We start from the raw sequence: 71,568 nt of genomic DNA, 5'->3' as shown, positions 1-71,568 counted from the left end.
GGCTAGATACATCAGTGCCGCGGCTCTTTGGGGCCCATATTAGTTGAGAGAATCTTTGACATTTCTCACACTTTCTGGCGAATTCCACAACGCATCTCTTTTCATGTGTGGCCAAAAGTAACCTTGTGTTAACAACACGTTAACTGGGCCGTTTGTCCGCTCCATCTGGCTCCCCTAGCCTCTCCTTCGTCTCATCTCATCGAAGCACCTCTTGTGCCAGCTTCGGCCCCAAACATTTCAACAAATTAAAGGCCCGTTGAAGTTCCTTCGATATAATTCTCCTCGAATCAGTGTGTATCTCCGCGATGCCTATTCCAATCTCCGCCTTTCTTTAGGGTCGGTCACCTCCACCCCTTCCAAGAACTGCTTGAAAGGTCCCATCCATCCCTCATCTCCCTCCGTCGTGATCATTACCTCCAATCTTTCCTCGGTACTCGGTCTGCTCAATTTCCTTATCTCGATTGTCCTTTCTTCAGACCCTGGAATGGCGGCGGCCACGTAGGCCAGAGCATCGGCGTGGCGATTCTCCCCCCTGTTCAGATGGATGAATCGGATTTGGTCGAACTTCGAGGCCCACGCCCGCAGGACTCCCAAATACCTTGCCATTCTAGGACATCTAGCCGCAAACCCTCCATTCGCCTGGCATACCACCAAATTGGAGTCGGAGTATACAGTGAGTTCCTTCACGCCCAGGTCCACTGCCATTCTCATGCCTGCGATCACAGCTTCATATTCCGCCTCGTTATTTGATGCTGCGAAGCCCAATTTCATCGTCTGCTCTAACCTATTGTTCTCCGGAGTGACCAGTACCACGCCTATTCCGCTGCCTGCATCCGTTGCCGATCCATCGGCAAACACTCTCCAACCGTTCCGTACATCCCATGGGTTCAGACAATCCAGTTCCTCTTCTCTCTCGGGCTCCAAAACCATCTCCTCCCCCCAGTTAGGATCCTCTGCAGGGAACTCCGCCAAGAATTCCGCCACTGCCTGAGCCTTCTCTGCCGTCCTAACCCTATTGATACATCTCTCATATGAACTAAGCATCACGGCCCATTTCAGCATTCTCCCTGATTTTTCTGCCCTCAGAGCCTGCTTGAGAGGCAAGTTGGTTACCACAATTACTGCGTGGGCTTCGAAATAGGGTTTCAGCTTCAGGGCAGAGAACACCAAGGCTAGGGCGTACTTCTCTACTCGACTGTACCTAGTCTCTGCGTCTAATAAGGTCTTGCTCTGGAAGTACACTGGTCTCTCTACTTTATCCACTACCCGGACGAGGACCGAGCTGATTGCGTAATCTGTGACACCCAGGTACAAAAATAACTTTTCTCCCACTTCGGGCCGCGACAACAATGGTGTTTCCTCTAGATACCTCTTAAGCCCCTGGAATGCCTCTTCGCACTCCGCTGTCCATTTGAAATCCGTGGTGTTCCTCAACAGTCGATACAGCGGCCTACACTTGTCGGATGACTTTGAGATGAATCTATTGAGAGCCGCAACTCTACCTGCCAACCGCTGTACCTCCTTCACTATCTGTGGTGACGGCATCTCCACCAGCGATCTTATCTGTTCGGGGTTTGCCTCTATTCCCCGCTGTGTCACAATGTACCCCAGAAATTTCCCTGTGGTGACTCCAAATGTGCATTTCTCTGGGTTGAGTTTCAAATTGTGGACCCGCAGTATCTGGAACGTCTCCTTCAGCCCCTCCAGGTGCTCTAGCTCTGACATGCTTTTCTCCACCATATCATCGATATATATCTCGATGCCCCTTCGAATCTTGCCCTCAAACATTTTCTCTCCCAACCGCTGGAACGTAGCCCCTGCATTCTTCAACCCAAATGGCATCCTCGTATAGCAGTATGTGCCTCCTTCCACCACGAATGAGGTCTTCTCCTGATCAGGTCCATACATCGCAACCTGGTTGTGCCCCATGGACGATCCATAAATGAGAATATCTGAATCCCGCCGTCCTTCCTACCAATTCGCCCACTCCGCGGCATAGGATAACCGTCGCCCGGACACCTGTGTTTACGTCCGTGGAAGTCAACACACATTCGCACCTTCCCATTTTTTCTTCGTGAATCGCTGACTATATTGGATGACCATTCTGAACTCCACCTCTCTTATGATCCCTCGCACTCTTTTTAGTCCGCAACCTCTTCCCCGGATCCCTTCCGCCAGATTAGTTCTCATTCCCTCATCTTCGTCTCCACCGCTTCGCGTCCTCCCTCATATGTAAGCGATGACATGTGAATCCAGGATTTAAGCCTGTAACATCCTCTATCCCCCAGGCGAATACGTCCCTGTTATCCACCAAACATTGCACCAACTTATCCTTCCATTCATCTGTCAGTCTTGATCCAATCGACGTCAACTTCTCCTCCCCATTCTCTCCCAGGTTCACTATTTCTGTTTCATCTAAAGTCTTTGGAACCATCGCGGCCTCCTCCGCCCCTTCCACGCCCCGCCCCATCAGTAATTGCTATCTTTGACCTCTTCCCTAGGGTTCACCGGTCCACATACCGGTTCGCGGGACATCCTTTTAATTGTGTTCTGGTGACTGTTCTTGGAGGCCACATGATCTCCGCGGACCTCGTATGTTCCTGTAGGGGTCGGGAAGCGTATGACTTGATAATAGGTCGAGGGTACCGCTCTCATCTCATGTATCCATCTCCTCCCCAGGATCGCGTTGTATTGGGAATGGGAGTCGACCACCATAAATCTCGAGAACACCGTCACCGACCTGTCGTTACCGCAGCAAAAGTTCACCCATAGGCTCCGTGACGCTACCATTGAACCCATACGAACTGGTCTGCGGGGGCCGTAGTTGCCTCGGGTCTATCCCCATCTCCTCAAGAGCTCCCTTGAACAACAAATCCACGGCGCTACCACAGTCAATCAGGACCCTTTTGACCACATAATTACCCATTGCTACCGTGATGACTAGCGCATCTTCATGTGGAGTATCCACGGTTCTGAGGTCTGCACTGGAGAATGCAATCCTCTTCCCCGCCGTCGACTCCGTCGCATCTCCGCCTCCGGTGGGACTCATTGACTTGTTGAATGCTCGCTGTCCTCCTGACCTTATCCCGGTGGGCATTGTGACTCAGTGCTTCCCCACTAAAGATAACATTTATGGTCCCCAATATTCTTCCTGTGTTGGGCACCGACTCCCTATTTTGTGGTTCCGCTACGAACTCCCTCATCACTCCCTTCTCAACTAACCTCTGAACCAACCACTTTAAGGCATAGCAGTCATTTGTTCCATGATTGTGCACCTGGTGATATTCGCAGTATGGCTTGTCAGGCATTTCGGCAGGAAATGTTCGCGGCCCTTTATATCCCGACACGTTTTTTATCAATGGCAGTATCTCGCTCAACGGTCTCGCCAAGGGCACTTGTTCCACCTCGCGGTATGGCCTTTTCTCCCTCGGCCCTCTGCGCGTCATTTCTCTTCCCTTCCCCGGTCGTGATGACTGACCGCGGTACCTCTCCCCACCTCTGTCTTCTCCCTCTGTCTTTTTGCGCTCCCTTCCTTTTTCTACCGCTGTAACTGCCTTGGCTCCCCTCTTTGAGTCCTTCTGCATAGTGTCCTCGTATCTGATATACTTCTCTACCCGCGGATATAGCTCGTGCAATGTTGCAATCTCATTCTTCGCCACAGACTGATGTACCGCCGTCCCTGGTCGCAGCCCCCTCTCGAACGCTATTACCGCCATCCTTTCATCCAAATTTTCCACTTTAAGTGTTTCCGCCTTGAAGCGAAATAGATACTCCCTGACAGATTCGGCGGACCTTTGTCTGACATTAAATAAGGTCGCGATGTCCACCACCCTCCTCTTCTGATGTATAAAGTGATCAACAAATGTTTGCTCCAACTCTTGGAAATTGGTTATGCTCCTTGACGACAACCGATAGTACCAGTCGGAAGCCCCCCCTTTAAGACTGGCCGGGAACATCATACACCGCAGACCATCGTACCTCGCCTCTTGCCAGAGAGGCATCTGTTGCCGAAAGTGATGGATGTGATCTGCCGGGTCTCCCGTTCCGTCGTATCTCTCGAATCTTGGCTGATTGAAGCGTTTTGGGCACCTCGAAGTCCATATCGCGACCGCCAGTTATGGTTCGCGGCTCGATCCCGCTTAATTAACCGATCGCCACGCCCGTTTGAACTTTCGTTTGCGTAAGATTCGCCTCCCCGATCGTTGTTTATCATTTGCTTTGGACTTGCTCCATCGTTAATCCCGCCACCGGGTTGTCCACCGTGTGGTCCCTCGTTCCTCCTCATCTTCCGCTTTTTAGTTCTCCGATTCCTCCCCGCTCTCTTCCCGGACTCCTCCTTTCCTCTCTTTTCTTTTCTCCCTCATTTTCTTCCCTCGGTCTTTCAATCTCTTCCCGTATAAGCCGAGCTTCTTCTTCTCTCCTTCCTCCCTCGCTTCTTCCCCTTCCTCCACCGCCGCTTCGCATTTGTTCTAAGACTCTTACCTTCCGAGGTCTACCCCGCCTTCTTTTGGTGTCATTTCCACGCTCCCCACAGACGGCCCAAATGTTACAACTCACACCTTGTTACTTCACACTATTCACTAGATCTTGAATCTCTATTCCCTCTCTCTTCTCGATGGCCGCCCCTCCCCTTCTCCTCTTTTTTTTTTTCCTCCCTTTCTTCTCTCTCTTTCTCTTTATATCGGTTTCTTACTCCATCCGGCCTTCCACTGTCCTTCCATCTCATGGTCTCCTTCTCTCCGCGTGTAGGGTTTCCATCCATCTTCGCGACCATGTGCCTTAGCATTGATCCCGTACACCATGCTCAATACCTTTCGTTGACTCGGGCGTATCCTCCCTTTGACACTTCGGACCCCCATACTACCACTACAGGTGCATCAAGTTTATGATTTCTCATTAGTTATTCATTAAGGTTAATTTAGTGTAGTTGCATCCAGTTTTCGATATTTCGTTAATTAGTTTTTGAGATTAGTTTATTGCATTTTCATCCAGGTTCCAATTTCTTATTAATTACTCTTTCAGATTAGTTCAATACATCTACATCCAGTTTCTGATTTCCAATTAATTATTTTTAGAGGTTAGTTCGATGTTCAATGTATTTGCATCTAGTTTCAAATTTATGGTTATTTATGCTTTGAAGTTAGTTCGACCAGTTACATCCGATTTCTTATTTCTAGTTAACTATTCTTTGAGGTTATTTCAATGCATTTGTATCAAATTTTTTATTTACCGTTAAATATTCCTCAAGATATTGCATCTAATTTCTGATTTGCCATTAGTTAATATCTAATTTTAGTTTAATGCAGTTGCATCCAGTTTCTAATTTTTCATTAATTATTCTTTAAGGTTAGCTCAATGTAGCTGCATCCAATTTTCAATTTATAGTTAATTGTTCTTTGAGGTTAGTTTAATGCATTTGCATCAAAGTTTCCGATTTTCTGTTAATTATTTTTTGAGGTTAGTTCAATGTAGTTGCATCAAATTTATGATTTCCCGTTAATTATTCATTGAGATTAGTTCAGTGCAGTTGCATCCATTTTTCGATATTTCGTTAATTAGTCTTTGAGATTAGTTCATTGCATTTGCATACATTTTTTGACTTCCCGTTAATAACTCTTTGATGTTAGTTCAATATATCTGCATCTAGTTTTTGATTATTTATGCTTTGAGGTTAGTTCGATGCAATTACATCCGATTTCTGATTTTTCGTTAACTATTCTTTGAGGTTATTTCAATGCATTTGCATCTAGTTTCTGATTTTTTGCCAATTATTCTATGAGGTTAGTTCAACGCAATTGCATTTGGTTTTTGATTTTCTGTTAATTATTTTTTGAGATTAGTTCAATGCATTTGCATCCAGTTTTCGATTTCCCGTTAATTATTATTTGAAGTTTGTTTGATGTATTTACATACCGTTTCCAATTTCCCTTTAAATATTTTTCAAAGATTTGCATCCAATTTCTAATTTCTTATTAGTTATTCTTTGACGTTACTTTAATGCAGTTACATCCAGTTTCAGATTTTTAGTTAATTACTTTTTGAGTATGGTTTATTGTATTTGCATAAAGTTTCCGATTTTTTATTAATTACTTTTTGAGCTTAGTTCAATGTATTTGAATCCAGTTCCCGATTTTCTTTTAATTATTCAATGTGGTGTGTAATATCAACTTCAAACAGGACATAAAAATAAATTATGTTTGATTTACCATGTGGGATCATAAAAAATTATCTAGTCCCAATTTCCCATTAATTATTATTTAAATTATACATTACTCACTATGTGGGATCTTCAAAGATTATCTACGAATGTGTGATGTTATATTAATTATTTTGAAAAATATTTACAACTATATATGCAGAACTATTATATATGAATATTATATTGATCACTCATCTAAATTTCTTATAACGTGAAAATCTCACTATCCATTAAAAAAAATAACTCACCCTTGATTAAACCCTTCAACTTCATTTTGTTGTTTAATAATAGAAGTTTGATTGAAGTTTTGTGAGATTGCTTAATAAGGCAAAGTTCATATTGAAGCTACTTGAATAGCAAGGCGTTCCTAATCATACGAAAAGAGATAAAATAAATATTATTTTAAATGCAAAACTATATTTATCGAGACATTCGCACAACATATAACACAACTATGTTTTGAGGTTAATTTAATGCATTTGCATCTAGTTTTTTTATTTTGAATTCCGTTATTTATTTTTTTATGTTAGTTCAATGCAGTTGCATATAGTTTCCGATTTCCCATTTTTTGAGGTTAGTTCAATACGGTTAGTTCAATGCATTTGCATCTAATTTCTAATTTTCTATTAATTGTTCTTCGAGGTCAGTTCAATATATTTGCATCCAATTTCCGATTTTCCGTTAATTATTCTTTGAGATCATTTTAATATATTTGCATCCAGTTTTTTATTTTTCGTTTATTATTCGATAAGGTTGCATTTGCATCTAGTTTCTGATTTTCCATTAATTATTGTTTGAGGTTAGTTTAATGAATTTGCATCTAATTTTCAATTTTTCGTTAATTATTTCTTGAGGTTAGTTTAATGCATTTGCATCTAGTTTATTTTTTGAGATTAGTTCAATGCAATTGCATCCGATTCCCGATTTTCTATTAATTATTATTTAAAATTAGTACTACGCATTTGCATCATGTTCCCAATTTATAATTAATTTTTCTTTGATGTTAATTCAATGCAGTTGTATCTAGTTTTCGATTTCCCATTAATTTAATAATTGAGGATTAGTCCAATGCATTTCCAACCAGTTTTCGATTTCCCAACAATTAATTTTTTATGTTAATTCGATGTATTTGCATCCAAGTTTTGATTTCATGTTAATTATTCTTTGTGGTTAGTTTAATGCAGTTGTATCCATAGTCCGATTTCCCATTAATTACTTGTTAAGATTAGTTTAATGTTTGCATTTGCATCAAATTTTCGATTTTCATTAAATATTATTTGAGGTTAGTTTGATACATTTGCATCCAGTTTTCGGTTTCTTATTAATTGTTCTTTGAGCTTAGTTTCATGTAGTATTATATATATTTTAAAATATTTGTATTATTGGTTTGCCGTTATTTTTTTATTTTTTTATACATGTGAGCTTGCATTAGAATGAATGCAAAATTTTCTATTATATATTTTGTGATGTTATTTTTTGTATAATTTAATTTTCCACTGTACTTTGTTTTGTTTTGGTATATATATATATATATATATATATATATATATATATATATATATATATATATATATATATTATAAAATTGGAAATTATATTATAGTGTTGAAAAAAAAATTATAAATTCAGAAATTTAATTGGAATATGTCGTAATTACTGTGGTTTTTGAATTCCTTAACGATAACTAAATGTCTAAATTCCAAAGTGGATGATGCATTAAATCTATCCAATTTTATTTATTTAGACCCATATAGATATATAGTGCATACAATACAATTTTATTTGTTGTCCACTTAGTTTTGGGTGTACACTGTTACTTATTTTATGATTAGTTGACTTTTATTTTTCTTTTTTTGTCCCAGTCATATGTGTGGTTAACAAATGTAAAAAGTAAATGTTCAGGCAACTCAATTCATTTTTTCCTTCGTTATTTCATTGTCTTTTTCTAGAAAGAAACTTTGTTATGTTAAACTTCACCTAAGATTAGTGTGAAAACTATTTTTTGTGGCATAAGGGTTTTAGGAAAATCGTTTTCGGTGGAAACTATTGTTTTTAGCAATTTAGTTTTTTGTCTCCTATTTTTTCGTAATTAGCTAGTGTTTAGGAAAAGTTAGAGAATCTGTGAAACTCTAGATGCAATTGTTTCCTTCTTGATATCATATTTTTTTTTTTATTAGTAATAGAGTTTAAAAAAAAAACTGAGTCTCTCAAAAAAATAATTGTGGAGTGCTCCAATTGTCTAATTTTTCCATATTAGTCTCATACTTTTTCGTAATTAGGCAAAGAGTTTTATAAATATTAGAGACTCTGTGAATGCTAAAAAAATAGAGCCAAGAGGGTACAACTATAATATATATCTAAGATTACGGGGGAAAAAAAAAAGAATTCCAAAAATCCTTAGATAGATATTATAGCTATACCCTCACCAATCTATTTTTTGGAGCACTCACAAAGACTCTAATTTTTTCTAAGCTCTATTACTAATTACGAACAAATAGGATATAAATAAATAAAAAAAACCAATCTCATCTAAAGTTTCACAGAGTCTCTAACTTTTCCATTGCTAAAAATAATAGTTTTAGCCAAAAACGATTTTCCTAAAACTCTTATGCCACAAGGAATAGTTTTCACACTAATCTCAAGTGAAGTTTAACATAACAAAGTTTCTTTCTAGAAAATGACAATGAAACTATGAAAGAACAAAGGAAAAAGTAAATTGAGTTGGTTGAACATTTACTTTATGCATTTGTTAACCACACATGTGAATGAGAAAAAAGGAAAAAAAAAAAGAGTAAACTAATCATAAAATAAATAACAGTACGGGTGTACACCCAAAACAAACAAAATTGTATTGTATGCACTATATATATGGGCTTAATAAATAAAGTTTGATCAATTTGATATGTCATCAATTGTGGGATTTAGACATTTAGTCATAGTTAAGGATTTCAAAAACTATAGTTCCAGCAACAATAATTACGATATATTCCAATTAAATTTCTGAATTTTATAATTTCCAATTTTAGTGGAATAACGAGATTCAATTAAAGTGGCTTAAATAAATTATATAACTATTGATTTAGTTAAAGTGGGCGTTGGGATTAAATAAATTATTTACCAAACCAAACCAAACCAAAACAAATTACATGTGGAAAACTAAATTATACAAAAAATAACATCACAAAATATATAATAGAAAATAATAAAATAATAATAACGGTAAACCAATAATGACAAATATTTTAAAATATATATAATACTGCATGAAACTAACGACAAATAACAATTAACAGAAAATAGAAAACTAGATGCAAATGCATCCAACTAACTTCAAATAATATTTAATAGGAAATCAGAAATTAAATACACATGCAAGTATTAAACTAATCTTAAAAAGTAATTAATGGACAATCAGAATATGGATACAACTACATTAAACTAACCTCAAAGAATAATTAACAGAAAATCAAAACTTGGATGTAAATATATCGAACTAACATCAAAAAATAATTGTCGAAAAATCGAAAACTGGATGTAAATGCATTGAACTAACCCCCAGAGATTAAATTAATGGGAAATCGGAAAATGGATACAATTGTATTGAACTAACCTAAAAACAATTAACTATACATTGGAAATAGGATGCAAATGCGTGAAACTAATCTTAAAATATAATTAACGAGAAATTGAAAACCGGATGCAACTACACTGAAGTCTGAACTAACTTCAAAAAATAAATTGGATGCAAATGCATTGAACTAACCTTAAGAAATAATTAACGGAAAATTAGAAACTAGATGCAAATTCATTGAACTAACCTCAAACAATAATTAATGGGAAATCAGAAACTAGATGCAAATGCAACCTCATCGAATAATAAACGATAAATCAGAAACTGGATGCAAATGTATTAAACTAATCTCAAAGAATGATTAACGGAAAATCGAAAACTTGATGCAAATACATTGAACTAACCTCAAAGAACAATTAATAGGAAATTGGAAAATGGATGCAAATGTATTGAACTAACTGCAAAGAATAATTAATAAGAAATCAAAAATTGGATGCAACTGCATTAAACTAACCTCAAAAAATAAATAACAGAAAATCAGAAATTAGATGCAAATGCATTGAACTAACCTCAAAATATAGTTGTGTTATATGTTGTGAGAATGTCTCGATAAGTATATAAAGTTTTGCATTTAAAACGGTGTTTATCTTATATTTTTTCTTATGATTGGGAACACCTTGCTATTCGAGTAGCTTCAATATGAACTTCGTTTTATTAGACAATATCACAAAACTTCAATCAAACTTCTATTATTAAATAACAAAATGAAGTTGAAAGGTTTTATTAATAGCGAGTTATTTTTTTTACTAGAGAGTACGTGGGGTTTTCATGTTATAAGAAATTTAGATGAGTGATCAATACAATATTTGTATATAATAGTTATGCATATATAGTTGCATATATTTTTCAAAATAATTAATGTGGCAGGACCCGTTCATAGATAATCTTTGAAGATCCCACATAGTGAGTCAGGTATAATTTAAAGAATAATTAACGGGAAATCGATAACTGGATAATCTTTGATAATCCCATATAGTAAATCAAACATAATTTATTTTTATGCCATGTTAATTTGCAAAGACACTACAGATAGATCAATAGAAAGTTGGTATTACACACCACATTGGATAATTAAAAAGAAATTGAAAACTGGATTCAAATACATTGAATTGAGCTCAAAGAGTAATTAACGGAAAATTGAAAACTTTATGCAAATTCAATAAACGAAACTCAAAAAGTAATTAACTAGAAATCGGAAACTGGCTGCAACTGTATTAAACTAACGTCAGATAATAACTAATGGAAAATTAGAAATTGGATGCAAATTCTTGAAAAATATTTAACGGGAAATCGGAAACAGTATGCAAAAATGCATCAAACAAACCTCAAATAATAATTAACTGGGAATCGGAAACTGGATGCAAATGCATTGAACTAACCTCAAAAAATAATTAACATGAAATAAAAAATAAAAAAAACCGAATGCAACTGCATTGAACTAACCTCATAGAATAATTGACAGGAAATCAGAAACTAAATGCAAATACATTGAAATAACCTCAAAGAATAGTTAACGGGAAATCAGAAACCGAATGAAATTGCATCGAACTAACCTCAAAACATAAATAATATAAAAAATCATAAACTAGATGCAGATGTATTAAACTAACCTCAAAGAGTTATTAATGAGAAATCGGAAACTAGATTCAAATATAATAAACTAATCTAAAGACTAATTAACGAAACATCAAAAAATAGATGCAACTGCATTGAACTAACCTCAATGAATAATTAACGGGAAATCATAAATTTGATACAACTGCATTAAACAAAAAAACCTCAAAAAATAATTAACGAGAAATCGAAAACTTGTTGCAAATGCATTGAACTAACATCAAAGAACAATTAACGGGAAATCAGAAATTGGATGCAACTGTATTAAACTAACCTCAAAGAATAATTAACGGAAAATCGAAAACTGGATGCAATATCCTTGATGAATGTTTAACGGAAAATCGGGAACTGGATACAAATGCATTGAAATAACCTCAAAGAATAGTTAACTGGAAATCGGAAACCGGATGTAACTGCATCGAGCTACCCTCAAAGCATAAATAACCGAAAATTGGAAGCTTGATGCGAACTAACCTTGAAAAATAATTAACGGGAAATCAAAAACTGGTTGTAGATATATTGAACTAACCTCAAAGAGTAATTAACGGGAAATTGAAATCTGGATGCAAATGCAATGAACTAATCACAAAGAGTAATTAACGAAACATTGAAAACTAAATGCAACTATACTGAATTAACCTTAATGAATAATTAACGGGAAATCAGAAACTTGATACAACTACATTTAATTAACCTCAAAGAATAATTAATGGGAAATCGGAAACTAGATGCAACTATATTGAACTAACATCAAAGAATAATTAACGTAAAATCAGAAACTTGATGCAAATGCATTGAACTAACCCCGAAACATAATTGTATTATATATATGGAGAATATAATGTCTCGACAAGTATAGTTTAGCATTTTAAGTAGTGTTTATTATAATTATTTTATTATGATTGGGATTGTCTTGCTATTCGAATAGTTTCAATATCATCTTCGTTATATTGGGTATTCTTACAAAATTTCAATCAAACTTCTATTATTAAATAGCCTAACAACAAAAATAAGTCGATGAGTTTTATTAAGGTTTGGTGCTTTCTTTTTATAGAGAGTGGCGCAAGAAAATTGAATAAGTGATTAATATAATTTCCATATCTCATAGTTGTGCATAGTTGCTAATATTTTTTAGAATAATTTAATATAACGACAGTCGTTTGGAGGACGGATTCGAAAGCGAGTGTATTCTTAAGCAGCCAAACTTGATCAGCCTAAAATTTTCTGGTAATTAGAAAAGTCCAAAAAATAAAAATCTTGCATTGTTATTGTATAATCAAAACGCACGTGCAAAGTTGTTATTGTTATTGTTATTTTATGTATGTAAAGTTGTATACCTTTAGGTGTTTGATGGTTCATGGTGTTCAAATGAAATGAGGGCATACATAGCTTCATCAGAAAGAAAATAATTACATCACCACATATATCTACACTAGCTATTCTACTCTGTTTTCAAATAGAGCTTTCGATATACTGAGTACTAATTGTTTGCTATCGGCTGGCATTAGCATCACAGATATTCAATAAGTATAATTTTCATTCATCCTGATCCAAGGTATTGAGTTTATTTGCAAATCGCAGATAATACAAGACCCATTAAAACTAAAAATAAGACTAAAACAAACAGATTCAAGGTTTCAAAATATTTAAAGACAAATGGATTCAATGATTCAGGACCGGAATTATTAAAATTGCCGTCCGGTATAAATTCTTACCTACAAAGATTTTGTTTTTTTGTTTTTTAGTGCTGCAACCAAGTCACTTCTGGGCTTTACCCCGCTTATAGATCAAGCACAAACGTATGGGTAATTGGTTAGCATATACAACTCAAGTTGATCGATTCATGCTTTCTGCAGAACCCTAGAGCAGGACCCTATTTACTTCACCATTCATAGATGGAAAAGTCATTGCCGTAGTGAGCCTTAGTTCCAAATCAAGCAGCTGTTCAGCGTCGAAACATGGTGTGAAGAAAGGATGTCGTAGAGCCGCTGCAGCAGTAGGCCTGACATTGGGATCCCAGGATAGGAGTGATTCCATTAGCGCAATTGCATCGCGACTTGCTGATGGTATTAACTTCTGAAGGGGAATTCCTAAACACACAGGAAGCTGGATGTTGTGTGCTTCTGCTTCTTGAAGACCCTTAAACCAGGAAAACGGACTACCTTTTATGCTGCATATCTTGTCAAGTTGATCGACCTCATCCGTACCACGAAACAGAGGCTGCAGAAGAAATAATTCAGCCATGATAGCTCCCATTGCCCAAATATCAATAGCAGCACCGTACTTGGAAGACTTGACCAGAACCTCGGGTGCCCTATACCAGAGAGTTGTAATATGATTCGTGTATGGTTGATCAAACAAGAACTCTCGCGTGCAACCCAAATCATCTTCCACAGACAAGAACTCTCGCGACGAACCCAAATCAGCAATCTTGACTACGTTTCCAGAAACTAATATGTTATCTGGCTTAAGATCGCGGTGGAAGTATCCATGGCTATGCATATGGTCGATTCCTTTAAGTATCTGGAAGCAGTAACCTCTAATATTTTCTTCAGAGAAAAACCTTGTTCTCTCACAAATAAGTTGGTGCAGACTCCTATCCATGTATTCAAACACCAAGTCCAGGTACTCACCTTCTTGGACGATATCTTTGAGTTTGACGATGTTCGGATGATCCAATGCAACGAGCGCCTTCAGTTCCCTCTTCTCTTTACAATCTTCCCACAAACGACAACGATCCTTCAAGAACTTGATTGCAACAGATTCCCCGTGACGGTTATCGCAAGCTAGAAAAACATGCCCAAAGGTCCCTTCCCCAATTTTTCTGATGATTGTGTACTTGGAAAACAAGTTCAAAGAACCTTCATTGTTACCACTCATCTTGCTTGATAAATTCCTATACCTAACTCAAAGAGATGAAGAAGAACGAATTGTATATATAGAGGAAGTTGCATGGCGGTAAGTTTGCTTAAGAGTTTGAAGTTCTATTTGATTCGGAACAGAGACTCAGTTCTAGTCCTGTTTGGTATCGAATTTGTTATGACTTGGGCGTCAATTCTAAGCATATTCTCGGCAACAACGAATTTCAAGACTTTTAGCCACCAAAATCTTGTCTTTAGATATGTACTGGCCATTTGGCCCGGCCTATGGCCGGACTTGCTACATAGATAGCTAATGACTTAAAAGCTTAAAGTCCACTTGAATAAATAATATATGTATATTGATAGCTAATAATTCACTACATACTTTGTTTGAAAGGTTTATGTTTTTCTATTTTTTCAAGAGATTGCAATCAAAATATTATACACACACAATATTTGTATAGATGAAAAAATTCCGATTAAAGAATAAAATATCTCGTCCTCACTTGGCATGCAAAGAAACACCAACAAAGAGAATAATGGATTACATGCATGAGTAAATAAACCTATATTAATGGTACGTCATTGGCATATATTCAGGGTTTAACTAAGAATAGGGAGGCATGTTGTCTTGGATTGCGGGAGCAAGAGCATGTCATCACTTTCCGGTAGAACTCTTTCAAAGTTTTAAAATCAAATAACACATCAACAACCATAGGCAATACCACCATCTTGGCAATCACTTTCTTTATGACCAATTTCCTTAAGACCAACATTGCATACCTACATATGGTTTACATTGCCAAAAACTTCAAGCTACTTGACTACTTCGACTAAATCATATATGGAACCATGAAATGTAATTAAAATGATCTACTATGAAGTTGATTAACACTTCGACTAAATCATGGAACCATGAAATGTAATTAAAATGATCAACTATGAAGTTGATTAACACTTCGACTAAATCATGGAACCATGAAATGTAATTAAAATGATCTACTATGAAGTTGATTAATGTTAATTTAATTTGTAATCAAATTTACATGTGCAACGATTTGGAATATAGATTAGCCAAGAGTGATTAAATCAATGCGAACTTTATTACAATCTGATGCAACTGAATGCAACTTATTGCAACCTTGGGCAGACCCATAAATGATACTCTGTGAAATGTCATATATTCTTTCTTTTAATTATAGTCTTACATCAATTTACTCTGTAGGCAGTAAACTACAACCAAGATATGGGCCATATACTACGAATCCATCATCGTTGTGAACACCCAACCTTCCTAGATGATCTGCTGCTTTGTTTACTTATATGTGAACATTCTTGTAAGTAACCTCCTCCAAGAAGAAAGTAAACAGAACATATAAAGTATAAAGTGCTTTGTATGGGCTGCTTCTACAAAAGATTAAGAAAAAAACTTTGGTACAAATATTAACACATTTGTATGTGGGTATGTCTTTTTTCATACAACGGCAACAACATCAATTTCAACGAAGCATTTGCATACATTTAGTAACATTAAATTCAACAAAGCATTTGCATCCAATGACACGTTCAAGATTGAAAGAAATCATAACACCAAAGTTGTCAGGCATGTAAAAATCTCCTCCACCAATGCCGCAACCACCACCAAGAACTTTCTGGCCAGTTTTAAGATCCAACTTTGCAATGAACTCTTTCGTTGTCTCTGCCCAATATATGAAAGTCCACTTACACATTTATCATGAGACAAAAGGCAAAAATATAAAATAAACTCGAAGAAAAGAAAGTTCAAAGAAACAAAGGCATGCTTTCGTAAATAGCGAGCCAAGATGTGAAGACATTTCTCTTTGATTGGGCTTCTGCAAGTGCTCTGTTTCGAGGATTGAAATCCCAAGGCAGTGTCTTTAAGTGGAGCTCCAATATGTTGAAACAATCATAACTGGGACTTTATTGTTTACCTTACTTCTTTGCTAAGGAACATGACACATAGTGGGCTCAGAGGTATGAGCCTAGCTGGGATGTCTTAGTTATCAATATAGATTCCTTAAGACCCTTTTGTTGATTGTTACTTATCTATTATTACCAATCAACAAATTGATTTGGTTCTAGGTAGAGACATCTTAGCATTTTGGCCCCTAGAGACCAAATCCCATCGTCTTGACCACATGTATTTGGTAATTTATGACATTTCTCTTCAAGTCATACTTTTTTAAGAATTGGAAGAAACATATTTGACTTACCAATTCTGCCAATTTTTACAAATCCTTCTCGAATAGTTTTTTCACTATCCTTTAGTTTATATTGAACATTGGCCAAGTAGCACTGAAATCCCTTATCATCATCTGTACCGACCTTTCTAAATAACCAAGAAATCTGCAATTTTGAAGATAAATTTAAACCCTCGAACCATTTTTATCATATTTCAATCAATTTAAATTTAAACCCTCGATCAAGTCCTCAACCAAACAGGTATATAGTTCTCTACTATTAAGCACAATATAATTTCAACTAAATCTCCACATTTTAGATCTAAAAAGATTACTTAAAATGATAAGATACATAGCCCGCTGATATTATATGACTCAAATTAAGATGGCAATGAGAGGTCTAAGAGATCAACATAATAAGTCACAAATGAAAAGAGCAAGGAGATGCATAAGGAATGGGCTACAGGAAGTACTTGCCTCAGTAACAGGGAATTCCAAAGTTTGTTTGGCTGCTAACTTTATAGCAACCTCAGAACTGCATCAACCATGCTAAATTCTTTATTTCGAGAATGTCCAATCATCTTATTGTAAGCAAGGTACCACCATGGAACATCACCCAAAAAGCAAACACAATTAGGTAAGTTAACATTTTCTTGAAAATTGGAGGTTCTTTAAATATGTATGATGAACATGAATAATTGCTAAAATGAACCAAAATTATACATAACCACTCTTAGGTTGTTTGAAATGACCATGAATTGACCCTTCTTCAACGATAAGCACTCTTGTCTTTTTTCGTGGTGGACAATGGGGTGTAAAGAAAGATCCCTGAAGAACCTTTTCTAAAGCAGAACCGCTTCAAGATCTTGCATTTGACCTAACGCAAACACACTTCATTTTACGCTTAACTAAAAAAATAACTATATAGTAAAAAGAAGAATATCGACAATTGATTTACGGATTTACACCTTCTCATCGCTTCAATTTATTATCCATCTTTCTTGGCTTCCCATTATCGTCCAAAACACAGAAAAGTGTCTTTTCTTGTGTAATCTAACAAGGGTGCCAGGCTTAACCTACAAACAGAAAGATGATCAAATCATGATTACACACGTGTATTTTTCTTCTTAATGAAACTTTGAATTCAGAAAGAGTATATCTGATTAACCTACCTTTCCTTTGTTGTTGTGTTTAGTTTTTTTCCAACAAAGAAGTCTATTACAACCACCAGCATTTGTCCTCAATTCATATCCCCTGCAGAGAAACACAACAAATTATTACAATTGTAATTTAACATTTGAAATCAGGTTTAATCTTAAGATAGGCAAGTTGTTGAATATCCCTAATTACAACCATAGGAGCAGTTGGTATATTCATCAAGAGATACAACAGAAGAAAGTCCATTTACCACGCTAATCTCCAACTAAATCCAACCACACCCTTTCCCTCAACTAACACCCTCCAAGAAAAATCTTACAAAATCACACAATAGACATAATACAATTCACATGCATGTATGATCATTAAAATAAAAAACTACTCATAGGTTCTCCTTGTCGAAATTGCCTACATAACCTCTGTTGTGCAACAAACTTGGAGACATGGGATAGCGCTCAAATCTTTGACCAGTCTGCTCCTTCTGGTGACTCCTAATTTCATTGACCACCAGTTTCTCCTCTTTTCGGTAATGGTAAGCCAATGGTGTCAAGATGTTCCGGTGGTGTAGTCCCCTGAGCCGTCTGAGCTCCATACCAAATCCGTCTTTACCAAGTTTATTCATGTCCTTCATTCTCTTCACCACCACAGCTACTCCATTTGTCATCACCGCTTTATCTGTAGATCCTAAACCGCCATTCCCCAACACCTCACCGCAGCCTTCATCAAATCTGGCAGCCAAAAAGACCTCTCTCCTCATTTACCACGATGAGATCCCCCCCCCACCCCCCCCCACTCTGGACCCTTTTCGACCGGATGTTATACCTCTGTTGGAAATTGTGGCCGACTCAACTTCCTTGCTTTGGTTGAAGCCGGTGGTGGCATGTGCAACTCTATTGGCTCATGGAAACCGCCACCAAACACATCAAATTCCCTTCTTCTCTTAACCACAATAATTGTTGCCACAGCTAGAGTAAGAATCACTAAAACCAAGGTCACAATTGCGGCCGTTATTACACTTGCTTCATCTTTTAACGATGGAGGTGCATGTTCTCGTAATCTGTCTTTGATTCTCGTGGTGCCGTTGGTGGGACTACTTTACATTCCACACTTAACGGTTTCCCACAAAGGCCAAAGATTGCCTAGAAAGGAACTTGCATTGAATTTAGATAAACTAGTCGAAATTTGGCCCTCCAAATTGTTATTAGAAAAATTGAGGGACGCCAATGCCGATAGTGGGGTATAGGCCCCGAAAACTGGTTTCCTTCAAGATGCGACTCCTTGAAATTTGTCAACTTCGCTAAAGATATTGAATTGGCCCTGTAATTTATTGTCCGACATCAACAACTTTTTTTCAATGATTCCATTTTCAAGAAGTAATCCTCTTTGATTCCCCGAAAAACGCATTATCGATAAATACAAAGCCTTTAAAAGCGCCAAGACGATTGAATTCGTGAATCGGACTGTGAAACTATTATTCATGAAACCGATACTCCTAAGACCGCCTATTTCCTGTGAATGCGACGATATCAATACTGCCATGTCGCCCCTGTCGAAGACCATACACAATGCCTTTTATAACAAATAACTCCAATCCATGGATTCGCTTCATTGCAAGGGAGCCGTATATGGGTTCCAAGAATCAAGTTCCTTCAAGATCTTTAAATGACTCCTTAAGTTTTAATAATGCTTCGATATCTAAAGCCCAAAGTACCATAGGAGAGTGGAAAAAACAGAGAAAAAAGAGAAGGGTTGGCCGTATTAGGCCAACAAACACCATCTTCTTTAGATTGAAAAAAACAAAATTAATACCTCAAGATGAAATGTGAGGGTTTCAAACACACCCAAATCTTAGTTTCTTGAAAATGTACCATGTTTTCGTTTTTCTGTTCATACATTGTGTTTTTCTTCTTTCTATATTTCAGTTTTGTTTGTTTGGTGCATTAGTGTGATGAAAGTGGGCATTCTAAGAATAGAAAGAATGGGAAGGATTTTGGTGGGAAAAGAGAGGTGGATCTTCTGTTGACCTTGTCTAATTTTGACAAAAAAACAGTTTCTAGGATTGAAGGTTGGGCAGATTTCCAGCCAATATCATGGATTACATCTGATTTTGGCGTGAGATGTCATCTTGTGGTAATATTTGATTTTTCTCTGGTTTCAACCGGTTCAAAGATGCAGGGGTTCCCTTTTCAGTTGCTTGCAACCATGCACTCTCTAACCTCTGCTCATCAATTATGGCATGTATTCATTGCATCGGAGTAGTTTGCTTCTTCTCTTTTGTGTTTTCATGATTGCCTTTCTCTGAGAGGATTGGTAAGGCAGTTGTAACTTGGTAGCACCTGCTCCTCTTCCCAAATTAGTTCCAGAGATCCTGAACAATTTTTTAGTTTAATTTTGGAAGAAGAGAATAATAAGAGAGAGGGTTTGAAGAGATGAATTTTTTTTTTTTTTTGAATTGGGAGTGTTTTGTAGAATTGAAAAGAGAATATGGAAAGAGGTTTTTATCTATTTTGGGTTACCCGCGAACAATTGAAATCGGCAAAAAAGGGCGTAGAATTCTTTTTTTTATGAAAAATCTGATGTGTCAGTCTCAGAGAAAAAAGGGGGGGGGCTGACGTGGGTCACTGGGAGCATTTTCCACTACTCAGTATTAATGGTCTTTGATTATAGCTATACGCTCTTGGCTCTATTTTTCAAGGCTTCACAAATTCTCCAATTTTTTGTAAACTCTAATACTAATTACGAAAAAAAAAATCCAAATTAGGAGTTTCCATTATTTATGTAATGGGGGTTCAACAAGGAGTCCCACAAAAACACTCCTTCTCAATTTTTCTTTTAAATTAGAAATTTTAGCTAGATAAACCCTAGAAAACCCACAAAGAAAATAACCCCAAAGAAACAAAACCCCCATATCAAAGAGCTACAAGATTTTTTTTTTTTTTTTTTTTGCACTAAAAATTATTGTTAACAAAGTTTGATCAATTATAAATGAGTTTCGAGTACCCAACTTTTAAGTTCTAACAGTAATAGGTAATACGGTTACAGAAGTCAAGCAGTATGCTGGAGAGACATTCAACCCGGACAATGTTCACTATTTAAATATTAAAGCCGAGTTCAATAACGTAGATAATCATGTTTGTGACATGGTGATTTCACTGTCCTAATACTTATATTTTTAGCAGCAATATCATGTTTTATATCCTCAATGTCAAGGGAAAATGTCAATCATGTGTTTTTATATGATGACAACCAGACACGATAATAATGAAAATAACTAATGATTGTTATGAGAAAATGATAACTTCTAAAACATGTAGACCTTGCAAAACATATATTAGGTAAAATATGAAACAACATTATTCTCAAATCTATAGAAGGCCCAAATCTCTTTGTACTGTATATACTATCGATACTAATCTTATGTTACTATGTAGTGATAGTCCATAACCTATTAAAATATTAGACCAAAAAGAGAACAATCACATAATGCTCTAAGAATGTTTAGATTTGTGTGTAAGGTGGGGTTTTATTTTGGATCAGTGAGAAAGGGAAGGGTTTCTTGGAAGATCACTCTATCAGAAACATGAGTAAGCTAAGTAGGTGATGCAACTGCATTGAACTAACTTCAAAGAATAATTAATGGAAAATCAGAAATTGGATGTGAATGCATCGATCTAACCTCTAAGAATAATTAACAGAAAATCGAAAACTAAAAGCAAACGCATCGAACTAAACTAAAAGCATAATTAACGCCAAATCAGAAATTGGACCCAACTGTTTGGAATTAACCTCAAAAAAATAATTAATGGGAAATCAGAAACTGGATGCAAATGTATTGAACTAACCTCACAAAATAATTAACGAGAAATCAGAAACTAGATGCAACTATATTGAAATATCCTTATAGAATAATTAACATAAAATCAAAAACTGGATAGAAATGCATTGAACTAACCTCGAAGAATAATTAACGGAAAATCATAAAGTGGTTGGACCTACATTGAACTAACCTAAAAAAATAATTAACGTAAAATTGAAAACTAAATGCAAATGAATCGAACTAACCTCAAAGAATAGTCAACGAAAAATCGGCAACAATATGCAAATGCATTGAACTAATCTCAAAGGATAATTAACGTGAAATTGGAAACTGGATACAACCGCGTTGAACTAACCTCAAAAAATAATTAACATGAAATCAAAAATTTGATGCAATTGCATCAAACTAACCTCAAAAAATAATTAATTGGATATTGGAAACTGGACGCAATTGCATGGAACTAATAACAAAGAATAATTAACGGGAGATCGAAAACTAGATGCAAATATATTGTACTAACTGTAACGCCCGTATTTAAAATACATATTTATTTATTAATTAATTAATTTAATTATTTATTTAAAATTCGCTGGATTGGATTTGAGATATGTGGGCCTGATTTCTGGGCCCGAGTCTATGTTGGGCTTAGGTTTCAAACCCAAGTATATATTCATATTTTTATAAAGAATAGGGTTTAGAGAAAATAAAATAAAATAAAATGGAGGCAGAGATAAAAGCTCGTTTGCTAGAGGGTTGGAGCACGACGATTCGGACGATGAGGGATTCGTCGAGTTTTAATACAGATGAGTAGATTAGTTTTATATTTCACGGTCTAATTTTACTGTCCAAAGTTTCCATTCATGATTTCTGTGCATTTTTTTGTCGTCATTATTATTGTTAATGTCGTTGTTAAAACTTGTTAATGGTAGCATTATTGAAACTCGGGGAAAGGGGTTGTTGAAGCTTGAAAGAGCGTCAATGGCGGCGCGAGCCCCAAACTAACATTCGTGATCTTGATATCGCTGAAAACCGCTTTTAATCTTGGTTTGTGTTGGGATTATATTTATTGAACTGTTTGAACTATTATCATGTTTGTATGTGGTGTGTTGGTTGGACGTCGGGATTAAAATTTGGGTGGACTGTTGAAGCTCTGAACAGGCGTTAATGGAGGCGTGAGCTCGAATTGGTACTACCCTTTATTATGTTGTTTGTTCTGATGGGTTATGTGGTTGGTTAGTTGGATTATGATGGAGTGCTGGAGAGTGGGGGCAGTGAAGTTTTGAGGGAGGCGTTAATGGCGTCCCCTGTCATACTGTGGTTTGAACTTTTATAGTTTTGATTGTTTGGAATTTGTCGGTTTGATGGGTTGTGGGTTGATGTCGAAGGAGTTAGGGATGGATACTTGGTTGTTGTTTGGAGAGTGGGGGCTGTTAGGAGCCTTGAACAGGCGTCAATGGCGGTTGGGATTGAGTTTTTGAAGTGTGAGGGTATCGAGTTTTTATTGTATTGAAATATTGGGTTTTTCATTCGGGTCAAAATTGCTGGATCGAGAGAGGAGGACGAGTGGTGGCCAGCGCGGGAGCTGGTGTGGTGGAGGGAGCTGGTAACATGAGGGAGAGGAGGAAGACGACCTGTCTTGGGTCAGTTGGGCTTGGGCCTTAGCTAGTTTAAGTTGTTGGGCCGAGCTCTATTTTGTTTCTTTGGGCCCGATTTTATTTGGGTTGGTTGGGCCAATTCTATTTTGTTTCTTTGGGCCGGTTTTAGTTGTTTGGTTGGGCCAGTTCTATTTTGTTCTTGGGTCCGACCACTTTAGTTTTCTTTGGGCCGAACCAATTAAAGTTTTGGGCCAATTTCAAGTTTGTTTTGGGGCCGGGTTCTAAGGTTTGGGTTTGGGCTCAGCTAGTTGGGTCTGAACCGTTTCCTTAGTCATGAGCCATGAGCCATGCACCTTTGCCCTTAGCCATGAACCAAGGCTATGACCCTGAACTTGTTGAATATGGAAACGACAGTTTGACTTTGTCAATGATAGGTTAACTTTGACATTGACCGTTGACCGTTGACTATGGAATATTGACTTTTTCCAGATTTTCACATATTTAAGAATATGGACAAATGTAGTAATAAAATGTTGTCAAAAATTGTATAACCTTGTTTGTCATTATCTAATTCAGATTTGACGTGAGTAGTGTGTAAAGAATATAAATATTGGCACTTAATAAGAGGGGAATTCTGATAATAAGACTTAGATATATATGTTTTTATGAGTATTAAACTACATACGGACTTAGATTCATGGACTTTAGATTTTTGGGCTTTGATTGTGGACTGTGGACTGTTTAATTGTGCTACGTTTTATGTTGTAAATTGTATGGACAAATCAAATGCTAAAATGCTGTGGAAGCTTGTATAAATTTGGTTGTCATTATCTAAGAAAGATTTGACGTTGATATTGTGTATATTTTGACACATGATGAGATAGAAAATTTAGGAGATATAATATTTCTAAAACGCTATAAAAATGTTATGCGATACGTTTGAAGCAATTGTGACATTATATAATATGTTGGGATATATATATTAAATGCAATAGTTTTGGAGAAATAAATGTATAAATGCTCCATTATTTTATCTGTGAGATGCTAGTAGAGTATTTGTGGATATTTCCCACGGGATTGTGGCATAGTGCAATAATATATTGGCACGTGACAGAATGAAAATGGTTATGAGATATATTGAGATATTTCTAAATATTGTGGCTTAGTGCAATAAGGTATTTGACCTGCACGTGATATAGTTGAATGATTATGAGATATAAATGTATGACACTTGAATAAATTATGTAACGAAAATCCTAGAACCTAGCTACCACAACTCATATGATTTGGCCCTTGTGATGGGCGTATGTGATATGATTGGCCATTCGGGCATTTCAGTGAATCTGAATGGCCCTTTTGGCGTAAGTAATGTGATTGGCCCTTCTGGCGTTTCAGTGAAGCTGAATGGCCCTTCTGGCGTAGTCGAATGGTGGCTTGATTATTCCATTCGCAAAATTAGAATGAGATGCGCGATATTTTATGCCGAATAGTAGCAGTACTTACATAATGACTTTCGTGTGAGGGTTACCTAGTGTGCAGCATCCCACTCAGGGTAGTTACGCACGGAGTGGTTCATTATGTGAGGGGAGGCATCTGGATGTACATGTTCGGCGTTGGGAAGCGATTGTGGTAGCCAGGGAAACTAGGTAAGATATAGATACGACGTAATTTTAGGGACACACAAAGAAAGCCTTAATTAATATAATTATGGTAATATGTTGGTTAATGATATATCTTTAGATAGTTGATTGTATATGGTTTTGCAGAAGGGTGGGAAAAATTACTTGATGCGGTAAGTATAGAATATGCTTGGCTGGTTATTAGTTTAGTTATAACCTAAGGCGCCTCGGTGGAGGAACTAAATGCCTTTGTATTATTGTTGGGAAGCTAAGGCGCCTCAGTGGAGGAACTACCTGCCTTAATCATTGTACTTAAGGATGTTGTATTAGTCGTTGGAAGTTAAGGCGCCTCGGTGGAGGAACTACCTCCCTTATGGATTGTGTATATATTTGTATAAGTATAATTTGTATTTTAGGGCTACTCACACCAGCATTGTTTATAATGCTGACCCGATTTGCATATTTGCTTATCGGAAACAATGCTGACCCGATTTGCATATTTGTTTATCGGGTGTGTTCATTAAATGAACATAGTTGATAAGTCTTGACAAGTTTAGTGTTGAAGAAGGTTGGTTGCTGCTTGTGGTTTGCGTGTTAGCGTCACCTTTCAAGATAGGTTTTGTTTTCCCTTTAGATGATATAGATTTTCAGTTGAGACAATGCTATTTGTATTTTCATTTGTAATTTTTAAATAAAGAGTTATTGAAAAGAGATTTGTAACCTAATCTTATTTGTGAATTTTTGTAATGAAGAAGACTTTTGTTTAAGTTAAAAATTTTATTGGTGTTTAATTATCCGCATATTTAAACTATTTATGGATTTTTTGGAGTGGAGAGTGCATCACACCTAGAAAATCGAAGAGTCGAGAACAAATATTGTTTTTTTGAATTCTGTCAAAATTCGGGGCGTGACACTAACCTAAAAGAATAATTAACGAAAAATCAGAAATTAAATATTCTTTGATGATCATACTTAGTGAATCATGTATAATATATTTTTTTATGTCAAGTTTGCAAAGAAACTACAGAAGAATCAATAGAAGTTGATATTACACACCACCTTGAAATCTTGAATAACTAATGGGAAATCACAAACTGTATGCAAATGCATCTAACTAACATTAATGAATAATTAATAAGAAATCGGAAACTAGATGCATCGAACTAACCTCAAAGAATATTTAACAAAGAATTAAAAACTAGATGCAAATGAATCGAACTATCCTAAAGAATAACTAACGGGGAATTATTGACAATATGATGCAAATGCATTGAATTTACCTCAAAGAATAATTAACGAAAAATCCGAAATAGGATGGAAATGTAATGAACTAATCTTAAATAATAATTAACTAGAAATTTTTTTATGATCCAACATTGTGAATCATGTATTTATATGATATTTTTTAAAGCCATGTTTGCAAGAAAACAAACAGAAAGATTAATAGAATTTGGTATTACTAATGGAAAATCAAAAACTTGATGCAATTGCATCCAACTAACCTCTAAAAATAATTAAGTGAAAATCGACAACTAGATGCAAATGCATTTAACAAACCTCAAAGAGTAATTAACGGAAAATCTTTTTTTTTTTTTTTTTTTTTAAAGATAATTGTATTGATTAAGAAAATGTTACAAATTTAAAAAAAGAGTAAAAGTTAATATAGGCATCATGTCTTCATTTCGACAGATAGCTAATTTACAAATCTATAATATGTAGGTCATATTATTGTCTTCTATCCTGTATAGAAAATTAGGAGTACCGACCCACCATTTGTTTCCCCATTTGCCAAAGTGACAATAGTTTTAGAGCAAATGTCTGCTCCAAAGTTACCTCTCGACATGTGTTGGTGATTACAATCCAATCAACTAAGATGCTTGACTTTTTTCCATGCCGCTCGCACTCACCAATGCATTTGGTTGTTATTAAATGACTTCATTGCAGCAGTGGAATCCGACTCCACCCATATATATTTCCATCCTAGTTTCACTACTTTGCTAATGCATCCAACTAACCTCTAAAAGTAATTAACGGGAAATCAGAAAATATATACAACTGTATTGAACTAATCTCAAAGAATAATTAACATGAAATCAAAACTGAATGCAAATACATGGAACTAACCTAAAAATATGATTAACGACAAATTAAAAACTGGATGAAATTGCATTTATCTAACTTTAAAAGATAATTAATGAGAAATCAGAAATTGGATGTAAATGCATTGAACTAACATCCGATCAAAGAATAACTAATGAGAAATCATAAACAGGATGTGAATGCATCAATCTAACCTCAAAGTTAAGAATAATTAACTGGAAATCATAAACTGAATGCAAATGCATGAAAGTAACCTAAAAGAATGATTAACGATAAATTGAAAACTAATTGTAACTACATATAACTAATTTCAAAAGATAATTAGAGGGAAATAGGAAAATTTGATGCAAATGCATTAAAAAAAAAAAACTAACGGGAAATCAGAAACTGGATGTGAATGCATCGATCTAACCTCAAAAAAAGATTAACGGAAAATTAGAAATTGATAGCAAATGTATCAAACTAATCTCAAAGCATAATTAACGAGAAATCGAAAATTGGACGCAACTGCATGGAACTAATCCCAAAGAATAATTAACATGAAATCATAAACTGGGTGTAAATGCATCATAGTAACCTCAAAAAATAATTAATTTGAAATTGGAAACTAGATGCAAATGCATCAGACTAACCTCAAAGAATAATTAACAGGAAATCAGAAACTTGATGCAAGTGCATCGAACTAACCTCAAAGCATAATTAATAAAAAATTGGAAACAAGATGCAACTGCATGGAACTATGATGATAAGTACAAGAGTTTTGCGGAATATTCACAAATCTACATGCAACCAAACTCGATGACAAGTTTCTTTCAAGCCGGAGAGTATGATGCATGGGCATAAAAACTTCTAATTATATTATTAATAGTCTTATATAATTTATTAGTAGAGTTTCTTATTTGTTCTATTTTGGTTTCTAAATAGAATTAGAAACATTGGTTATTATATAAAGGCAGCTAGGCCTTCATTTAGATGATTGTTATTAAATATTTATTCTAAAGAATTTGTTCTTCATGATTGAAGGTTTATTCTAACCGCAAATAATATAATTAACGGGGAATCGGAAACTTGATGCAAATGCAACAAACTAACCTTAAAAAATATTTAGCGGAAAATCATAAACTAAATGCAAATTGATCAAACTATCCCCAAAGAATAATTAACTGGAAATTGGCAACAGGATATAAATGCATCGAACTTACCTCAAGGAATAATTAACGGGAATTCGGAAACTAGATGCAAATGCATCAAACTAACCTCAAAACAGAGTTGTATCATATATAATGAGAATGTCTTGACAAGTATAGTTTTGTATTTAAAATGGTATTTATCGTAATGTTTTGCTATTCAATTAGCGTCAATGTGATCTTCGCCTCCTTGGGCATTCTCCCAAAATTTCAAACAAACTTATATTACTAATTAAACAACAACAAAAAAGTCAAAGAGTTTTATCAAGAGTGGGTTCTTTCTTTTTATTAAAAGTGGGATTTTCATATTGCAAGAAATTTGGATGAGTAGTCAATATAATATTCATATCTCATAGTTATGCATAGTTGCTAATACTTTTATAACGACACCCGTTCGTATGACGGGTTCGAAAGCTAATATATATTATAGCTATACACTCTTAGCTCTATTTTTCAAGGTTTTACAGACTCTAATACTAATTACGAAAAAAAAATGAATTCCAAATCCTTAGATCCTACCTACATTAATATCGGCTCTTCTAGGATGCTCATAGTGAGCCACGTCAGCAAAATTTTCAGAAAAGGCCTCACTTAACAAATAATTAGTTGGTTGATTACCAAGTTAATCTTATTATTGGTGTGTATAGTAATTTATAAAAGAACCTTTTGGTATTTTTAATTGTGTCTAAAATGAAAAAGTAAACACACGCATGATTTTCCTTTTCGCCGTTAGAAATACAAAACCCAATAAACAATAAAAATGAAAATCGTCCAGAAAACATGAACGTAGATCAGCCATACACTTATGGATGGTATGAAATCTCACGCTCATGTCATCGTTCTTGGGGCTACCAATAGGCCTAACAGCATTGATGCAGCTTTGAGAAGATTTGGGAGGTTTGATAGGGAAATTAAGATTGGAGTTCCATATGAAGTTGGACGTCTTGAGGTTCTTCGCATCCAAACAAAGAACATGAGGCTCTCAAATGATGTTAACTTAGAGTGGGTTGCGAAGGATACTCATGGATATGTTGGTGCTAATCTGGCAGCATTGTCCACTGAAGCTGCGTTACAGTGCATCAAAGAAAAAATGGGCTTGATTGATTTGGAAGATGAATCTATAGATGTCGAGAAACTTAATTCTATGGCTGTTACAAATCAGCACTTTAAAGAGACTGTGCAATATCTAGTGGAGCATCCTGAGAAGTTTGAAAAGTGTGGTATGTCTCCTTCAAGAGGAGTGCTTTTCTATGGACCTCCAGGATGTGGTAAAACTCTGTTGGCGAAGATGATTGCAAACGAATGTCAAGCGAACTTCATTAGTATTAGCCTTACCAAGGTGGCTACACAGACAAGATGCCATCAGTAAACTCGGCAATTGCCGATAAATCTCTTTCGGCAAAAAACGTTGTGGCATCTAAGATTGGATATGGTGATAAAACAGGCGACAAAATTGCAGGAGCTCAAACTGACAGAGGAAAAAAAATGGACTTGATTGATTTGGAAGATTCGTTATTGAATTTGCTAAGTTTACATCATGGATCAAGAACAAAAGCATATCGCCCCGCCAAGCTATGAGACTGCGACAAAGGTTGAAGGGGAGCACCAAGACCATAAACTATTGGATTCCTTGGATAAAAAAGAAGAAGAGAAGCCCCATGATGAAATGTGTGTCCCAGAGTTTGTAGAGACCCACATTGCAAAAGTAGAAGAGAATAAAGAAGAGGAGGAGAGTAAGCCTGGTTTCATGGAAACACTTCCCCCATCTACCAACAGCTCTGGCCCCGTAAGTATATACATAACAGCAATCCCTCTACTCTGCGTGAGACGGTTGTTGAAGTGCCTAACGTAACCTACGAGGATATAAGGGGGGTTGAGAACGTTAAGAGGGAACTTAAAGAGACTGTGCAATATCCAGTGGAGCATCCTGAGAAGTTTGAGAAGTGTGGTATATGTCTCCTTCAAGAGGAGTGCTTTTCTATGGACCTCCAGGCTGTGGTAAAACTCTATTGGCGAAGATTATTACAAACGACTGTCAAGCGAACTTCATTAATATCAGCCTAACCAAGGTGGCTACACAGACAAGATGCCATCAATAAACTCAGCAATTGCCGATAAAGCTCTTTCAGGCAAAAAAATGTTATGGCATCTAAGATTGGGTATGGTGATAAAACAGATGACAAAATTGCAGGAGCCCATTGTGACAACAGAGTCTGTTAAAGAGCCCACAACACAACAAAGCATCTACATGGAGAAGATCTCTTCAGCAGCAGTCTCGGCGAAAAATATGGCAGCTTCCAAGCTTGGATATGGTGGCGATCCCCGATTCACTTCATCTACCGGTTTGAATTAAATAAAGGTGGAGAGAATGCACCAAAGATATGGGAAAGAAGTCACCGGGAGTGCGATTATTTCCAAGATCCCTGGTACAAGTATGATTACCCAAAAACACGGATGAAGGTATTGGTGTTGACACCAATATGGGTACTGGTTCTCAGGTTGACACAGGAAGGGGTGTTGGAGAAACAGATAAAGGAGTTGCTTTAGTTAAGGGGTATATTGTAGAGAAGTTGAAACCTGGTGAAGAAGATAAAGCACTTTCTGAAATTATATCTAGTGCATTCCATAAGCCGAAAGTGGTTGTGGACAATGATGAGAAGAAGGCAATGGGTTAGGGTGTTTCAGATGCTTTTCACAAGCGTAACAGTGAAGAAGAAATGGATAGAGAGAACAAGCCCATGGGTAAGGTGACTGAATCAGAAAAGGTGGCTGACCGGTTGGGCAGTTCAAAGAGTGAAAGAGGGGGGGGGGTTCATATTTCTGGTAATGATAGCCCTGGAAAAGGTGTGGTGGACAAGTTCAAAGGAGCATTCACTTCTTGGTTTGGAAAAGGTGGTGAAACAAATCCTTCTCAAGCTTTTAACGACATCAATACATCTCAAGGTATGTTTAATCCATTTGATTTGACCCAATTAGTTTTACTTTTTATTTAAATAAAACTACATTAGACCTCAAAATCTTAAATTGGAATGCGTATGGAATTCTATTTTCATTTGCTAATGTAACTTCTATTTCTCATCAAAATAGTATTATATTATCTGACATCAATTTACTATGTAAGATGTTTGCAAGTCAGTAACGGGCAGTTGAATACTTAGCATTTTCTGGAGCTCTTAGACGTTGCGGTAGCTTTTGGTTGTCCCTCATAATAATTAATAATATAGATTTTTGCTTTCTATGAAAGTTTGATTTTTTTTTTTTCCTATTCTTTAGTCATATTAATGGCTATTTTTTTATGTGATCAAATGGTTTTAATTGTGAGTTTGACTGTTTGAGGAGTTGTCTCATAGAATGGTTTCATTAGTTTTGATCAGGCACTTTGTTACCTATGCTAGGGATGTCAGTCAGTATATATAACAGTGACAAATGTGATAATAATCTGTTTACTCTTGCATTTAAAACTTATAATATTGTTTTCATCAATAATTTCAGCAGCTATAGAAGCTTAAAGAATTGAAGAACCAAAGGCACTCACTTGGAGGCTCTAGAAAAATTGTACGGTGATTTGAAACAAAACCATTACGAGCCAACGATGAGTCCAACGTACCCTGCTTAACAAATATTATGGTTGTGATATATATGATATATGCAGTTAGAACTACCATTAAATATATTTATTTGCATTTCGCAATATATTAGATATTTCATTCAAGGTTTAGGCTAGACATATTGGTAACAGCATAATTTGGCACAAATACAAAACCGACATGTACATAATATGCATGTTTGTTATATATATAAGCACATAGCTTAGATTTTTTGTATAGACTTTTGAATTGGTGTGGTATATTGACCTTTTGGCATTCAGGGCCGAGTGGTAGAACAAACTCTAGGGATGCAAACATCAGTGGTTAATCACATGGCCACTTTCAAGGTGCACAACGAATTGCAACTATTTATGGTCGTACAAGTACCAAACAATAAAGGATCACCGTAGAAAACAATATATTATGTGGTATACCATAGAGAGTGATTAGACTATGTAGATAGTTTTTTTGTATGAAAAAACAAAAAAAAAATGTACACTTAAATGAGTTTTTGGAGTATGTAAGAGTTTAGGACTACTAATGAGATCATTTAGTTATGTAAATGTATTGCTCTCTATATGAAATGTGAAAGAGAAATATAAAGTTGAACGTGCGGAATTTTGTCGTATTTTTGTGTCTATTGATATTTTTGTGTATCTACTTATCTATTGATATGTTCAATGGTAATGGCAGTTCATTTTTGTGTTTCGAATGATCATCTTCTCTTTACTAGCTTCTTCAAGTTTTTTAGTCTTCTTTTAATTTTATATTCTTTTCAAGGCAAGTTAGAAGTTTGCAACTACTCTTCTACAACAAATATCTCCTCTTTTCACCAAGTTGCAAGCATCACAGCTCTTACCTTATCTTTTGTTTCATGGCTGAGATTGCATCACACAATCATTAGGTGTGGTTCTTTGGCTAGCTATGAATAAATAATAGGAAAATAAAAGACCATTGATCGATATAAGACCATGTTAAGTTCTTAGTGATGTCCACGTCTTAAAAGTTATAACTCATGTAATTTCCGTTCACTGAGAAACTTTGAATACAATGGTTTGCTAACATTGTTAAATAACATGTGAGAACTTTCTTACTCCTAAAATTGTTCTTCAATAACATTCATTTTTCTCCATTGTTATGTTAACAAGTTTGGGATTAATTTGAAAGGAATCGAACTTATAATCTTTAGTTAATTATATTTGTAACTTCATAATGTTACTATCATAATCTTTATAATATATATATAATATATATATATATTATATATAATATATATATATATATATATATATATATATATATCAACCAAAATTAAAAGCCTAAAAATTAACAGGCCTACACTTAATGGGTTTAAGAATAGCAGGCCCGACCACTTGTCGGGCTGCATGGCTAGTATATTATAGTTATACTCTCACCAATCTATTTTTTGGAGCACTCACAGAGACTCAAGTTTTTTCTAAATTCTATTACTAATTATGAAAAAGTATGATATAAATAAAGAAACAATCTCCTCTAGAGTTTCACACAGTCTCCAACTTTTCCTAAATAATATAGCTAATTACGAAGGAAAAAAAAATAATAGAGAAAATAGGAAAGATACCAAATAAGGGGACAAAAATCGTAAGCATTTTTGGAGAGTCTCTACTAAAAATGAATCACTATTTATTCTTTCTCTAGGAAAAATCAGACTCTTTTCTAGCTCTTCACTTAAAATCCTTTATTCTTATATTGTCTTCTTTACACTCCTTTTGGAGGCATACTTGGTTTAGCAGTTAGAAATCTCAACCAAAGAAGCTAAGCTTCGTCCTCTCTCTATCCGTTGATTTACCTACTGATTTGTTTTCACTGAACCTCTATTTACCTACTTTATTTTGATTTATCTACTATCTCTGTTTTTTTTACTTCATGCTAAGTAATGGCATACAAGTTCAACAAAAGGTTCTAATGGGATTGCAATTTATGTCCACTTACTTCTAGAATTGCAATTAAATCCCCCAAACAATGAAACTAAACTTCTTCCTCTCTCTATCCGTCGATTTACCTACTGATTCGTTTTCATTGAACCTCAGCTCTATTTACCTACTTTATTTTGATTCATCTACCTTTCTTTTTTTAACTTCATACTAAGTAATGGCATACAAATTCAACAGGGGTGGAGAGACCAAGATGATGTACTCTACGGCTAGTCCATATAACATGGATACTTGACTCATGGATCTACCTAGAAGTTATAGATTTAGGATAATGTGTTCAAGATTTGCAGGATCGGCCTCAATGTACAGGTTTTCGTATAGAATGCTGGTACAATTAAAAGTTTAAGGCCGCGATCTTTATATTTTAAACCTACCTAAACTGCCACAGCTCACACGCATTATTTGTTGTATGATGACTAGGTGAATGTGCGATTGTGCACTAGAACCAGGGAAACACAAACACCCTTTTTGCAAACACTGCTGTCTGTGCAGAACACTGCTGCTGGCCTATTAATCAAATAGTTAACCACAATTTCAGAGTCGTTTAATTCCAATGTGAAGAGCAAGAGTAGAGAACCACTTAATGGCTGAGAGCTCCTCTAGCTGGCAATGCGTTTTTCGTGTCTGTAGCAAGTCTCAATCCTTGCTTTACAGAAACTTCAAATCGTAGAATTATGAAATGTGAAGATTTAGAACTTAGGAACATTGCACAAGATTCACCTAGAACTATTAAAGCCGAGCCTTACAGTCCCCAACGAAACTGAATCATAATTTTAACCGTGGCAATGGCAAAAGCAAATTGCATTGCACAAGTTGCAACTATTAAACAAAGAATTTCATGTTGAATGTCTTGCACTGTTGCACATAATTCAGCTGCTGAGCAACGGACGCAGAATAGGCAAATAAAGCTATCTATTCTGTGAAAAACAAAATTTGTAATTGGTATTTATTATAGGGCTTTACCCTTGTTTAGAGGGAGCCCTTCCAGAAATTCTCAACGGCCCAGGCGAGCCAAGGCCGAAAAGGGGGTTTGGAAATAGTTTTCAACCAGCAATTGACGCGCCTCGGTTAGACCTCACTAGCTGCGTCATTGCCCCAAGCGCAAAGATGCCTTACAATTGTTACCCAACTCCCATTTTATATTCAGCTTTACTTATGCTTCTTCGTTGGCCAACCAATGTGGGACAATTTCTTTTTTGTCTGCAACTTCCAGAGCCATATATGGTTTCATCCATGGGCTTGTTATCAAGGAAACTAAATCTACATTTCGTGTTCCTCATTAGCGAAATCAGCTTGGTAGTCTGGTAGAGATGATAAGGGTCTAAGGGGTTATGTGAATGTCCATCTAGGGTGAGCCTAGATGTACAAGTTCATAATTAAGCTCCACAAGTCAAGGAACATGAGAGAGAGAGAGACTCGATCACAAAATCCTACACCTACTTGAGCACATAATTGGTTTAAGCAATACATAAACTTTTAGATTAGGAAGCAAATAACATATATTTTAGTATGATATGACCACTTATTAAAAACTGCTGCTTGTTCAAAAGCAATAAGGATCAATCAAACATGATGCAACACAATCACAAAGTTGCAATTCCAAATTGGGATGTGATATTTACTTAAGGATAAGCGATGATAACGGATTGCACTGCTGCATCAATAGGCTTCACAGTGAATCGACTGAAGCCCGCCTTAGTAAGAATAGATCCCCATTCCTCTTTAGTCCTCTCCTGTCCATTGGCTGTGTGTGCCAACATCACCATGTCTAGCATCAATCCCACATCTTTGAATCTATGATCCTCATCTTCCTTGATCACCACTTCTGCTATGAGCACCTTCCCTTGATCCTCATCCAGAATGGCCTCTCTGCAATTTCTCAAAATCTGGATACATTCTTCGTCACCCCAATCATGTAGAACCCACTGCAACCATAATATAGTCTCAGTTTAGAATTGAATAGACAGATTATCATATCCAACAACCTATTGAGTCATGTCAAATCATATAAATCTTCTCATATTAAGTTCTAAAATACTTTAACGAACAAGAGAGTCAGATGGAAATATGGACCTTGAGAAAGGCTGTATTAGCCTTTGGTACAGCCGCAAACATGTCCCCTCCAACGTGCTTAACCCCATTGCTTTCCGGGGCTACCGACACGACATGTGGAAGGTCGAAGTTGATGCCTCTGATCCAAGGGCAGGCCTTCACTAATGCTCTCAATGTAGTCCCATCACCCCCACCTACATCCACAACTGTATTGACCCCAACAAACAATTCAGCACAACCCTCCACAATGGCAGGCACTGACGCCCTAGCATCACATGCCATTGCATCATTAATGAGCTCACTATGCGCAGGGTGTTCTGCTGCATAGCTCCATATATCTTTTCCATGAGCAGCTTCAAAAGGTGGAGGATCATTCTGTCGTACGCAGGCACTTAAATAGTGCCATGGTGCAAGCATCACAGGACTGCTCTCCAATAGCACTAAAGCGGCCAAACTACGTTCCCCATGCCTCATAAGCAGGCGTGAAATGGAAGTAGGAGCATAGCCCTTAGTACCATTGCTCGTGCACTTCTCTTGGAAGATTTTTTGGCACACTAGGAACCGCATAATGCGGTGGAGCAAATAAGATGAACAACCAAGTGCAGTCGATAGCTCCGACAGTGTTATTGGTTGCCCATGGGCTTCAATGACATCAGCTATTTTGAGCTCAATGGCGCACTTGACCACAGCCATTTCGACAAATCCAAAGACATACTTCCATATGCGGACTTCAGCTTCTGCATCTTCCTCTACTCTTATCACCTGCTTTCCTCCTAATTCACCCATTTTACGACAACTCTAGTTCTCTCTTTTTTCAAGAAAATAAAGCTTCAATTTCATTGTATGCGGCACAAATGCATCTGTTATATAAAATTTATGAGTTAATGGCATTCATAGTCGACATTATTGCACCAATCATACCACCATCTATCGATAAATAATTGAATTGGATAAGGTTTCCAGAATCAGCATGTTTCTCACCAAAAATGGACACCTCAAGTTTACAATAATTTGTCTGATTTGGTAGCTGTGGAGTACACTTTGACTTAATATATATAAATACATTTGCAATCCACTTATTCATGATCGACGGTGAGTTTGTTATATTCTTGGCGAAGTCCATATAAAGTGCTCTAAAATTAAGTACATATTCTGCAGTGTGTTCCCATTATTTTAGATATCTGCTAATATCCCTCTGGTGTCTTTGTTTAATAAACTAGGTGCATATCATTGTCAGAGATTCAAAGTTAAGCCGTGGTCCTAGCAACGCAAAACCTTTTGGTTTACAAAAGAATCCCAGCAAGTAAATTTACTTATAAAGTTTTGGTCTCTACCTCGGACAATGAAAGTTATGAAACCATGTAGGCATGTAGCTAGCAGAGCACTGATGAAGAACGCTTCTGTGCTGCAATAGAAGTGTCCTACATAAGCAATCCATTAAAAGCTTCAATTGATTATAATTTCAGTCTAGAAAAACTTAATTCTGTATCGGTAGTTCGGTACTCAGCAGAACTGCAGAAGACATATTATATCATACATATATTAAAATCTCAGTATCTAGTAGGACATGTAGGGCTCAAAATTATATTAACAAATGATTGGTTGGTCGCCATTTTCAAAAGATAGAAATGGACCTCAGTCATTTAACAGTTAACACCGTGAGTCGAACTGTCAGTTGTTCCTGCTGTGTATTCCACAGAAATGGCGGTGTCATTTGCTCAAATGCTGTTGCGTTTGCCAACCTTTATTGCTGCTGTGGCGCTGTGCTAATCAATTTAAACTCTAAACTGTCTGGTTAAGTGGTTAACCATGTTTGATCCCAAACCAAAAAGTAAGCATACCAAATTCACGGATCACGAATTTACATTTTCAAAACTTGATTATTGTACATTGTTAAACTAACAAATTGCATTGGATAGATATGTACGTTATTTTGATAATTGTATGAACCCTAAATATCTCAGCTCAACAATCTCTCTTCTTCCCTCTCTTCTCACTGTTCCTCCCCTCTTTCTTTTAGCGCCCCCCTCCTTTTCTCTCTCTCCCTTCTTCTTTTTATACCCCTTCCCCTCTTGTCTAGATCGTCCACCTGTCCTCCCATCGGGTGACTCCCTCCCATCGGGTGACTCCCTTTTTGTTCTCCTGCTCCCAGATTATCTTATTAAGCTGTCTTCCAATCTTCGTCCCGCTGACTTGGTCTCTATCCCCATGTGGGTTCCGTGGCTTCCGTTCGTCTTTCCCCCCATCCCTCGATTCATCTTTTGACCGTACACGGGTCCCATCTGCTGATTAGGGTTCCGCGGACATGATCCCATACTCCCCGACGCCCCTTAGTATGCTGCCCCCACTGCCTTTTCCGCTGACCCAGTCCATTATTCATTATTAGGCTACTACAAATGCCCCTTCTCGACTCCGCGGCCAGCTAATTGGTCTGAGGTCGAGAATTCCCACCGCTTCATTTCTCTATCCTGAGGTCAGCTCTTCTCGAGATGTGTGCGATGGGACGGGTAATCATCACGCGTGTTTTCTGCAACCCCTCGTTTCTCGAACCTTCACGTGTCAACCTTTGGCTGGAGCTGCAGCCAACCTTTCGATCTTATCACCCACAGGAATTTACTCTTTTACCCTCCACCTATTTAAACTTCGCTCCTTCTCCTTCCTCCCTCACTTTGTTCTCAGTTTCTCCCTCTCTCTTTGTCTTCCTTCCCATTTCACTTTCTTTTCATGATTTTTCTCTGGATTACTTATACCTCCACAGTAACCCTTTCTGTTGTGATCTTTTTGGTGGCCTTCTCCTCATTCGGGTTCTTCCTCCAAGCTCGTCACCACGTTCTCCCTTTTGCTCGGTAAGTTTCTTAGGCTTTATCCTCTTTAAGTTGTACTGTATTTGAGTTTCTTCTGCATCTAGAGTCTATTCATCTCCCTTTCCGATGTCGGACCCCGGTTCCGATCCCTCCTCCTCTTCCCGTTCTTCTGAGGTAGCGTCTCCACCCCCTCTTGCTCCTGCTGCGGACCCATCCACCTCGGGACGCCAGGGCACTCTACTACCCCCCCATCCCAATTTTGTAGACCTAATTTGACCGCAATTAGGGTTGCCTATGGGATCCCAGCTAACATAGAATTGGAGCATGTGCCTTCCGTCACTCACTACCCTACTTGGTTCAATTCCCCGCCGCCCGGGGTATCTCGTTGTTACTGTAGGCCAAATTGTCGCCGGTCTGCGGCTTCCCCTCACCCTCCTTGATGTCAAGGTGTGTAATCACTTCAACATCCCCCCCCCCCCTGCCAAGGCATCGGCAATTTTTGGAGGATTATGTATGCCGCGAATTCATATAACAAAACCGGCGAGCCCAAAATAACTAGCCGTGATATTTTTTCTCAATACTACATCAAGAAAAGTACCAAAGACGTAGGTGTCGGGTACTAGTCCTTCTGTGTACGTCCATCGAAGCAATCATTCGTCCTTCGTGTCACTACCTCTAACAAGGTGTGGCATCACTACCCGTTATATGTATCGGGCAACTTTCTATCCGCGGACCTTCCTTCTGACTTAACACTAAAACATCTCGTCTTCATCACATATGGTGAGTCTCCTAGATCTTTCCCCTTTTCCTTTTGCGCTTTTCAATTTATCCACTAATCCACAACTTCTCTTATTGCAGGTTGGCGACCCAACTCAAAATCCCGAATTTACACTGGGATCTCTTGCCCCATCTTCCAACGACTCTGCGACCTTGGTTCTGCTCAGGCTGTTCAACTAGGTATTCATCCCACTACCGCGACTCCTTTACTGCCCATCCCCGATCTGCAACAAATCGATGGTTTATCTGCCCCTTTCTACCGTCATCCCCCTCCCAAGGAGCGTAAGCCCCGAGCATCCCCTCCTCACAAGCATAGGCCTCGCCCCCATACCTCGCGCCGCCAGCCTCTCCAACCTTGCCCTCACTCCCCCGCCTCTCTCGAATCTCCAGATTTGCCCCACTCTTCTGCCCCCGAACACGTTCCATCATACCGATCTATCTCTACCTGGGACGACCAATATACTTCTCCTCACTCACCTTCCGCTGACATGGATGTTCATAAACAGAAGTTGTTCGATAGTGACTCCGATGAGGATGAAGTGATGGAAGTTCCCTCCAGTGAAGTGTCAGCTCATACTGACCAGCCTCCCTCCAAGAGGCAGCGGACGGAGGTCTCTGACGAGCCTGCCCCCACCACTCAGCAGGCTTCTGCCTCTGCAGAACCAATCCATACCTCTTCACCCTCTCACTCTGCTGTCTCCTCCCCCCGCACACGCCGGTCTGGCAAGGAACCAGTGCCACCCACCGCCCCGGCACCCGAATTGGCCGCGGTCAAGGGTTTATGTCCAATCTTCAAGGTGTGTGACTGTCGGTTGAATAAAGTGGATTCTGCTCTGGACAACACCGTCATAGCCTCCTTGTTTTATAACTCTCATTTGTCCAAGGATATAGTGTATGCTGACAGGGGTTCGTTTGACCAGCACCGTACTTCGTTATACACCAATTGGGAAAAGGTACCTCTCTCTCTCTCTCTCTCTCTCTCTCTCTCTCTCTCTCTCTCTCTCTCTCTCTCTCTCTTTTCATCTTCATCTGCAATCTCAGGTGAGGTTGGACATCTCCTTTATGATCTGCGGCCTTTTCAGCGCAAAAAATAAGGTGACATCCCTGGAGCAAGAACTCAACGGCCCTGCTGGCTTAAAGGCTGCCAATGCTGGTCTCCAAGCAGATCTTGCGGCTGCCAATTTGGCTAAAGTTAAGGCACAAGATGAGCTCAGGACCGCGGAATCCTCACATGCGCAATACATGGATACAGTCACCGAGTGCCTAAGCCATCAAAGGGAAGTGCTACTCCACTACCACCACCAACTGACGCCCTTACCCGGAACACCGGGGCCGTGGGCGCCCTTAGTCGAAAACATCGGAGGCCACCTAATCAAGCACAAAGAAGCACCAAGCTGACATGACCATTCTGCGCGACCAATTCAAGGCCTTGGCCGACAAAAGGGTGGCCAAAAATATCTAGGAAGAGCTTTCGCGACTCACTCAGGAGGGTCGGCTTCTCCCTGAAAGGCCTGCCACCCCAGTTATTGAATCCCCTGAGGTCGCGAAGGAAGCTATTCCGACCACTGAAGTCATCCCCGAGCATCCAGTATTGGAAGAACCCGAAGAAAATCCCTCCCCAACGGCGGTCGTTGATAAGGACCCCGCGGCAATCGCTGAGGGGGTTACTGATACTATGAATGTTGATGAGTCCACCTAGGGAATGCCCTAGACATCTTTGTATTGCAACACTGCTACAAACTTGATACTTGTTTTGCTCCATGTTTGATGATTATGGTGTTTAATTCTGTTTTATGTGTCTGTTGTCTCCTTATCTTTAAACTTTATCTAATTGTCTAACTTGCAAATCATGCCCATATGCAAGGTTCCCCGCCCCTGGTCAGCTCTTAGCCCCTTCCTTAGTATACTCCTAAAATTTTCCTTCTGAAGCTTTCCACACTTCCTTAAGGCGCATTTCAATAAAGGCAGATACCTTTGCTCCTTATGTCTATTGTATATCTGATCCGCGGAGGGCTCATCCCACTCCGCGGGCTCGCTTAGGCTGTCAAGCCTGATGGACCAACTCATCTAGTTCCAAGCTCGCTCCAGCTCTAGCGTCAGCGAAGGGCTCATCTCCTCTGCTGCCTCTCCTTCTGATAGGAGTGACAGCCTATAGGAATTACTCTCCTTGTCCCTTGTATCCTCCACATCTCTGATCTGCGGAGGGCTCATCCCACTCCACAGGCCCTATCAGGCTGCGAAGCCTGCTGGAACAACTCCTCTTACTCCATGCTCACTCCTACTCTATCATCAATGAAGGGCTCACCCCCTCCACTGCTTCTTCCTTTGATAGGCGTGGAAGCCCAATGGGGTCATTCTCATTGCCCCATGTGTCTCTTGCATCTCGGATCCGCAGAGGGCTCATCCCGCTCCGTGGACCCTCTCGGGCCATGACCCGCTGGACCAACTCCTCTTGTTCCAGGCTCCCTCCAGCTCTAGTGGCAGCGAAGGGCTCATCCCCTCCGCTGCTTCTCCCTCTGATGGGCGTAGAATCCCAATGGGGCCACTCTCATTGCCCCTTGTATCTTTTGTATCTCTTATCCGCGGAGGGCTCATCCCGCTCCGTGGATTCAATCATGCTATGATATGCTGGACCAACTCATCTTGTTCCAGACTTCCCCAACCCTAATGTTAGTGAAGGACTCACCCCCTCCGCTACTTCTCCCTCTGATGGGCCCAGAGGCCCAAGGGGGTCACTCTCATTTCCCCATGTATCTCTTGTATCTCTTATCCGCGGAGGGCTCATCCCGCTCCGTGGACTCAATCGATCTATCTGCTGGACCAACTCACTTTGTTCCAGACTCCCCCCCAACTCTAGTGTCAGCGAAGGGCTCATCCCCACCGCTGCTTCTCCCTCTGAGGGGCGCAAAAGCCGATGGGGGGTCACTCTCATTGCCCCATGTGTCTCTTGCATCTATGATCCGCGGAGGGCTCATCCCACTCCGCGGGCTCGATCAGGCTCTCCATCCTGCTGGAACCCACCCTTGTTCCAGGCTCCTCCCATCTCTAGTGTCAGTGAAGGGATATCCCCTCCGCTGCCTATCCCTCGGATAAGCGTAGCAGCCTGCTGGGGCACTCTCTTTGCCCCAGGTGTCTCTCGTATCTCTAGTCTGTTGTTCGCATTCTCATTTAAAAATCACACATACCAAACATATTTCTTTTCACAAAAGTGCGGTGGTTTTATATATTTACAAACAGCTCTAGTCCTCTGCTCTGGACCTTCCTTACATTGCTTTGGAACTTCAGTACATTCAGTTGTAAAAAAAATTCAGCATTCTTACATTCCAAGGCTTTTCTATCAATTTGCCTTCATGCGTCTGCAATTTGTAGGTGCCCGCCCCTTCGATATCCACCACAGTATAAGGTCCCTCCCAGTTTGGACCCAGCTTTCCATCTTTCTCTTCCCTGGTACTAGGTGTCACTCGACGGAGCACCAGGTCACCTATTTGGAACTGTCTCGGCTTGACTCTCCTGTTGTACTGTCTTTGCAGTCTTCGGTGGTACTCTTCCAGCTTTATACAGGCTATGTCTCTTCTCTCCTCTGCCAAATTCAGATCCGCTGCTAAAATTCTCCAATTTGAGCCCTCCTCCACAGCCTTTATTCGTGTCGTAGCTGCCACCATCTCAAAAAGGATCACAGCCTCCACCCCGTACACTAATGAGAATGGGGCCTTTTGGGTGGACGACCGAGGTGTGGTCCGGTAGGCCCATAGTACATAATTCAGCTTGTCTGCCCACGCCCCCTTTTTATCTTCCAACTTCCTCTTAAGGTTGTTCATGATAGTTTTGTTGGATGACTCTGCCTGTCCGTCCTCGGGATTGTAAGGGGTCGAGAACCCCTGTTTCACTTTATAGGCTTGTAAGAACCTGGCCACCTTCGCTCCTGTGAACTGAGTCCCATTGTCTGCTATGATGGCATACGGCAGCCCAAATCTGCAAATAATATTCTCCCATAAAAACTTGACGATTTGCGTCTTCTTCACCTGCTGCAAGGGTACGACTTCAATCCATTTCGTGAAATAATCAGTGGCTGCGAGCATTAACCTCCATTTGCCACTGGCCATGGGCAGTGGTCCCACTATATCCATTGCCCACATAACGAATGGCCAAGGGCTCGAGACGTTATATAATGGTTCTGCGGGGGCGAATATCAGCTGGGCAAACCTCTGACATTTGTCACATCTCTTAGCAAATTCCACGGCATCCCTTTTCATATGGGGCCAAAAATACCCCTGTGTCAGTAGTCGATGTGTCGTAGTTCTTCCCGCTGAATGGTTCCCGCAGTCTCCCTCATGTAATTCTGCCAACACCTCATGGGATAGCCGCGGACCCAAGCATTTTAACAGTGGTCCATTGAAGTCTTTTCGGTACAACTCTCCTTCTAGCATAACGTATCTCTAAGAAGTCTGCTCCCATCTTCTTTTTTCCTTCTTATATGTCACTTCTTTTCCCGCCAAAAAGCCCTTAATTAGCTCCATCCAGCCCCCGCTTTCTTCTGCGACCTGACAAATATCTACCGTGTCCTCGGTGCTAGGTTTCTCCAACCTTCCCACTCATATTGTTCTTTCTTCAGACCCCGGAATTGCGGCTGCTACATATGTCAGGGCATCGGCATGTCTGTTCTCTCCGCGACCCAAATGAAGGAACTTGATTTTTGTGAATTTTGCAGATCGTTTGCACAGCACATCCAAATATCTTGCCATCCTGAGGCATCGGGTGGCGAACCCCCTCCATTCGCTTTGCACACCACCAAATTTGAATCGGAATATACTGTCAGCTCCTTCACTCCCAAATCTTCGGCCATTTCTCAATCCCGCTATCACCACTTCGTATTCTGCTTCATTACTGGTTGCTGCGAACCCTAGTTTCATAGTTTGCTCTATTCTGCCATTATCAGGTGTAACCAACACAACTCCTATGCCGCTGCATGCATCGGTAGCCAACCCATCTGCGAATACCCTCCATCCATTCCTCTTATCCCACGGGTCTAAGAGGTTTGGTTCGCCCTTCCTTTCTAGTTCCATGACCATTTCCTCTCCCCATGTGGGATCATCTGCAAAAAACTTTGCCAGAAATTCAGCCATCGCTTGCGCCTTTTCCGCGGTTCGTATCTGATATTGTATCTCATAGGAACTCAGCATCACTGCCCACTTCAACATTCTACCAGATTTTTTTGTCTTCAGTGCTTGTCTCAGAGGCAAATTCGTTACCACCACCACAACATGCGCTTCAAAGTAGGGTTTCAGCTTCAAGGTTGAGAAAACTAATGCCAAGGCATACCTCTTAATTCTACTGTACCGCGTTTTTGTGTCTAGTAATGTCTTGCTCTGAAAATACACCGGTTTCTCCATCTTGTCGACCACCCGTACCACTCTAACTAGAACTGAGCTAATTGCATATTTCGTGGCCCCCAAGTACAAGTACAACTTCTCCCCCGTCTCGGGTCGTGACAACAAAGGCGCTTTGCCCAAATATTTTTTCAATTCCTGAAATGCCTCCTCACACTCCGCGGTTCACACAAAATCCGGTGTGCTCCTTAACAACCTGTACAACGGTCTGCATTTATCGGATGACTTGGAAATGAATCTATTTAAAGCTGCGACCCTTCCTGCTAACCTCTGTACTTTCTTCACATTCTGCGGAGACGACATCTCTACTAAGGACCTTATTTGTTCGGGGTTAGCTTCGATCCCCCTATGAGTAACGATATAACTCAAAAACTTTCCCGTAGTCACCCCAAATGTACACTTCTCGGGGTTCAGCTTCAGGTTGTATTTTCGTAGTATCCCAAAGGTCTCTCTCAAACCCTCTATATGTTCTTCTTCAAACATACTTTTTTCCACCATGTCATCTATATAAATCTCAATTCCCTTCCGAATCTTGCTTTCGAATATTTTCTCACCCAACCGCTGGAAGGTAGCCCCCGCATTCTTCAAACCAAACGACATCCTCGTATAACAGTAAGTACCGCCTTCCACCACAAATGATGTCTTTTCCTGATCTGGCCATTGCGACCTGATTGTACCCCATCGACACATCCATGAAGGAAAATATCTTGAATCCTACCGTCCTATCCACCAACTCATCTACTCGCGGCATGGGATAACTGTCCTTCGGGCATTTGAGATTTACATCAGTAAAATCCACGTACATACGCACCTTTCCATTCTTTTTCGGTACCGCGACTATGTTAGACAACCAGTCGGTGAACTCAACCTCTCGGATTATCCCCGCCCCTTTCAACCTAGCGACCTCTTCACGGATCCCCTCGGCGTATTTTGGCCTAATATTACGCATCTTTTGCCTCACGGGTTTAGCATCTTTTTTCATATGTAAGTGGTGACAAGCGAATTCCGGGTCCAACCCAATAACATCCTCTATTGTCCAAGCGAAGACATCTCTATTTTCGGACAAGAACTGTATCAACTTACCCTTCCATTCTTCTGGCAAACTGGATCCTATCGACGTGAACTTCTCTTCTTCCCCCCTTCCAATATTCACCACCTCAATCTCGTTGAGCGTCTTTGGACCGCCGATGTCTCCTCCTTCCCCTCCACCGAGGTGCACTGTAATTGTTATGCCTGCCTCTTCCTAGGATTGGAAGTCTCTCCTTCTGGTCCGTGGATCAACCGTTTCACTGTTCCCCGATGACTGTTCTTGGCAGTTACCTGATCACCGTAAACCTCGTACATGCCGGTAGGTGTGGGGAATCGTATTACCTGATAATACGTTGATGGGACCACCTTCATCTCGTGAATCCACCGCCTTCCCAAGATTACATTATATTGCGAAGCAGAATCTACCACCATAAATCAGGCAAAAACTGTCACTGGTCCTGTTGTCACGAGCAATAAGAGTTCCCCCATGGACTCTGTCATACTCCCGTTAAATCCATACAAATTAGTTCGTGAAGGACGCAGGTGCTTAGGATCGACTCCCATTTCCTCCAAAGCTCCTCTGAATAACAAACCACTACACTTCCACAATCAATCAACACCCTTTTCACAATGTAGTTTCCCATCACGACTGTAATGACCAGCGCATCTTCATGTGGTGAGTCCACTGCCCGGCGGTCCGCGCTACTAAATATGATTATGTCCTTTTCTATTGCCGCCACCTCCCTTTGTCGTGGTCTATCCATTCTCTCATTGATTTGCTGGATGCTTGCGGTCCGCCTTATCTTCTCTATGAGCGTTATGACTTAGAACCTCACCGCTGTAAATTACATTGATGGTTCCCAATATTCTTCCCTGCGGCGGCACGCGCTCCTCATTCCGAGCGTCTCTCACAAACTCTCTCATCCTCCCTTTCTCCACCAATCTCTGAACCAACCATTTTAGAGCGTAATAGTCATTCGTCTCATGATTCCTTATCTGATGATATGCGCAGAAGGGTTTCTCTGGTATCTCTATTGGTGTGCTCCGCGGTCCTTCATACCCCGGCAGATTCTTTATTAAGGGCAAGATCTCACCCAATGGCTTATTCAGTGGAGTCTGTTCCATCTCGCGATATGGCTTCCTCTCCCTGTACTCCCTTCGGATGCTTTCCCGGTTTCCTTCTGCCCGTGTTCTGTATCCGCGGTATCCCCCACTTTCTTTTTCTGATGTCTCTGCCTTCCGGTGTTCCCGTTCCTTATCCAAAGACAACATTGCCTTCCCCGACCTCTTGGAATCTTTCTGCATAGAATCTTCATATCTTATATACTTTTCCATTCACGAGTACAGCTCGTGTAACGTCGCGATCTCATTCTTGGCTACGGACTGGTGCACTCCTGTCCCCGGACGCAAGCCTCTCTCAAAGGCTATCACCGATGTCCTCTCATCCAAATTTTCCACTTTCAGTGTCTCTGCCTTGAACCGGCACAGGAACTCCCTAACTGACTCCGCAGATCTTTGTCGCACGTTGAATAGATCCGCGATATTTACCACCCATTTTTTCTGATGTATGAAGTGATCTATGAACGCCTACTCCAGTTCCTGGAAATTTTTTATGCTCCCTGTTGGCAACCTGTAGTACCAATCTGATGCCCCTCCTTTAAGGCTAGTTGGGAACATCATACACCGCAGACCGTCATACCAAGACTCCTACCAAAGTGGCATCTGTTGCCAAAAGATGGATGTGATCCGCTGGATCTCCTTTGCCGTCGTACCTCTCGAACATTGGCTGAGCGAACCGCTTTGGGACTTCCGAAGCCCATATGTCATATGCTAATGGGTTGCGATTCAACCCCGCCACCACCAGACTGGCCGCTCCTCTGTTCTCCTTCGCCTGCTGCCAGTTTGCCTCCCTATCATTGTCTATCATTTCTTGGACTTGTTCCATTGTCAAGCCAGCTACCGGGTTTTCCACAAGATTTGGTCCGGGCTCCTCCTCGTCTTCAGATATCTCATTCTCAGACCCCTCACTTAGCTCTTCCCCGGCCTCTTCCTCCGCCTTCTCTCTCTCTCTTCTCAGCTCATCGTTCTCCTCTCTCAGCCTCTCAATCTCTTCTCGCATCAGTCGTGTTTCTTCCGCTGCTCGCCCCTCTTCTCGTTCTTCCCCCTCCTCAATCCCGCTTCCGGCATCGGTTCCTGAACCCTCACCTTCTTTGGTCTACCCACTGCTCTCTTTGGTGCCATTTCTAGGTTGCTTTTATCTTGTCCCCATAGACGGCGCCAAATGTATGAACCCTAAATATCTCAGCTCAACAATCTCTCTAGCTTCTCCCCTCTCTTCTCACTGTTCCTCCCCTCTTTCTTTTAGCGGCCCCCTCCTTTTCTCTCTCTCCCTTCTTCTTTTTATACCCCTTCCCCTCTTGTCTGGATCGTCCACCTGTCCTCCCATCGGGTGGCTCCCCTCTTTGCCGTACCTAGGTTACGTCCGCAACTCAGGGTTCTGCGGCTCTGTTCTCCTGCTCCCAAATTATCTTATTAAGCTGTCTTCCAATCTTCGTCTCGCTGACTTGGTCTCCATCCCCATGCGGGGTCACTCCCAGCTAAGCTGTTCGTCTTTCCCCCCATCCCTCGGTTCATCTTTTGACCGTACACGGTCCCATCTACTGATTAGGGTTCCGTGGACATGATCCCATACTCCCCAACACACCTTAGTATGTTGCCCCCACTGCCTTTTCCGCTGACCCAGTCCATTATTCATTATTAAGCTACTACAATAATCATAATCAAGTAACTAAACTAAGTAAACCTGCGTTCTTTTTGCAAAACAAATGAAACGAGATGTACAAACATAATAAGCTGACGAAACACAAAGAAAAGAAAAATGAAAAAGAAAAGGCGAGAGTAGATAGATGAACCTTCCTTACAAAATTGAATAACAATTTACTCCTGTTAAAAGTAGTTTTCTAAAAACAATGTAATCTCTATGAGTCATGTTCATACAAATTTATGTTGTAACGAACAAATAGGCAAGTCCCTTCAGATATTCAACTATTTCAGATCCTCCAAGCTTTGAACTCCCGTATACTCTATCAACAAAGGTTATAGGAACCTGTGGAGAAATATACAGCAGTTAAGGATTTAACAATATTTTGTGGAAGGAGAAAAAGCATCTCTGCATAAATATGTTCCTCCTTTTAGACAAAATACCACAAACAAAATATCTAAACAAACATGACTTGCTAGTAAATATGATAAAGTCTAGCACCCATCAACTACGGAACATGGAGCTGTATTACTAAGGCACATAACAAAACATCTATTTTCTGTATTTGCAGTTAACACTTGATGCCCTTTACACTTGCAAGAGCAATCCCCAGATACTAGTTATGACATGTGCTTGAGTCACAAGCTTTGTAGCTGACCGGCTGAAAGATATTTTATCCTCCAAAAACAATTGCTTGATTTTAGAAGTACTTTATCCGCCAACATTGATTGCGCGCATGATTATAAAGGCCTGAGAATATTATACCTCTTCTATATGATAACCTTTTCTGGAAGCTCGAACAATCATTTCCATCTGAAAAACATATCCCTTGCTTACACAGGAGTTGATGACATCTTGAAGGACAAATTTCCGGTAGAGCCTGTAACATTACAAAGATGTGCTGGATTTCTATCACCTAATTGTTCATTGATACCAATAAATTCAAAATATGTTCGGAATGGATTATACCTAAAAGATCCAGTCAGGTCTGATACACCAGGCCATAGAAGTGTTTGAGCAAGTACATTAGCTCCTGTACTTGTCAGTTTACGCATTAGGTTCCACCCATGTACACCACCACCTCTAACATATCGGGTTCCAGTGACTATACTTGCACCAGTCTCTCTCTGTTTCCTAATGAACATGTCCTACAGTTTATTAATCGATAATACGAAACAACATAAAAGACAAAGTTCTTGATAGAAAGTCTAAGGCCCTGCCTGATAACCGATTTTCCCGCTGGCAAAACAATATTTTCCCACTTAAAAACCCATTTGCCGCTGCTTGGTAGCATTTTACATCTTGGCAAACTTAGCACATGACCTAGTTTTCCCACTTGATGCGGGAAAAATATATCCAACTTGGATATATTTTGCCAGAACAAAATCGATCATGATTTTCCCACTTCAACCCTAATTTGGCAAATCGATCGGTACTTCTCTATTCTCTTTCCCTCTCTCACTCAAGCACCACAAGTGTTAGCTCTCTCTCTTTGTCTCTCTCTCCAGCAACGCAAGTGAGCAATTCAACCTAAATTTTTTTCAGTTAATTAAAAAAAAATGATTTCAATGGATTAACTTGGATTTTGTATTTGAAACTAGATTTTGGGATTTCGTTCGTCTCTTTATTCTTTCTAATCGAGGTGAGTTATCATTGATTGTTTGATTTCGACTTTATGATGATTAATGGTAAGATGAATCCTGTATTTGTTTGATTTTGTTGAAGAATGAGGTGTTTTGGGTCTAGATTATTTAATTGTGTATTGCTTTTGTCAAATATGTTGGATGTTGAAGAAGAGAGAATTATTTGTTATAGAATGTTTGGTACTTGGTGCTAGTGCTTTTGAGGTCTAGGAGCAAATGCATTACTTTGTATAGGTTTTAATTTCATATATGTTCGTTCACTTATGCTAATGACATGCTCATATTTTCATGATTAAGCGTTGGTTGTTATGTCCTGAATTGCAAATCGCAATGGTTTTGAGGGAGTGCTCTTAATTGGCCACACTATAAGGACTTTCATCGCTCACCTACTTGTTCTATATTCCTTTTACAAATCATATTCCAAATTCTTATGCTAATGTGTGCGTGTGTACTACTATTTCTAGTAGTAAGTATCTAGTACATGTTAGTGCACAAGTTCTTTGTCTTATATAGGGATGGTGATGATTTCTATACCCCGGGGTCAAAAAATGTAAACAATAATCCTTGTCATATCTAATAGTTGAGCATCTTATGATTTATTTGTGTTTCCACTTATCTAGGATGTAGACCTGGAAAGGCTTCTTCTGTCTAATGATTGTTTGAATCTCTGTGTTGTGTGAAATCATGTTTCCTTTTAAATTTTTTTGTTGCTCTCTTTACTAATTTGGCTTTCGAATGTGCTAGAAATGAGTGTCCCAAAGTTTGTAGAGACCCACGTTGCAAAAGTATAAGAGAATAAAGAAGAGGAGGAGAGTAAGCCTGGTTTCATGGAAACACTTCCCCCCCAACAGCTCTGCCCCATAAGTATATACATAACAGCAATCCTTCTGCTCTGCGAGACGGTTGTTGTAGTGCCTAACGTAACCTACAAGGATATAGGTGGGGTTGAGAACGTTAAGAGGGAACTTAAAGAGACTGTGCAATATCCAATGGAGCATCCTCAAAAGTTTGAAAAGTGTGGTATATATGTCTCCTTCAAGAGGAGTGCTTTTCTATGGACCTCCAGACTGTGGAAAACTCTATTGGAGAAGATGATTGCAAACGAATGTCAAGCGAACTTCATTAGTATCAGCCTAACCAAGGTGGCTACACGTACAAACAAGATGCCATCAGTAAACTCGGCAATTGCCGATAAAGCTCTTTCGGCAAAAAACGTTGTGGCATCTAAGATTGGGTATGGTGATAAAACAAATGACAAAACTGCAACTTAAAGAGACTGTGCAATATCCAGTGGAGCATCCTGAGAAGTTTGAAAAGTGTGGTATGTCTCCTTCAAGAGGAGTGCTTTTCTATGGACCTCCAGGCTGTGGTAAAACTCTGTTGGCGAAGATGATTGCAAACGAATGTCAAGCGAACTTCATTAGTATCAGCCTAACCAAGGTGGCTACACAGACAAGATGCCATCAGTAAACTTGGCAATTGTCGATAAAGCTCTTTCGGCAAAAAATGTTGTGGCATCTAAGATTGGGTATGGTGATAAAACAGATGACAAAATTGCAAGAGCCCATTGTGACAACAGAGTCTGTTGAAGAGCCCACAACACAGCAAAGCATCTACATGGAGAAGATCTCTTCAGCAAATGTCTCGGCAAAAAATATGGCAGCTTCCAAGCTTGGATATGGTGGTAGTCCTGATTCTGCTTCGTCTACCGAAGCAGAATTAAATAAAGGTGGAAAGAATGCACTAGTATATGGGAAAAGAAGTTTTGGAGTGCGCTTATTTCCAAGATCCCCGGTACAAGTATGATTACCCAAAAACATGGATGAAGGTATTGGTGTTGACACCAATATGGGTACCGGTTCTCGAGGTTGACCACACGGAAGGGGTGTTGGAGAAACAGATAAAGGAGTTGCTTTAATTAAGGGGTATATTGTAGAGAAGTTGAAACCGGTGAAGAAGATAAAGCACTTTCGAAATTATATCCGGTGCATTCCATAAGCCGAAAAGTGGTTGTGGACAATGATGAGAAGAAGGCAATGGGTTAGGGTGTTTTTGGATGTTTTTCACAAGCGTAATGATGAAGAAGAAATGGATAGAGAGAACAAGCCCATGGGTAAGGTGGACCAATCGAGAAAAAGGTGGGTGACCCGGTTGGGGCTTCAAAGAGTGAAGGGGTTCATGTTTTACGGTAAAGATAGCCCCGAAAAGGTGTGGTGGACAAGTTCAAAGGAGCATTCACTTCTTGGTTTGGAAAAGGTTGTGAAACAAATCCTTCTCAAGCTTTTAACGACATCAATACATCTCAAGGTATGTTTAATCCATTTGATTTTACCCAATTAGTTTTACTTTTTATTTAAATAAAATTACATTAGACATCAAAATCTTAAATTGGAATGTGTATGGAATTCTATTTTCATTTGCTAATGTAACTTCTATTTCTCATCAAAATAGTATTATATTATCTGACATCAATTTACTATGTAAGATGTTTGCAAGTCAGTAACGGGCAGTTGAATGCTTAGCATTTTCTGGAGCTCTTAAACGCTGCGGTAGCTTTTGGTTGTCCCTCATAATAATTAATAATATAGATTTTTGCTTTCTATGAAAGTTTGATTTTTTTTTTCCTATTCTTTAGTCATATTAATGGCTATGTTTTTTATGTGATCAAATGGTTTTAATTGTGAGTTTGACTGTTTGAGGAGTTGTCTCATAGAATGGTTCCATTAGTTTTGATCAGACACTTTGTTACCTATGTTAGGGATGTCAGTCAATATATATAACAGTGACAAATGTGATAATAATCTATTTACTCTTGCATTTAAAACTTCTAATATTGTTTTCATCAATAATTTTAGCAGCTATAGGAGCTTAAAGAATTGAAGAACCAAAGGCACTCGCTTGGAGGCTCTAAAAAAGTTGTACGGTGATTTGAAACAAGACCATTACGAGCCAACGATGAGTCCAACGTACCCTGCTTAACAAATATTATGGTTGTGATCTATATTATATATGCAGTTAGAACTACCATTAAATATATTTATTTGCATTTAATTTGGCAATATATTAGATATTCCATTCAAGATTTAGGCTAAACATATTGGTAACAACATAATTTGGCATAGATACAAAACCGACATGTACATAATATGCATGTTTGTTATATATATAAGCACATAGCATAGATTTTTTGTATAGACTTTTGAATTGGTGTGGTATATTGACCTTTTGGCATTGCAGGACAAGTGATAGAACAAACTCTAGGGATGCAAAGATCAGTGGTTAATCACATGGCCACTTTCAAGGTGCACAACAAATATGTTCATGGTGCACAACGAATTGCAACTATTTATGGTCGTACAAGTACCAAACAATGAAGGATCACCGTAGAAAACAATTATATTATGTGGTATATATACCATAGAGAGTGATTAGACTATACAGATAGTTATTTTGTATGAAAAAATTAAAAAAAAAAAAGTGTACACTTGAATGAGTTTTTGGAGTATGTAAGAGTTTAGGACTACTAATGAGATCATTTAGTTATGTAAATGTATTGCTCTCTATGTGAAATGTGAAAGAGAAATATAAAGTTGAACGTGTGGAATTTTGTCGTATTTTTGTGTCTATTGATATTTTTGTGTATTTACTTATCTATTGATATGTTCAATGGCAATGGCAGTTCATTTTTGTGTTTCGAATGATCATCTTCTCTTTACTAGCTTCTTCAAGTTTTTTAGTCTTCTTTTAACTTTATGTTTTTTTCAAGGCAAGTTAGAAGTTTGCAACTACTCTTCTACAGCAAATATCTCCTCTTTTCACCAAGTTGCAAGCATCACAACCCTTATCTTATCTTTTGTTTTATGGCTGAGATTGCATCACACAATCATTAGGTGAGGTTCTTTGGCTAGCTATGAATAAATAATAGGAAAATTAAAAACTATAGATCGATATAAGACCATGTTAAGTTCTTAGTGATGTCCACGTCTTAAAAGTTATAACTCATGTAATTTCCGTTCACTGAGAAACTTTGAATACAATGGTTTGCTAACATTGTTAAATAACATGTGAGAACTTTCTTACTCTTAAAATTGTTCTTCAATAACATTCATTTTTCTCCATTGTTATGTTAACAAGTTTGGGATTAATTTGAAAGGAATCGAACTTATAATCTTCAGTTAATTATATTTGTAACTTCATAATGTTATTTGTTTCGAACTAAAAGCTAACGCTTGGAACTATACACACACACACACACACACACACACACACACACACACACACACACAAATAAACACACAAGTTTCACAGTCCTTTTCGAATAGCAAATCCTTCCTTCTAAAAACAAACTTCGTAAACGAACCGGTTTTTGTAAACAAAAAATAACCTTCTTAGATCGTTTTTTCACGCAAAATTCACACACACACACACACACACACACACACACACATGTGTTTGTGTGTGTGTGTGTGTGTATGTTTTGATAGACTTTCAAATGTGTGTTTTAGCTTAAACCCCTTAGGTGAACAAGAATAAAAAATCTATTTCATTGCTATGACAAAGCCGCCGGTTCTAACGAAGTTTGTTTTGTAAGGATAGGATTTTTTGCTTTATTCATTGGCTAATGCCCTCGTTCAGGACTTGTGGCCCATCACGCGTTTGTCCTATTTTTATTTTATTTTTGTTTGTAAAATTAGTTATCGGCTATCATCAATAAAATTTTCACTTCAAAAAAAAAAAAAAAAAAAAAAAAACTAAATTGCTAAAAACAATAGTTTCAACCAAAAACGATTTTCCTAAACCCTTACACCACAAAGAATTCAGGTGAATTTTAACATAACAAAATTTCTTTCTAAAAAATGACAATGAAACTATGAAAGAACAAAAGAAAAAATGAATATTATATTATATATATATTATACAAATGGGCTTAAGCACATCAACCAAAATTAAAAGCCTGAAAATTAACAGGCCTACACATAATGGGTTTAAGAATAGTAGTCCGACCGTGGACATTTTTCAACCGCATGGCTAGTATATTATAGTTATACTCTCACCAATCTATTTTTTAGAGCACTCCAAAAACTCAAGTTTTTTCTAAACTCTATTACTAATTAAGAAAAAGTATGATATAAATAAAGAAACAATCTCATTTAGAGTTTCACATAATCTCCAACTTTTCCTAAATAATATAGCTAATTACGGAGGAAAATATATATATGTGTGTGTGTGTGTGTGTGTGTGTGTGTGTGTGTGTGTGTGTGTGTGTGTGTGTGTGTGTGTGTGTGTGTGTGTGAACAGTAACGTTATGACAGCTGGTTCTAACGAGTTTGTTTTTAGAAGGATAGGATTTGCTATTCAGAAAGGACTTGTGGCCCAGGTTGTTGCACGTTTGTCCTATTTTTATTTTATTTTTGTAAAATTCGTTATCAGCATCAATAAAATTTTCACTTCAAAAAAAATTATAAAAAAAAAAAAACTAAATTGCTAAAAACAATAGTTTCAACCAAAAACGATTTTCCTAAACCCTTACACCACAAAGAATTCAGGTGAATTTTAACATAACAAAATTTCTTTCTAAAAAATGACAATGAAACTATGAAAGAACAAAAGAAAAAATGAATTGAGTTGCTTGAACATTTACTTTATGCATTTGTTAACCACACAAGTGACTGGGAAAAAAAGAAAAAAATCAACTAATCATAAAAATAAGTAACAGTGTACACCTAAAACAAATAAAATTGTATTGTATGCACTATATATATGGGCCTAAACAAATAAAGTTTGATCAATTTGATGTGTCATCCACTGTGGGATTTAGACATTTAGTAATAGTTAAAAATTTCAAAAACCACAATTTTGGCCACAATAATTACGATATATTCCAATTAAATTTATGAATTTTATAATTTCCAATTTTAGCAGAATAACTATGGATTTAGTTAAAGTGGGTGTTGGAGTTAAATAAATTATATACCAAACCAAAACAAATTACATGTGGAAAATTAAATTATACAAAAAATAACATCACAAAATATATAATAGAAAAATAAAATAAAATAACGACAAACCAATAATGACAAATATTTTAATATATATATAATACTGAATGAAACTAACGTCAAAGAACAATTAACGGGAAACAGAAAACTAGATCCAAATGCATCGAACTAACCTCAAATAATATTTAACGAGAAATCGAAATTGGATGCAAATGCAAACATTAAACTAATCTTAAAAAGTAATTAATGGACAATTGGAATATGGATACAACTGTATTAAACTAACCTCAAAGAATAATTAACGGAAAATCAAAACTTTGATGCAAATACATCGAACTAACATAAAAAAATAATTGTCGAGAAATCGGGAACTGGATGAAAATGCATTGAACTAACCCTCAAAAATTACATTAATGGGAAATCGGAAAATGTATGCAACTGTATTGAACTAACCTAAAAAAATTTAACTATAAGTTGGAAATAGGATACAAATGCATGGAACTAGTCTTAAAAAATAATTAACGGGAAATCGAAAACCAGATGCAACTACATTGAACTAATCTCAAAAAATAAATTGGATGCAAATGCATTGAACTAATCTCAAGAAATAATTAACGAAAAATCGGAAATTGGATGTAAATTCATTTAACTAACCTCAGACAGTAATTAACGGAAAATCAAAAACTAGATGCAAATACAACCTTATTGAATAATAAACGAGAAATCATAAACTTGATGCAAATGTATTAAACTAAGTAATCTCAAAGAATAATTAACATGAAATCGAAACTGGATGCAAATGCATTGAACTCGACCTCAAAAGAACAATTAACATGAAATTGAAAATTGGATGCAAATGTATTGAACTAACTGCAAAGAATAATTAACAAGAAATCGAAAACTGGATGCAACTGCATTGAACTAACCTCAAAAAATAAATAACATAAAATCAGAAACTGGATGCAAATGCATTAAATTAACCTCAAAATATAGTTGTGTTATATGTTGTGGGAATGTCTTGATAAGTATAGTTTTGCATTTAAAACGGTGTTTATCTTATTTTTTTTCATATGATTTGGAACACTTTGCTATTCAAGTAGCTTCAGTATGAACTTCATCTTATTAGACAATCTCACAAAACTTCAATCAAATTTCTATTATTAAACAACAAAATGAAGTTGAAGGGTTTTATCAATGATGAATTTTTTTTTTTTAATAGAGAGCACGTGGAGTTTTTATGTTATAAGAAATTTGGATGAGTGATCAATATAATATTTGTATATAATAGTTATGCATATATAGTTGCATATATTTTTCAGAATAATTAATATGACAGGACCCGTTCGTAGATAATCTTTGAATATCTCACATGATGAGTTAGGTATAATTTAAAGAATAATTAACGGAAAATCGGGGACTGGATAATCTTTGATGATCCCATATAGTAAATCAAGTATAATTTATTTTTATGTCATGTTTGCAAAGACACTACAGATGGATCAGTAGAAAGTTGGTATTACACATCACATTGGATAATTAAAAGGAAATCGAAAACTGGATTCAAATATATTGAACTGAGCTCAAAGAGTAATTAACGAGAAATTGAAAAATTTATGCAAATGCAATAAACTAAACTCAAAAAGTAATTAACTATAAATCGGAAACTGGATACGAATGCGTTAAACTAACGTCAAAGAATAACTAACGGGAAATTAGAAATTGGATGCAAATCCTTGAAAAATATTTAACGAAAAATTGAAAATGGTATGCAAATGCATCAAACAAACCTCAAATAATAATTAACTGGGAATCGGAAACTGGATGCAAATACATTGAACTAACCTCAAAACATAATTAACAGAAAATCAAAAAATGAATGCAACTGCATTGAACTAACCTCATAGAATAATTGGTAGGAAATTAAAAAAAAAAAAAAACTAGATGCAAATACATTGAAATAATCTCAAAGAATAGTTAACGAGAAATCAAAAATCGGATGAAATTGCATCGAACTAATCTCAAAGCATAAATAATCAGAAATCATAAACTAGATGCAGATATATTGAACTAACTTTAAAGAGTTATTAATGAGAAATCGGAAACTTGATGCAAATGCAATGAACTAATCTCAAAGACTAATTAATGAAACATCGAAAAATTGATGCAACTGCATATTGAACTAACCTCAATGAATAATTAACCATAAATCATAAATTTGATGCAACTGCATTGAACAAACCTCAAAAAATAAATGACGGAAAATCGAAAACTTGCTGCAAATGCATTGATCTAACCTCAAATAACAATTAACGGAAAATTAGATGCAACTGCATTGAACTAACCTCAAAAAAAAAATTAATGAAAAATTGGAAACTAGATGCAACTACATTAAACTAAAATCATATATTAACTAACAATCCAGGAAATCAGAAATTGGATGCAATATCCTTGAAGAATATTTAACGGAAAATCGGAAACTTGATGCAAATGCATTGAAATAATCTCAAAGAATAGTTAACCTGAAATCGGAAACCGGATGTAATTGCATCGAACTACCCCCAAAGCATAAATAACCGGAAATTAGAAGCTATATGCAAATGGATCGAACTAACCTCGAAAAATAATTAACTAGAAATCAGAAACTGGATGCAAATGTATTGAACCAACCTTAAAGAGTAATTAACGAAAAATTGGAACCTTGATGCAATTGCAATAAACTAATCTCAATGAGTAATTAACGAAACATTGAAAACTAGATGCAACTGTACTCAATTAACATTAATGAATAACTAACGGGAAATCATAAACTTGGATCGATTCTGACCTAACTAACCTCAAAGAATAATTAACGAGAAATCAGAAACTTGATACAGCTACATTGAATTAACCTCAAAGAATAATTAATGGGAAATCGGAAACTAGATGCAACTACATTGAACTAGCCTCAAAAATTAATTAACAAAAAATCATAAACTTAATGCAAATGCATTGAACTAATCTCGAAACATAATTGTATTATATGTAGGGAGAATATAATGTCTAGACAAGCATAGTTTTGCATTTTAAGTAGTGTTTATTATAATTCCTTTATTATGATTAGGAATTTCTTGCTATTCAAGTAGCTTCAATATCATCTTTGTCACATTGGGCATTCTCACAAAATTTCTATTATTAAACCTAACAACAAAAATAAGTCGATGAGTTTTATCAAGGTTTGGTGTTTTCTTTTTATAAATAGTGGTGCAAGAAATTTGAATGAGTGATTAATATAATTTCCATATCTCATAGCTCTGCATAGTTGTTAATATTTTTTAGAATAATTTAATATAACGACACCCATTCATAGGACAGGTTCGAAAGCTAGTGTTAACTTAGACATATATATAGTAGGGATTATTTAGTACGTCAGGTTATCTTCCCCCCGATAATCACGTCAGGTTATGTTGTAGTGGTAGTTTTGGATAAGACTATATATGCTAGGCATTAAAACAATTTTGAGCACTGCTTCCAAGTGAACAAAATTATGAACACTGATTCCAAGGGGTCTTGTATTGGGTAGCCTTTGGCCCAAGCCCAACAACTAAGTCCAACAGAAATAGCCTAATACACTTCCACCCCACCTTAACACATACCGGAAGTTTTGTTTTGTAACTGCTTGTACCGGTATCATCTCTTTCGTGAGTTCGAGTTTGGCATCCAAAAAATTTAAGTTTGCATCCAAAGAAATTTCGAGTTTGGTACACCCAATCTAACCACTTTAATACAAAATTTGAGTTCGAGTTTGGGTGGAAGATTGAGTTAATTAAACTTGATGATTTCAAACTCAATACAAAGTATTTTTTTGGATGACTTCAACCCAAATATTACAAACATGATGACTTCATATCAAACTCAATACAAACTTGATGAGTTTGAGTTTGAGTGGAAGATTAGGTCGATTAAACTTGATGACTTCAAACTTGATTTTTTTTTTGAGTTTGAGTGGAAGATTGGGTTGATTAAACTTGAGTTCGAGTTTGCCTAAGCTTGATGAACTCGTTTCGAGTTTGTGTTCGAGTTTGGGTTGATTAAGTGGAAGTTGATTTTTAAAATGAACTTGTGACAGACAAATCAAAAAATTTAAGTCCAAACGACCCAGCCATGTCACCCAAGAGCCGCGTTATGTATGTTCAAGAGAGTCCCCAAAACGACCCGCCATGTCGTCACCGAGACCTGCCTAAACGACCCATACATATAGTCTAGCTAAAACCCAATAGTTTTGTCTCAAACGACATGGCAAGACCGTTTCAGTGTACACTCAAACGATATGGCAAAACCATTTGAGTGTATACTCAAACAACATGGCGAGACCGTTTGAGTGTACACTCAAACGACCCGAGGGTTTTATTATAGCGAGACTGGTTTGATTGGTTATTGGGCCTGGGCTTTAATGACAAACTTGTAATATTTCTTTTTTTTTTGGGTTGGGGTGTTTGCCCAATCCAATTTGTTTCAGTGCCCAATTGAATCACCATTCCAAGTTAGATATCAAGTGAACAATCAATATCGTTCTTTTTTTGTGTAATCAGAGGCATTGATGATGGCCTGAGTAGCCTTGTGTAACTTTTTCTCAATTTGTTTATTTTACCAAAAAAGAGTCCATTGATGTCGAACTATTTAGTGTTGCACAAGTTTTCATTCATAAAAAAAAATGCTGTTATTCGGTTCCAATATATTTTGGTTAGAAATGCTTTTGTGTGTAATAAGGTTTATAAAAGTATTTAAAGTGGTTGGTAGATTTGTAATAACATCAATCACCCAAAAAAAAGGCTAATAAAGAAAACACAAATCAGAATATTAAAGGCTGGAACTTGTTTGGAGGAAGCTAAGTAGTATGAAGTTTAGATTCGTTATAAACTGATAGAATTACTGATAGAATTAGATCATCATGGAAGCAATGCCAAAGAGTCCATGGAGGTTTGGAGATGAACATAGTTCTTTGTTTGATCAGTTTGAGAGACTAACTTTTGAGATCACATTGAACCAAGCAATGCTTGGCAGGAGTTTCTCAGCAAATGTTTGTCGACCTTATGGACCACCAGCGACACCAATGGCCTCACATCAACGACATAGGCAATGCTATAGTCGTCTTTCAAAGGTTCTAAAGAAAGTATTGAAGCCATTGCTCAGTAGGAAGGGAAGACCAGCTGACGCAGTTCCAAATGATCATATATATTGCAAGAGATTTAGCAGATCAGTACAAAGTTTAAACATAGGAGGCCTCTAAGCTTTTATCATCAATCCATTCTTGATACAAAGTTGGTGTTATATGTATTCAAGTCCTGTTTTGGCTTTGTTTATGTCTTTTGTTAACAATAATATGTGGAGAAAATCTATACAATAAAATGAAAAGTTGATGTTTTTGGGCCTAGGGGGTGGGGGTCCAAAATGTAACATGGGCTTGACTTTCTCTCTATTCAGTATTCTGATATTCTCTCTCGCTGAGGGAAGGGGCGAAGATTCCAGGTATCGTTATTTATTATAACTTGTTAAAAATTTGATCTTTGATCCTTGATTGGGTGTTTTCGAACAACCCATTATTTTCCGACCTTGTTAACTAGTTACTTGGTAAAAAAGTTTTTATATACTTCACTATCTAATTGTTTGAATTATTTTCCATTAACAATATGATTCTTGTGCCCTGATGAACTGTGTGATTAAAATGTAATAGTGGAGCTATCTGTATGTATATGAGTGGTATTCTTCTCACCCAAAAAATGAGGTGGTTTTTGATAGTCGAACTTGTGATATTCTTGTTATGCTTGATACTTGGCGTTTGAATAACGCCCAGGAAAACAGAGGTTGTAAAGTGATACCACTTACTGTATTTGTATTAGGTATCCGATGCATCATCAAAGGTGTCTACTGGATTTTTGGTAGTAAGCTTAGGTTCTACTCTTTGTCTAATTAGTAAAGTTAGTTAGTGTTATTATTAGAGACTTAGGTTCCAACATGTTAGTAATATATATGTTATCACCCATAAATTAGTCAAAAACTTAAGCTCTGAGTTTTTTTATGCTGTGTATGAGAACACCCCTAAGATCAATTTCTAGGATGCATAAGAATATAAGATTCATTTAAGACAATTTATTCTTGAGGATAATAATATTCTTTGAAATTTACACATATTATACTTTGGTTTTTGATACTCGATCTTCTAAGATTCTTGCTATGCTTGATATTTGACGTTTGAATTACGTCCCAGGAAAACGGAGGTTGTGGATCCTTTGAGTGGTGCGACAATTCGTCAGCAACTCCTACATCTAATACTGCACAGTATTCAACACCCAGTTCATCATTTCAAGATGTTACTTGTCCATGTGGTGCAGGTGTATGCTTTATTCGGACTGCAAAGACTGAAAAATAACTGTGTGATTGAATGATTTGTCTTTGTGTTTGTTCATGGGTGAGCGCTTGTAGGGATGTTTAGAAGGGTTGGATCATTGCTTTTGATTTGTATGCCCCAGAAACAGAAAATTTCTGTACTCTAGTTTCAGCGCTTAATAAAAAAAGGTAAGTATTAGAAATTTGTTTTGTGTATACATAGCCTGCAACAAAATTGCTTGGGTGTATAATTTTGCCACAAAACAATTGTTAGGTGAGCAAGTCTGTGGAAGTAAACAATGGCTGCCACAAAATTGCTACCTGGTGCACAACTCACTAGCAGCGGGCGACCAGTTCTTCAGCTCGGTGAAGTGGAATCTACACTCCTCTCCTCTGTTGATCTTGAAAGCGAAGAAAACACTCAATTTCCTCTTTTCAAATCTGGTGTTTTGATCCTCACAACCCACCGACTTCTCTTGATTCGCGACTCCTCATTGACCAATAACTCAGATACTAATACCTCCTCTGGTGGAGTTACAGCTGTGGCGATTCCTCTGGGCGCCATCACTCACATTTTCCCACCCAAGAAGTCAATCAAGAAAATGTTTGCTAGCCCAAGGGTCCGTTTTCAGGTCTCCACTTCCCTTGAAGGCCAGATCCATGAGAATGGGCCTAAATCGCTGGTCCTCACGCTTGTTATGAGGGGATCAAAGTCTGACCCTGATTCCTTGTACGCTAGGTTTTGGGATGCTTTGAGGGCCAGATCGTGGGAGATTTCCGGCTCTTCTGGGAGTTCGGTTGATTTGATGACTTCGAGCACCGAGGGTTCTGGTGGTGTAGTGAGGACCACCACAGCAATGGTTGGGGTTTCGGGGATTCTAAGGAGGGAGCAGGAGATGTGGGAGAGTACGGATAAGAGCTTGCAGGACGCTTTTCAAGATTTGAATGCTCTCATGAGTAAAGCTAAGGAGATGGTGATGCTGGCAGAGAAAATGAGGCTAAAGCTGTTGTCCGGCCCTGCAAATGATGAGGAAATGACTTCTAAGCAAGAGATGCAGGATTGGATGCTGAGTGTCGGTATTGCATCACCAGTTACAAAAGAATCTGCCGGTGCTTTGTATCATCAACAGTTGTCTCGCCAGTTGGCAGATTTTGTAAAGTTGCCGTTAGAGAGAGCTGGAGGAATGATTGCGTTGGTAGATGTCTATTGTCTCTTCAATCGTGCTCGAGGAACAGAATTGATTTCACCTGAGGACTTGCTGCGAGCTTGTGCTATGTGGGAAAAGTTTGACGTCCCTGTCATGCTTAGGAAGTTTGATAGTGGAGTAATGGTAATCCAGAGTAAGTCCCATAGCGATGAGGAGGTCTTTGAGAGAATCAAATCCCTTGTATCAAAACCTGATGCCCTGCGAACTGGGATAAGCCCAAGCGATGCTGCAATAACACTAGGTATTGCCCCAGCAATGGCGAAGGAGCATCTTCTTACAGCTGAAAGCAAAGGGTTACTGTGCAGAGACATCAGCCCTGAGGGCTTCCGCTTTTTCCGTAATCTGTTCAATGAAATTGATTCAAGTGACGTCTATTTAGTCAAAGACCATGGAATTTACAGAAACTGGGTTGTAAGTGTCCCAGCTTGCTAGCTGACAGTCGCTCAAAATTGACGGCACAAAAAGAGTTCAGAAATGTACTGTCAGAACTGGTGTTTCCCTTTCATTTGTTAATTGAACCTTCAGTTGTGTAACTTGATCTAAATGTAAATTTGCAGTCAATTAAACTGAACTTGGAAAGTGAGTCCTGTCCTCTTTCCTTGAACACACGTTCATGAAAAATGACTTGTCCATTATCTTGCTCCCTTCCTCTCTCTCCCCATCTTTCCTTCAAAACCAGACAACATCTCAAAACCCAACAAGCTAAGCTGACTCTCCATGCACCATTGCCTTTCTCTACTTCAACAGCAACTCTCAATCCTCTTAACAAGAACAATAAACTTCTTGGTCAAGTAACCAAAATACCCACTCCACAAAATCAAGTGAATGCCTGTTCTACTAAGAAAGACACTAACTTTGAAAGTGATTTTGTTGAAAATGTTAGAAACTTATTAGTCTGTGGAGAAGGAAGCAAGTTTCTTGACTATTTCGAAAAAAAGATAGTGGGTTTGTACTGAGTAAAGACTTGAACAGTCTGCTTATTGATTTAGTGGAGGCAGATAAGATAGATATAGCTGAGAAACTGTTTAAGGAATCAGTAAAATGTGATATAATACCGGATTCTAAACGATTTTCGACAATGGTTAGATGTTATTGCAAGAAGAATGAACCACTTGAAGCTAAAATGATTCTAGACCAAATGGTGGAAAATGGTTTCACTCCACATGTTGTGATATTTACAGATGTTATTAATTCATTGTGTGTAAGGGGAAGAGTGAAGATAGCTTTTGAGGTTTTTGAGGTCATGAGTAAAACTGGGTGTGAACCCAATGTTCAGACTTATAACTGTTTGATGAAAGGTTTGTGTTATGTGGGTAAAGTTGAGGAAGCATTTAAGTTGTTGGTGAAGATGAAGAAATCTTTGAAGAAACCGGATATTTATACTTATACTGCAGTTATGGATGGTTTTTGTAAGGTGGGTCGATCGGACGAGGGGATGGAGTTGCTGGAAGAAGCTCTAGCGGATGGCTTAAAGCCGAATGTTGTCACGTTTAATACCTTGTTTAATGGGTATTGTAGGGAAGGGAGGTCATTGGAGGGGGTCAGTTTGTTGAAGAGAATGAAGGAGAGAGATTGCCAGCCTGATCATATTAGTTACAATACTGTGTTACATGGACTATTGAAATGGGGGAAAGTGTTGGCAGCTCTAAAGGTTTACAAGGAGATGGTGGAGATAGGTTTTGAAGTAGATGAAAGGATAATGAATACCCTTCTAAGAGGAATTTGTAGGAGATCAGGGACCAATGAAGAGCTATTTGGAGATGTTGAGGAAGTGTTGGAAAGAATCAAGTCATCAGGATCAACTCTTTACCCTGAAACTCATGGCTTGGTAATCCAAACTTTGTCCACCAGAGGGACGGTGGAGAAGGCGTTATCTAGTTTACACGAAATGATGAGAATTGGTAACCCTCCAAGGTTGAATACGTTTAATGTTGTTATTAAAGCGCTTTGCAGTGAAGGAAGGGTCGACGACGCTATTCTCATTCTGGTCCTTATGAGTGAAGCAGGTGAACTTCCTAGCAGAACTTCATATAAGCTAATGATCAGTGAATTCAATAGGCAGGGACGGCTTTTAGATGCTGGTAAACTATATGCAGCAGCAATCAAGCGAGGTGTGAGTCCTTGTTGGCAACCTAGAAAACTATGTAACTTGGAGGATGTTTCGGCTGAAGTAAGACCATAGAGGAGTACTATGAGCAGGAAAAGAATTATACAATGACTCTGAGATCTGAATGTGTGGGCTTGTTGACTTCTGTAACATGTAATTATTTTTTTGTACATTGTGATCATTATTAAGTTTGATTCTTCAACTACGCTGAGACAAGCTCAAGATCTCAAGGCTTTTGGAACTTAACTGAGAGTGATGTGCTAGTGGTATATCTTGAAAAGAAGAATACAAAGGACCATTCTCCTTTCTCTCCCATATGAGCTGAAGAAACGTGTAGTTCAAGAGTGTGAATTTGTCTGTAAACGTCCAACGTACTCCCTTCATTTTCTTCTTTTATGTCGTAATATTGAGTACTCGAGGTATATTATGTTATAGAAGCGACTCATCCCTTATTGAGATGCAAGTTGTGCAATAATTGAAAGTTACGACGTTAATGAATGTTGAGTGCTTCCATTTATGGGACATTTCGCAAGGTCGTCCAAAGGGCAAGAGGGGATGTTCCTTTACTAATAACTCAAAGATGAGGAAATTGGTCGTGTTAATCACAAACCTAGTACATATACTCAATGGGTTCATCAGCACACAACATAATGTTTGGTTGTTGTGGTCCTCAACTTCTTGAGCACTTGCACACCTAAATACATTTTTCATATAAAACCTGAGACAGATGACCATCATGCTACTAAATGTAAAAAATATAATATGGACCAGTTCAGGAAGCACAATACTAATATCCCAATTCCCATTGCTAATAATCATCAATTAGGGGTGATTTGAAAACAAGCGTCTCTGTAGATTTGCTCAAAAGTACATGATACTAATGCCAAAAGAAGTGTATCACCTGACAATAAATTGAGCAGAAATACGTGTATAGGATCTAATGGTTTGAAACGTAAGGAATACACAAAATTGCAGAGAAACCGCATCTCTATATATATTGTAGACTTGCAGAGATAGGTAGTGATGTACTATACATCTGCTTTCATACTCTTCTGGCTCCTATACCTGATGTATTGCAGGGGAAACGGGAAAGTTCGCAAGTCAAAAGTTGGATAGACCAATCAAAAGGGAAAGTATCAATTATTTATGCCCTGCTCATGTATTGCCCAGTTCTTGAATCCACCAATATTTCATCTCCAGTGTTCACAAATAAAGGGACATTTACAACAGCTCCTGTGTCAACCGTTGCTGGCTTTGATCCACCTGTCAGAAGACAGCAGATAGAAAGAAGAATTAGAGATTTATAGATGCCGATAACTTGTCGGAAGTTTGCATATAATTTGTTGTAACCTAAGGCTCTACTAAAAGACATAGATAACACCATACATATGACTATGAGTGAAGGAGATTACAGAAAAATATGTTCTACAATGTAAGTACTTCTGATTTATAGAGGGTGATATCAAAGGTCCTACATAGTTTAAGTAATGCACTTAAAATGTTTAAGGTTCCTGATTCTTTTTTATATTGGCAAGATCAAATTAAATTCTACCAGAACCCACACAGCATTACCTTGTGCAGTGTCACCTTTAAGGCCAGGGTCCACACTAACAACGGACAGCTTAACTGTGATTGGTAGATCAAAATCAATAACCTGCACCAATGTCAAACAAATTGAATGAACCACTGCCATTCCTTTCATAGTAAATTCCTATATTTAATATGTCCAAGAGGGATAAGGTTTAGTTTACATACACGAGCACAGACAAAAAGATGCAGTCTGTTCTAATAAACATAACTGATGATATCTAAACATTTCAGTTTCTTTTATTCCATCTGTTACTCGTAAAGGCAAAAAGCATGCATCAAGTAATCGAGGGTTGGGAACATAGGTCCTATCACAACATTAGATTTTTATTGGAACATGTATCTTCTACCATGGCATTTGGCTCTGTATTTAGCTTAGAACCCCAATTCAGGCCATTTTTTGCCAAAATTAGAGCCTGCAACCTGTGCTAAAAGTAGATCTCACTCTTACTCTATTTAACATCCTAGATCACCATAGACCATTTACTTACTTCCATTCTTATTTTGCATTGTGGCGGCTCCTCACTTCCCTCACTTATCCACTTCTTCCCCAGTGGCACATATATACTCTTCAAAGTGTCAGGGGTACATACTCTTAAATGTTTCTTTCTTTATAGTTCATAGATCCTCGATATGGGCAAAGCCATTTTTCAGGTACTTTCCACCTATCACCTTAAATGGTGTTATTTATCACGCTCAACACATTTCTGGTGTCAGTTGCATGAATCTGTTTTTCCCTTTCAAAAGCAGTATTCATCCAGAATTTTCGGAAGCAGAAGGGTTATTTCAGGGTCAACTTTTGTCCAGTAATATTCGGGGCGCAATCTCATACGTTAAATTATGATATCCATCCAGAGCTTTGGGAAGCAGGAGGACAGATTCATGCCTTCAGTGTCAACTTTTAGTCAAATCATATTGACGCACAATGTGATATTTCAAACTATTGTTGGCTGTACTTACAAAATGGCCATGTTTGGCCAATTGGTTGATTCATTCCTGGAAAAGGTTCCTTAATTTGGTTGTTTTGGTATTGGATGCAAATAAGAATACGAAAGTGCTTTCCCTATTTGTAACACAGCCAACAAAAGTTTAAACATTGAGGTATTAGAGAGTAAACAGAACAATATAAAGGAAGCATACCTTCCCATTCCAAAAGAGAACAGTGCAATCCATCCCTTCCTTGAGCCACTTTTTCCTATCGCCGACATCTTTATCATTCAGACGTATTTCTTCATAGGAGCTCTGCAAATAGAAAATGCAGGATCTTTTGTTTTTTTTTTCAATAAGCTAAACTACAACAGAATTAAACTATGAGAAGCACAGAACAGCTACATTTACTAATTAAACGATTCAATGTCTAATGGAGCAAATTGATTCAAAGGACCTAGAATCAGTATATTCTTAGATAAATTCAAGTTATTCCACTAATTTAACTGAAACGTATGATCTGTACTATCTCATAAGTTGGAACGCTCAAACACATGGATAATGTCAAAACACAGCCGCTATATCGTACACATTTATTTAGATAGGCAGAAGACGTCCAACGTCAAACCAAATTAAATTTGAGAACAAAACGCTATCCAATGATGTGAGGAAAACAACAATACCAGGTCCATGAACACAAACTGGTCACCATCTTTGTAAGTGTATTGCTTGGTCTCCTTCAAGATATCTGCTTCATTTATCTGAAAAAACAACACGTCACAAAAACAGAAGATCGGAAACTCTACTAGATCTTACTAATCTCCACAATAAACAGTAAAGCGCATGAACACTCATCAAAAGTGCCCAAAGAGAGCTTAGTCCCTTCGCCACAACCACTTCACAGATGCCTAGGATACATGTGCACCCAGACTGCAGTAGTCCATTCCCCCAGAGAGACACACCCGTCTTAATATGTTCCTATCCACACAAAATTTTCACAAATCGGCATTCCTTCAACACTCTAACTCAACATTCATTTTTCAAACCAACTTTTCCATAACATAGAATATCATAACAGAAATATCTCGTCTTAAACTTGGTACCATTACAACAAATAGATCCAAGTTCCAAAATGTACAACATATAGAGAAGCATATTACCGTACTCCCCGCACGAAAAGTTTTCTCCACTGTATTTCCAGTCACATAATTGCGCATTTTCGTCCTAACAAATGCAGCTCCCTTTCCAGGTTTCACATGAAGAAACTCTACACCACAAAATCAAATCACTTTATAAACTTAGGAACTACACTAATTTAAGAATATACATTGCAAATGACTCATATGATATGAGTATCTATAACTTAAAAATAAAATAAAAAAGAATGTACCTATAACTCTCCAAGGAGCACCATCAACTTCAACGTTAGAACCCACTTTAATATCATTGCTTGTAAATGCGAAAATTCCTGTTGCATACAACAAAAAAATGGAAAACTATAAACAAAAATATCACACTATAAAACTTTATATCGAAAAGAAAAAAGAAGATTACTTGGGTATCTGGAGCGAGAGGGCATTTTGGGGGAAGTACGTATTGGGAGGAAATGGTGGGGTTTAGCAGAGAAAGAAAGTGAAGAGGAAGAAGGAAGGCATGGATGAGTTGACGAGGAGATGTTGAAGTTTAAGGATGCAGCTATTCCCGCCATGCTTTTTTTCAGCTCAGTCAGTCAGTCAGTCAATTTTTGGACAAATGTTTTGGAAGCTGAGATGATAAGGCTGATTCCAATGGTTTGGAATATCAAATGTCGGTAAAGTTTACCGTCTCACAGAGTTTGAAAGATGGGCCTTATAATAACATTTTTTATATTTTCTTTTTCTTTTTTTTCTGATATATATATATATCTACTATCACCTCTCTCTATATTAAAATATAATACAACTTACGTGGACATTTTTCTATCCTAGGTGGCTTTCTCCCATGAGAGAGTGAAGCCACATAGATGGTCTGTTTCTTTCGTGGCTATGTGAGTGTAAGTGCAATCCTCCCCTCTCCATGTCAACTCTTTCAATATGATAGGCAACTTCACGTACAACTCTAGCAAGGAAATACTATACGACTTTAATAAGGAAATCCTGCTAAATCAGCTAAAACACAATATCTTATTTCTACTAAGTATCGACAATTGTGGAATTGCTATGAATCATATCGTTTCTCATGTTCTCTTTCTCTGTTCTCTTTATATTGTTATGTTGTTATAGTCGATCTCTTTTATGGAATTAAACCCAAAATATGTCAACACAGCAGTAATACGCATGTTTAATTAAGTGTAATACTTAATCAATGCAACTAAGGTATATATGTCTCAAGAAAACAATTCTTTCTCCTATGAAACTTTTTTAAGTGTGGACAACACATCAATAGTTCAATGTCAATATCATCAAGTTCAACCCTGGCACATATACATATTTTTTCTTTTTCTCTTGTTTTGATAGTTTGAAATCTGATTGAAGGTGAAACAGTGTAAAAGACATGGCCCTAGATAGGGTGAAAGATACATTCACAACTAGGATAGATAAAAAGGCCTAAAGAAAGTACAACACAAAACAAGGGCTTAAACAGTAAATCATGAAAAGTGATGCCCTAGAGATAACCAAAGGAGAACTCAACCCATCCAAAAAACTAAAACAAAAATGAGAGCCCAAAATAAACAGCCACAACGCTACAGGATCACCATAATGTTTGAACATTTGACTGTTGTGTTTGGTACAATATCCTGAAACTTATACGCTCTATTATGAGAGGCGCCTCTATCCATTACTTGTGATGGCTTTGAGACGGATTTTCCTAAATTATTATTGGCGCGGCAAAGAGTTATCCTTGAAAACTGAAGCATTGTGGTAGGTGATATATTGTTCAATTCTTGCATGTCTTCCAGCTCATATTTGGTTATAGACTTATAGTTGCCCTGTCTTGCAGCTATTTGGTTCCTCATATTTTCCTTGGTAGAAAGATCCCAGGGCTTTAATATTCTATGCACAATGGGAGTTGTTCGGAGAACTCAATGCAAGCAGATAAGTTTGAAGACCAAGTATGTATCTCAACTCTTTCATTGATCCTATCCCAGTCCCCTCCAATCATAGCTGTTGTTACCTCTTCCACCCCCTCAGTTGCCAACCTTTGTGTATAAGTCCATATGTTATCCCTGAACTGGAGCTTTCACAAGCTACTAAGACTATTAGACTATTAGTACTCTCTGTGTAGCTGAGGCAGTTTCCAGCACTGTAAAGACTACTATTATTGCTTCCACCACTATAAGGAATACTATTATAGTTGGTCAAATCCACTATGTGGAATATGATCTACAGTTGGTAATCTCCAT

The 71,568-nt window shown here is 37.9% G+C and overlaps 5 protein-coding genes, 1 long non-coding RNA gene, 1 other non-coding gene and 2 pseudogenes across 11 annotated transcripts; 4 read left to right on the top strand and 5 right to left on the bottom strand.

The window, feature by feature from the left end:
* Nucleotides 1-13,168: 13,168 nt before the first annotated feature.
* Nucleotides 13,169-14,470, bottom strand: LOC147490248 (uncharacterized; annotated as a pseudogene). The gene has a single exon (XR_015202191.1). The product of XR_015202191.1 is annotated as an uncharacterized LOC147490248 (transcript).
* A 16,319-nt stretch (nucleotides 14,471-30,789) lies between these two features.
* On the top strand, nucleotides 30,790-53,693 carry LOC147490243 (uncharacterized). The gene is made up of 2 exons (XR_015202665.1): nucleotides 30,790-30,925; nucleotides 52,851-53,693. It is a non-coding gene; the product is annotated as an uncharacterized LOC147490243 (long non-coding RNA).
* LOC147490246 (acetylserotonin O-methyltransferase-like) lies at nucleotides 34,488-36,472 on the bottom strand. The gene is made up of 2 exons (XM_086574897.1): nucleotides 35,616-36,472; nucleotides 34,488-35,467 (listed from the first exon to the last, which is right to left on the bottom strand). Exons 1-2 carry the CDS (start codon nucleotides 36,378-36,380, stop codon nucleotides 35,165-35,167), a joined length of 1,068 nt encoding a protein of 355 aa, XP_086431023.1. The 5' UTR covers nucleotides 36,381-36,472; the 3' UTR covers nucleotides 34,488-35,164.
* On the bottom strand, nucleotides 34,498-34,651 carry LOC147490247 (U4 spliceosomal RNA). Its single transcript, XR_015203330.1, has one exon. It is a non-coding gene; the product is annotated as a U4 spliceosomal RNA (small nuclear RNA).
* On the bottom strand, nucleotides 48,570-49,507 carry LOC147490245 (dolichol-phosphate mannosyltransferase subunit 1-like). The gene is made up of 3 exons (XM_086573411.1): nucleotides 49,322-49,507; nucleotides 49,118-49,232; nucleotides 48,570-48,697 (listed from the first exon to the last, which is right to left on the bottom strand). The coding sequence occupies exons 1-3, from the start codon at nucleotides 49,495-49,497 to the stop codon at nucleotides 48,593-48,595; spliced, it is 396 nt and encodes a 131-aa protein (XP_086429537.1). The 5' UTR covers nucleotides 49,498-49,507; the 3' UTR covers nucleotides 48,570-48,592.
* On the top strand, nucleotides 49,732-53,594 carry LOC147490244 (uncharacterized; annotated as a pseudogene). Its single transcript, XR_015201205.1, has 5 exons — nucleotides 49,732-49,868; nucleotides 49,954-49,994; nucleotides 50,740-51,257; nucleotides 51,420-52,302; nucleotides 52,854-53,594. The product of XR_015201205.1 is annotated as an uncharacterized LOC147490244 (transcript).
* Nucleotides 53,694-60,923: 7,230 nt separating the features above from the next.
* LOC147490242 (EAP30/Vps36 family protein) lies at nucleotides 60,924-64,186 on the top strand. 3 transcript variants are annotated; one of them, XM_086571271.1, is made up of 3 exons: nucleotides 60,924-61,499; nucleotides 62,239-62,546; nucleotides 62,632-64,186. In XM_086571271.1, exon 3 carries the CDS (start codon nucleotides 62,657-62,659, stop codon nucleotides 63,995-63,997), a length of 1,341 nt encoding a protein of 446 aa, XP_086427397.1. In that variant the 5' UTR covers nucleotides 60,924-61,499; nucleotides 62,239-62,546; nucleotides 62,632-62,656; the 3' UTR covers nucleotides 63,998-64,186. The 3 variants fall into 3 exon arrangements, with proteins under 3 accessions (XP_086427397.1, XP_086427398.1, XP_086427399.1); XM_086571272.1 differs by having other exon boundaries at nucleotides 61,488-61,601; XM_086571273.1 differs by lacking the exon at nucleotides 60,924-61,499 and adding an exon at nucleotides 61,623-61,730.
* Nucleotides 64,187-64,335: 149 nt separating this feature from the next.
* Nucleotides 64,336-66,109, top strand: LOC147490241 (uncharacterized). Its single transcript, XM_086571274.1, has one exon. The coding sequence runs from the start codon at nucleotides 64,644-64,646 to the stop codon at nucleotides 65,745-65,747; it is 1,104 nt and encodes a 367-aa protein (XP_086427400.1). The 5' UTR covers nucleotides 64,336-64,643; the 3' UTR covers nucleotides 65,748-66,109.
* A 339-nt stretch (nucleotides 66,110-66,448) lies between these two features.
* Nucleotides 66,449-69,940, bottom strand: LOC147490240 (elongation factor P (EF-P) family protein). The gene is made up of 7 exons (XM_086570918.1): nucleotides 69,741-69,940; nucleotides 69,577-69,654; nucleotides 69,347-69,453; nucleotides 68,870-68,947; nucleotides 68,400-68,501; nucleotides 67,245-67,326; nucleotides 66,449-66,935 (listed from the first exon to the last, which is right to left on the bottom strand). The coding sequence occupies exons 1-7, from the start codon at nucleotides 69,892-69,894 to the stop codon at nucleotides 66,817-66,819; spliced, it is 720 nt and encodes a 239-aa protein (XP_086427044.1). The 5' UTR covers nucleotides 69,895-69,940; the 3' UTR covers nucleotides 66,449-66,816.
* Between the last annotated feature and the right edge of the window lie 1,628 nt (nucleotides 69,941-71,568).

The sequence above is a fragment of the Coptis chinensis genome, chromosome 7, assembly GCF_015680905.1.
Source record: "Coptis chinensis isolate HL-2020 chromosome 7, ASM1568090v1, whole genome shotgun sequence".
NCBI lineage: Eukaryota > Viridiplantae > Streptophyta > Magnoliopsida > Ranunculales > Ranunculaceae > Coptis > Coptis chinensis.
Note: the sequence above shows the minus strand (reverse complement) of the source record. Positions and strands in the feature narration are given on the sequence as shown.

What these genes read in the sequence shown, in the direction of transcription:
- LOC147490246 (XM_086574897.1), bottom strand. Translation starts at nt 36,380, where the DNA reads ATGGGTGAATTAGGAGGAAAGCAGGTGATAAGAGTAGAGGAAGATGCA. An exon ending in CTAATACAGCCTTTCTCAAG is followed by an intron (nt 35,468 to 35,615) that starts GTCCATATTTCC and finishes TTATGGTTGCAG; the next exon opens with TGGGTTCTACATGATTGGGG.
- LOC147490245 (XM_086573411.1), bottom strand. Translation starts at nt 49,497, where the DNA reads ATGTTCATTAGGAAACAGAGAGAGACTGGTGCAAGTATAGTCACTGGA. An exon ending in GACCTGACTGGATCTTTTAG is followed by an intron (nt 49,233 to 49,321) that starts GTATAATCCATT and finishes GTAATGTTACAG; the next exon opens with GCTCTACCGGAAATTTGTCC. An exon ending in AAGGTTATCATATAGAAGAG is followed by an intron (nt 48,698 to 49,117) that starts GTATAATATTCT and finishes ATTTCTCCACAG; the next exon opens with GTTCCTATAACCTTTGTTGA.
- LOC147490242 (XM_086571271.1), top strand. Translation starts at nt 62,657, where the DNA reads ATGGCTGCCACAAAATTGCTACCTGGTGCACAACTCACTAGCAGCGGG.
- LOC147490241 (XM_086571274.1), top strand. Translation starts at nt 64,644, where the DNA reads ATGGTTAGATGTTATTGCAAGAAGAATGAACCACTTGAAGCTAAAATG.
- LOC147490240 (XM_086570918.1), bottom strand. Translation starts at nt 69,894, where the DNA reads ATGGCGGGAATAGCTGCATCCTTAAACTTCAACATCTCCTCGTCAACT. An exon ending in CTCTCGCTCCAGATACCCAA is followed by an intron (nt 69,655 to 69,740) that starts GTAATCTTCTTT and finishes TGTATGCAACAG; the next exon opens with GAATTTTCGCATTTACAAGC. An exon ending in AGTTTGTGTTCATGGACCTG is followed by an intron (nt 68,502 to 68,869) that starts GTATTGTTGTTT and finishes TTCTATTTGCAG; the next exon opens with AGCTCCTATGAAGAAATACG.